Raw genomic sequence first — 63,862 nt, 5'->3', positions numbered from 1 at the left:
GCCCCTCCACCTTCTTAACATGGGATTCTAGTGTCAGTAGATGGTATATTTTGAAAGTTAACTGAACATGTATTTTCAATAATACTTACCTTCACTGACACTCTCCTGTTCTACCTTCCACTAAAACCAAATGTATTTCTCAGAAAAAGTGACTGTGTTGTCAGTATGAGATGGTTATATACAGTACCTAGTTAGAAGGCACATTAAAGTTTGTGGAGCAGTTTGCTAGTTAGAACTTGTCTAAGGTATTTAAGTTGGGTATAAAAGACTGAAGTTAGTATTTTCAGTGCTTAGATGGGCAAAATATGGAATCCTTAGAGATCATGAAATAGCTGTAATGTCTGCATAGGTAAGTATTATTGGAAGTGCATTTTTAGTTTAAGAAAGCATTAGTTTCCATTTTTAATACATTACCATCTAAACCCTGAGTTTGACTTATAGTTTAATGAAGAGCAATTGAATTATTTTAAATGGTAGTGTGTACACAAACCTATGTATGTCACTTAGGTCTTTAACATTCAAGAGATGTACAAACAAGTCATCATGTTCTTTCAAGAGCTGTAGTTTGTGACAGGACCTTTTCATCCATGTAGCAAGTGTATAGTTATACTGTGACTTAATCTGGTGCATTATATTCAGTACTGTGTGGTCTAACTTTCATGCAGTATTAAGGACTTAACAATGTTTAATCCTTTTATAATGGGTCATGGATCAAAGGCCATCTTGTTGTGTTTGTTGACTTGCATTCAAGATTGTATTGAACAAATATTTTATGAATTTATGTCAGTAAGTTTGGAATCAAATTGTAGATTATAATTTTACTATTTAATGTTATGTATGAGTTAATTTCTTAGTTTAAAAATAAGTATTAAAAGAACATAAATATTGATTTTAGTGAGTCACATGTTATGTTTAATGCTGCACAGTTTAAAATTAGATGTTTGTGGAAGTCAAAATACTAAGTTCTACAGTTTCATACAAATTAGGAACTCAGATTACTAACTTTAACAAGCTAGAATATAAAATAAAAAGGTATGAGGTCTTTAACACAGTGGGCCCTATTCAACTCTTTCCAATTTTTGAAACAGTCCATCATATACTCTTACTACAGTATATGACATGTGAATAACCAATCAGTAGCTTAAGATGTTCCTAAAGTGGTTTTTAGCTATTTTAATCTTCGAAAAGCTAGTGTTCTTTCAATCTAAGTTTTCAAGGAGTTCGGTTGTGTCTTTAGTCTGCTCATAGTTTCATATATTTTAAAATTGATATAAATCTAGTTACTAAGTGGAATTCTATGGTATCAGTAGTTAGTTACTTATGATTTTTTTGGTTATTCAACTGTATGTATAAAACCTAAAAAAAAAATTCATTGTTTGATATCCTCCACTTGTGAAATTTCAAAAGGCTTAGCAACTTATGTCCAGCAACAACCAAGTACAGAGATCGTGAGAGAAGAGATAATTGTTTGCTTTTTTCCCATTTTTTTTCTGTATTTTAAGAAAAGTTTAATAATTTATTTCTAAATAGTCATAATGTATATACATATATATAATGTATAATAATTTAAATGTGTCTGTATATTACAAAATACTAGTCCACTAAAACACAGCCAAGACAGAAAAAGACTAAAGGTCAGTTTTATGTTACTGGATATGTAATATCAGAGCACCAGATCAATACAAGTTGCACAATGCTAGCTTAGGGCATGACTGGAAGGTCAGTAACATAATAAATATATATGTAACATATAGCAGTATGAGACTTAGTCTACTTAAACTAAACATTTGTATTTTCATGTTACAATATGTCATCATCATAGCACTAAAAAAATAAAATTATTTATTTCCTAATTTTTTAATGATAGTTACAAAGCTAGTTAAGTGACAGACCCACAGCTGGAATGTAGAAAATAACATAATGTATAAAGTTTTGCTGAAATCAAACATCTGAAATATATTTAGGAAGTTTTAGAGATTATGGAAATAATATTTGAGATTTTTGGGATGAAGAACAGTTTTTAACTCATAACATGAAATCACTTTGCACTCATACTAGTAATGAAACAGACTCAATTTTCACAAACAGATCTTTTATAAAAATAGTTCATGAAACATCTGATTTTTGTAAAAAAATACTTGTATCTGTACTAATGTCTACCAGATTTTGTGAAGGTACATGTGCTGTATCAAAAGTTATAGTACAAATACTTAATGTGTGCAAATGTGTAGATGAACTTGTATATTATACTGAGTCTGTAGCAAAGGGCTAAATGACTGCTAGTTATCATAATTTTTTCCTGATCTGTCTCTAGCAAAAGCTATCCTTCATATATAAAATGAAGTAGCATGTATAAACTATCTGTTACACCTTATTCATTGATATTTGTATGTAACTTCTAAAAATATGTAACCTGTAAACTTTAGAACTACATTGATAATGAAGAGAAATTCATCTTTGTATGTGGCTTATGTACTTGTATTGTATATTGTGTCTTCAACTTGGTTCACTGATGAAAACTTTGACTGCATTTAACAGAAACAAGATATGTCAGCAGTCTCATTTGAAAAATCTGATAAGCTGACAATTTTGCAGATTTTGGTTTAAAGTGGAGAAACTATAGAATGATGTGTCGAAGACTTTCATCCTGAAAGGAAGCAAATGTGATGATTGTTATGGTATAAATAAAACCAGAATTTACAAAATATTCGATTTCTCAAAACAAGCAAAGTAAGTTGCAGTTTAATAATAAAATGATCTTGTGGAAACCACCAAAATGTGTTGCCAACTTGCCCTTGAAAGTAGAAATTCAGCTAATAAATGATGGCAGAGTTTCAATGTTGAATTTATTTGCAATTTTCAGTTTCTGTGCCACATCTCTTTAGCTCTATATATATATCAACATACTCCATGAAATGCTTCAGTTCATTGTAGAGTCAAATTATTGCAACATCAGTATTTTGGGATTCATCTTTAGTGGTTTTTATTGTTTTTTCTGATAAGCTTCAAAGATCTGAAGTTGTTTACATGTACAATCTGTACTATTATAGTTCATTCAAACTTTGCTGCTTTCAACATCTGTTTTGTAACTGATATCAACTTCTGTTTAGAACTTTATCGTTAAAATAATAGATAAAATTCCAAATTATTGTGCTGTGACCAATTTTCTTTTGACTTGATGGAGGTTGTTAAGATTTTGTTATTGACAAATAAAAACCCATAATTACACATTTTTGCAAGGTGACCTGTTTTCTTGGACCTGACAGAAATTTTTGTGATTCTATTCTTTACATAATAAGACATGGTTTGTAATTATTGACCTAATGGAGGTCCTATGGGTTTGTTCTTGACAGAATAAAACGATTCTTAGTTGTTGAGATGTAATCTGCTACTAGGACCTCAAAATGGCTGTTTTGGTTCTGTTGTTAACAGAATAGAATTATTCTCAGTTATTGAGATGTGACCCATTACTAAGACCTCATGATGATTGTTGTGGTTCTGTATATTCATAAGCTCATGCATAGAATGAATACACCAACTTTCCTTAATCTATAATAAATGTTTTACATGTAAAGACAATGTATTTTTTTCGTTTTTTGTGATTTGCTTTTGCTAATGCATGAATTGACAAAGTTGTTATTTCTCTAGTGGACCCACATAATGATCCCAACTATAAGTCTGTTTATGACTTCTGAAGAGTGTTCCAGAAGACCTTTTAGATCGTGCCTCCTTTGTTTGTCAAGCTTATGTTGGGCTTTAATGTATTTAGAATTATCAATCAAGAATAACCCAGAATCTTCATGGCTACAGTTGGCTTTCTTGCAGGTAAATAATTTTGAAATGATATCTCTTGTAATTTTGTATAATGAAATATTAATACTACTAAGATTACATCACATGCCAGAATATTGTTTGATTTCAAATGACAAAATAATAGTTTAAGGAAAAACAATAGATATTGGTAATTTTGCATTGAAACAGATTTTAAGTGTGAATCTGCAGTGTGTGTTATGTGAAGTTGCAATATTCATTAGATGAATAGAAACCAAACTGTGTAAAGTTTAATACTTACAATCTTTCAATGAGCTAATTGTATAATAAAATTCTGGGCTTGTACCTCAAACTCAGATTTGTGCTATAACTTTGCTACTGTCAGACTTACATCTTCTGTAGTACAACTTTACATGCACATATACATAAAATTATAGCTCTCAAAGAATATATTCAGAGTACTCGTGTTAAAATGTTTTTTATTTTTTATTGTCTACACCTTTTCTCCTGATAATTTGGTTATTTGGTTCATATCAACAAAATTTCCCATTATTTCAATGGTACTGTCAGGGGCAGACTCAGTGTACCTTATTTCTGATCCTGTGCCTCTCCTTACCTGTTAATGAACTTCAGAATCACTCTTTATAAGAATAAGGAATCTAAGAATATTCAGTATTCAAATGCAAAAATGTTTTTATATATATATAGGATGAATGCATTGTTTTTTATTACTACTTTTTCAGTTGTGATCAGTATGCATCTATTTTTTGTCTTAGAAACTGTACATCCTCCTTGATGAACCAGATGGAGTGGCAGGAGTAGCAGCATCTCATCAAGAAGACCCCACACTCTCATGATTTGATTCTAGGTCATGAAGCAACTGGTATGTAAAAGTAAATATTTCTTTATGTATGTAACTGTTGTTTCCACACTTGAAGCCCATTGGTGCAACTGTGAAACGTGGTCTTGGTGGTGGAACTACTGGCTGTTCTTTGCTGGTCTGTGATGCTTTGTTTCTTCTCGAGATTTTGGTTTGAGTTTTCTGCGTGGAGGTAGATTGTTTTTCAGTTTGTGCTGTCGCGCTCGATGGTTATCTTCGTAATGGTTTGAGTCTGGCTGGTTGTTGAATTCTGTGGAACTAGAATTGAAGTCTGGCAGGAACTGTCCTTTTTCTTTCTTGAACTACTGGAACTTGGCGTGTTGCTAACAATGGGTGTTGTCGTCTTCTGAGTCGGGTTGTCTGAATCCTTTTTCATGTTTCTTCTAATACTGTCTGGACTGGCGGTATTTTGGTATTTTCCTGTTGGAAGATTTTCGTTGGTTGTTTGCGATATTTGGGTGCTTGGTTTGAACCATTCTTGAGTGGTCGCTGATGTGGGTGTTCGGCTCTAAAATGAAATATATGATAATAACAGCCATCTCGTAAAATACAGTCGGCACTGTACTTCGATGTTGTCACTATCTTCATGAAGTGTGTGGGATGATTACTGTTCTTAGAATAAATTCGATGAACTGCGTATACCTTGGCTTGTATTTGGGGTTCTATGGTTTGTCTAATTTCTTCTGGTTGAATTGATGGGTCGATGCCCCTGAGGAATACAGAATAAAGATTGACTGGACTTTTATTTGGGGAACAACTTACTTTAAATTCAGTGTTCCATGGCTGGCACAGATAGGTTTGGTCTGCAGTAGTGGCTGGTTGGATGAGAATTCCTCTCCAGCGTAAAATACGGGTCCTGGACGGTTCGATGGTTGCCCCAGGCTTGGCTCGGGCGATCAATGTGGCGTCTTGGTTCGTCGGTAAGCCGTCGACGATTACAGGCGGCACTAACAGCCTGACTGGTGAGGATGAACATTTAGTTCTGAATAGCATATTGGCACGTCTGACTTGCTCGGTGACTAGCTCAGGTCTCTCTCTCCCCTGTTGTGGAGGCATGTTGAAAAATGTAAAGTTAACAATGGAAAGAAAAAACTCTCCTCTTCAATGGCACCATTTTTGATATGCCTTAAGTATGGGTTTACCCTTGACATTGGAAATGGTAACACTGTCCGACTTCCTCATGTCTTTAACTTTTTATGGGCCATTTGCCTTTTTAATTCTATTTAGATCTTTTATCCAAATTTTGGACATTGTTTTGTTTTAATTTAATTTATTTTTTTTGCCTTTTATAAGACTTTCCTTTTCCTATTTTACTGCTTGTTTGGTGTAGATAGTCTAGTTGGTTTGTGCCAATAAACACCAACCAACTGAACACAATGTAGAAATATCAAAGTTGTTTTGATTAACAAAGTTTCCATTTCTTTGTTAGGTGGAATTGCCATAATAAAATGAGAAAGTGCTTAACAGTCATGAAATACAATTATATAGAAACATCACAAAGTCTAAAATAGTGGTTATGTACATAATAATGTGAAGGAAGTTTTTCATGACAATATGACTGAATCTACTTTACTGAATTATTTTGCATGGTGATGTATTTTATGTTTAAGCAGTTAGTCAGGTTTAAAAGCAATCCTTTTGGCAAGTTGAAGTAATGTGTTCAATAAATACAAGTTGATTTTTGTTGCAAACTGCAGGTAAAGAACAGTATTTAGGGAAAAAGATGCAAGGCTCATATCACTTGTTATTGCACTGAAATTGAAAAAGTATAATTAAGGGAACATGAAGACTGAAGAATTCAGTAGTACTTATTCAGTAACCTGTTTCTATTGTTTTTTTAGCTGTATTGGACTCACTGCAGTTTATTTATTGTATTCAGTGCAATTATTTTGTTACAAAATATAATAAACTTAGTTTATTGGAGTTAGTGTATCTGTTAAAATCAGTAAAATAAATCCTAGTAAATGACAAGTTTTAGAAAAGATGTAGGAAAGCCCTTCATTTTTTTATTTTTTTTTACATTAACTTGCATGAATAATTTATGTGCATCTCTAAACAACAGTTCATAAGTTATTTGTAATATATAGGAATACATTCGTGAAGATGAGAAACACACTTCAAGTAAAAAATGTATTCTGAAGACAGATGGTATGGATATTAGAACTTTAATTAACATAAAGCAGAGTCAGTTGCAAACTCTCTCTTGTTAACCTGAAGATTAATGAGAAGATCAAAATATTCTTCTGTGCTTTATGTTAATTAAAGTTCTAATATCCATATTAGCTGTCTCAAGAATACATATAGGAATACAGATTATTTTGAAGTAGAGAAGTTTGAGTTGAAACTTAAATAAATGTTTATCTTCTTTTGTTTTGTTTTAGATTAGAAATGAGGAGATTGAGTGAGAACCAAAAGTCTTCATTTTTTTATTTAAGTGTAGAAGATGAAAACTTTGCTTATGATTTGGTTCAAGAGCTAGTTAGGTCTTTCCTAGCAGCTGAAGACACCAGAATACAAGTGAGTGGTTATTTTATACTGAAGTGTGTCTTTTGACTCTGTGTTATTGGTTTTATTTCACATTGACATACTTATGAGAAATGGTTAGAATAATTAGACTACCTATACAAAAGTTGCACAGATTTGAAAAATACTTTATTTTCACTTTACTTAAATTTAAGTTTTCATTTGTTAAAACTTAATCATTTATTTTAAAAAAATTAGTTTAAAATATAATCTTAATTATCTATGAACCTTGCCATTTATTTCTTTCACTATACATGAGATATTAAATTTTTTCAGAAATCTCAAAACAAATTGTTGATCACAGTAATCACTAGATATTCAGTGAGATATGACATTTAGTTTACATTACCCAGTTGCTTTCTTACCCAACAAATGGTTTGTAACATGATGTTCTGAAATATGGACAAACATGTTTTGAATCTCCTGTGGTCTTCAAAATATGGATACAAATGGGTGAAGAAGTTCAGTGCAACAAAACAAAAGCCACATTTTAAGGTGTGTTACCAAATCCTGGACTTACGAATGACAGCAGAATGTGCTTTTATATATTTCAAATACTGCATACCATTTTGGATTGTATATATGCTTTGAACAAAATACAGATTGTGACAATCATAACTCGCCACTGAAACACACTGTAAATGGAGAAAGTTTTAAATCGTCATCAGGTAAATAGAATAAATAAACTATCAAAAGATCACTTGTACAGGGTGTTCAGAAAGTCACTGTGCACTTGTATATTTATTAACAGACATGTTTCAATATAGAATACAGGAGGTAAATATGAATAACAATTATAAACAATATTAAAAGTGACCCTGTTGGCTTGGATCCTTCTTATTTTGTTTCTAAACACTGCTGTCAGTTGCTGGCTTGAAATAGACTGAATAGACATATAATTACAAAACTGCACAGTGACTTTCTGAACACCCTGTATAACATTTTGTAACTCCGTTAACAGCATTACTACAGTTGATAAACTTCTGCCAACCTGCATGGAGCCTAAGACAAGACCTTCCAGCTATATGAAGTAGTAAAGGTGTGCCAGGCACCAGCAGAAATGTTTTTTTTGTTAAAAAAGAGCATGAAGTGAAAACATAAACTAACCATCTTTAGTGGCATAAAATTGAGTGAAACCAGGGAGAAGAGACCTCAGTGTTGTCTTTACAAAACCACTACTATCACTAGTCAGTAGGAACATTAAGATTGTTCAGGACATAGAATTTTGTGTGGAATCAGCAGATCAGTTTTCTGGGAGGGCAAAAATATAGAAATGTCACTTTTGTTTCTAAGTGAAATGTATTTAGAGAAGAGAAAATACTTCTAAAAGTGAAGGAATTTCTTCACTGAAACAGTGTTAAGCTACATCTGCATAATTTTAGGACTAACAGGTTTCACTTTTATAAGCTCATTCATTACTTACAAATAGACTTAATGTGTTGAAATAAAATTCTTTGTAGACTGAGAATGTTTGTATCCTGTGTTCTGAAGCACCCATTGATAAAGTTGCAATATTGCTTTGGACTTTTCATTATTGTGAGTGAAAGACCTGTTGAGCTTCATGTATTTGTAGATAGTGAAAAATATTAGACACACTCGAGATTATAGGGTTGTCAATAAAGTGCCAATATCTAAAGTTTGTAACAAGAAGTAATTATTCTTGAGGAGACCTTTTGGTGTACACAGAATTCAAGAACTGTACCGTATAACGAATCTATGTTGATTGTATATGTGACTTTTTTTTTAACACAGGCTTAGTCTCTGGGACTGGCTTTATAATCATTTTGTGTTTGATACAATTTTCAAGCTATTACTTTTAAATTAATAAATATATCTTGATGGAACTTGGTATATTATCAATAAATATTACAAGATTTGTTATGCAAAATATTGTGTGTTTTTTTATGAAGTCGTAAGCTTTTCTTTTGCCTTTTTTTCTTTTTTGCATGTTTCTTATCCAACATTTTGAGATGAAAAATACTTTCATGCATCAGAAAATTTTCAAATTTCACATACAAAATATAACATTCAAAAACTTATCAAATGTTTATTAAGGAAAAACATTATGTTTTGCCCTTTATTTTTACTAATGAATCTCTGTGTCGGTTTGGTTGATTTTACTTATTTCGTAACCAAAAAACAAAATGTGTGTGTGTGTGTGTGTGTGTGTGTATATATAAATTTTGCCCTTTTCATTCTGGGATGACAACAGAGTATAACATGAAAACACAAATGTTTAGACTAAATAGCTTAAATCTTATAACATTATACATTCATATATATTTATTATTTTTATTATAACAACCTTTCATCCATGCATGCCTAACAATACAGAAGCTACAGTGAAGCAGTGCACATGTGTCATATTACTGTATTAAGTTATATGGAACTAATTTTTACTATCCACAGAGTGACCTGTTTTGACTGTGTTGGAGTGGAAAAGGATTGTGCAAAATGCTGTCACATTTCAATTATTATACATTATATAATGTATTTACAATACTGTTATTTACAGGTAACAAGTATACAGTTTAAATAAACAAAATAGTCATAAGTTACAATATCAGTACTGTAGAATTCCACTATAATTTATCAAGCTTAGTAAGTAAGCTGTATTTAGGTCTAAAAAAATATGAAATTCCAACATAATGATTATCTTTTCTCACATATGTGAACTTTACACATGCTACAAACCTTCTGCTCCCCACTTTTTGGAATTGTAAGATTTCAATGAGTTTCTCATCCGAATCGTCGTGTGACATACTCATTTGACATATGTGGTTCCTTCTACACTCCTCTACTGAACTATCACTTCTCATTTGACAGTGCTTAGGTTTGGAAGAGTTTTTTTCTTTTTTAAGGTTGTATTTACTGCTCACAAGGTTCTATCACTTTTAGGGATATGGCATTATTGTTAGCAGCTTGAGATGGTGATTCCTCCTTTTCTTCCATTTTCCATCTTTCCCCTTGACTTTATCCGTGTAGGCTTCTGTGCTCAGTGAGAGCTCTTTGTTGACATACTGCTTCCTACCAGGATACGTTTTCTTTATCCTCTGGCAATCCTCCTCTGTTCATGATCTTTTACCTACTTTTTTTGCCAGTTAGGTCCATCTTTTGTTTCAGTTGGTCTATTTCTCCTGGAATTTATTCTAGGTATACTCCTATCAGATCTGACAATTTCACTTTTCCCTTGCTTGCCTTTGTCATCCATTCTAAGTCTTCCATTATATTGCAGTTTCCTCTTTGTTTGGGGTTTTATCTTCCACCTGTAGCCATTCTTCATAATTCTGTGTGACTGACTGTTAAGTTTCTATTTATACTTTCTTTTTTCTTTTCACAGGTCTTCTTTTCATTCATCATTATTTTGATCCTGTTCTGTGGTCAGACACCAGGATTTTTTTAAACTTTAAATCCACACTGTACTTCCATGATGTGTTCAATTTATCTTCCATGGCTTCACACATTCACCATTGAGATGGGGTGTTCCACAAAATCACATATAGGTTCATGATTTTCATGATATTTTGTGTTTCATAACCAAGCCCATCCCAGACTGTATCACCCTTGGACTGAATGGGAAAACAGAAGGGGTTTGTTGTCCATCCCAATCATTCCTAGAATTAATAACTCAGTATGGTCTGATTTTTCAAAATAAGATTTTGTGGTTATGTGGTGATACTGCTTTGGATTTCACCACCACATTGTCACCTTCCTTGCTTCAAGTGGAGTATGGGCATCCTTACAACTCCAGTTCCAAATTGCTGAGGTGGTTGACCCTGAAGGCACCCAGCTGAATGAGTTACTCACAATAACCAATCAATTACAGAATAGGGTGGTGGTATTTTATGGGTGTAGATGATGTGATATTCTTCTCTTTATGATAACCATTGACAACAGAATGAGACATCAAGATGTAATTCATCCCTTTTATTGGAAACTGTCATCCTACTCTCAACTAAATGTTGTTACACTATAAGAAGGTTTTGAATTTAGAGTGAACTCATTTACTTAAGTTCTCACACATATTTCAAGTTAACTATCTTCCTAACTCAATTTCCTCCATCTTGGCTGTGGGTCACAGCAATGATTTGTGAAATTGTTCTGGTTCTGTCATTGGCTATCTCTTGTTTCTTGTTTTCTCATCTTAATATTAGGGGTATGATATTGTCTATGGATGGTCCTGGCCCATTTCACAGTTATGGGAGTTGATTACATGCAACAGACATTCTGTTGATACCAATTCAATAGCTCAGATCTAATCCTAGTGTCATACCCAGGAATTAGAGTGGGTTTCAATTCCCCATTTCATGGGATTGAGGTAAAGAGGGTATGCTCTTAATTCTACACTCACATGGATGTTGGTATCCCATGGGCATGTTTTGAAAGTAGTTGATTTACTATGTGTAGTCCATTGCATCCAAGCTGCTGTACACCTAGGGGTGTATCTTTGTTTACCTGCCTTTCCTATTTTGAGATTGAGTTACAGTATTGGTTATGACCACTTTCTTGCCACATTCTCTCTCACTCTGATGTACTCCTCTCATTTTTTTCCCTTATATTTCACACGTTCCATAATCGGATGAAGAGTATCCCTGGCTCAGAAATGGTACACTTCCCCTTTCTATGATCTTCAAATCTGATTCTTTCATTTCCAAGATATCATTCAGATAATTTTAAAATATTCTTTTGTCATATCCTCACACTGGTCCCTCATTGTTATCAGTGTAAGATTCTAGCTAATATTGTGAGAGTAGATAATTACCATATCAGAAGTCTTAATTTTCCCTATACTGAAAATGTATTTTCAATGTACTTGCCATCTCTCACAAGATTAACTGTTCTTATTTAGTGTTGCCCTTTGTATGTGAACTTTTTTCTTTATGCATACTACAAGTCTTCCACTCCCCTTGAATTAGGATTTGTTTATCAAGGAAATCATCATCCATTATTCTCTCATATTCCTGTTAATACTTTGGGTCTTTTACAGTAAACACAGTCACATGATACCTTATATCTTTCACATTAAACACAGTCACACATAATACCTTATATCTTTCACAGTAAACACAGTCACACACGATACCTTATATCTTTCACAGTAAGCACGGTCACACGTGATACCTTATATCTTTCACATTAAACACAGTCACACGTGATACCTTATATCTTTCACATTAAACACAGTCACACATAATACCTTATATCTTTCACAGTAAAGACAGTTGCACATGATACCTTATATCTTTCACAGTGAACACAGTCACAATGTGATACTTTATATCTTTCTTCTATATCTTTCACACTAAACACAGTCTTGCATAATACCTTATATCTTTCACACTAAACACAGTCACTGCGTGATACCTTATATCTTTCACATTAAACACAGTCACACATAATACCTTATATCTTTCACAGTAAACACAGTCACTGCGCAGCGATACCTTATATCTTTCACAGTAAGTACAGTCACACGTGATACCTTATATCTTTCACATTAAACAGTCACACATAATACCTTATATCTTTCACAGTAAACACAGTTGCACATAATACCTTATATCTTTCACAGTGAACACAGTCTGGCGTGATACTTTATATCTTTCTTCTATATCTTTCACACTAAACACAGTCTTGCATAATCGTTATATCTTTCACATTAAACACAGTCACACATAATACCTTGTATCTTTCACAGTAAACACAGTTGCACATGATACCTTATATCTTTCACAGTAAACACAGTCACACGTTATACCTTATATCTTTCACAGTAAACATAGTCACGTATGATGCTGTAGGCCTTTCACAGTAAACATATGGTATTGTGTGTATTTATTGTTATTTTATTTCTCCACTTCCTAACGTTTTCTTTCTTTCTGGAACTGAAGTTTTTCATGCTGTGTTTATGACTGTTTTCTTATGTAAAGTACACATTTTTTTTTTTGTAGGACTGTGCATCTTATGTACTGCAGGAAACCTTACAGATATATACTTGTCAAAGTGGAGAGTTGTCACAAATTGTGAGACCAAGTGGTAGTGTCTGGAAAAGGTTTTCAGAAGAGGTTCAAGAAATTTTGGTACCTTTGCAGCACTCTAGGTATGTATTTTATTTTTTATTATAATGAAATTTAGACAGTAATTTTCAGTTATTTTCTTTCTTATCAATCTTTTTCTAACATTGTTCATTGTGTTATGTTTTTCTTTTATCTTTACTGTGTTATAAAACATTACAATTCAACAGTATTTTAGCATAGTTTAAACATTAAAACTCAATTTTGTTTTAATATTTCACATAAACTGAAAAGTTATTTGAATATTGAAGTTGTTCTGCTTTTTTAATAAAAGTTAAAAAAAAGTTCATCAGGTTTTCTGTTATTATTTGATAGGTACATTATGTCTAGTATCAAGAGGACTTCCTTTCTATGCCCAATATATGGGAGCAAACTAGGAAGCACTTTTAAAGATTGGGCCTGTAATTGGGCATCTTGTCTTCTCAGAAGGTAAGAAGCACTTTTCTGTGATAAAAGAAATGAGATAATTAGGTTGCTAATCAATATTATTGTTATAGGTGATTATTATATTAATTAAAACCATGACAAAATTTGAACTAGAGATCAGACTGTGTAGATAAAAGTATTACTGAAACAGAGGCACCTCACAGTTCAGCTAAACATATCTGTTCACACAGTTCTTGTAAGTCTGAGTTTCATTTCCTTTCTAAATTAGGAGAATGTTAATTTCAACTATTAAGTAACGTGCACACAGTTCTGTAACATTTGTCACAGTTTTAGCCCATTAGGAGCACATTATTGAAACTTACTCTTCAAATATGTTTAGAACATAAAGGTGGTATACACTTTTAGAATTTCTTTTGGGGGGGTGGACTACTGTAGTATTAAAGACAAGTACTAGATTATAATCACCACATTACACTTAAAATTCTCTCATTTTGTCTTTGTATATGTTAATTTTCTGTTTCTAATGGAAAGAAAAGAAATAATGCAGAATAGTTTTTTATAAAACTGCTTTTTGAGAACAGATTATGCCACAGAGAAAAACAACCAAAATCATTTCAATTTAAAACTAACTTTTCCATGCTCATTAGCATGTTTTTAAATGCCCTTAGTTTTATAAAATTTATATGGTTTTGTGTATTTAATTTCTCAGATAAAGCGAGAGAATACAGCTAGAGTTTTCAGTCATGCTTCATGATTGTCAAAACGATGTGAAGACAACAGTTTTCTTCTTCCTCACATCATGGTTAATGTTTTACAAGATGCAAGCAATGAAGAAAAGGAAGATGTTTGTTTTAAGAAAGAATATAAAGTATGGAAGTAAATGTACGTAATTCTTTATATGACATTTTCTTTTTTCAGAAGTAAAGAATGTAATACAACTGATAGGCTGTGAGATTTTAAAGACAGAGCTTAGCATTGATAGCCATTTGACAGACTTCTGCATCTTCTCTTATCAGATTGGCCAATAATTAATTTTGTTTAGATCTGGTAATAAAATGTTTTAAGGGGTAAGAAAGCAGGGAACAGAAAGAAAATACCAGTACCAGTACATCTGCTTTGATGTTTACAGTAAATAGAAAAGATTCTGAATTGGTTAATTATCCATCAGTCAGCCAAAGGTATTCTGACTTTTGGAACATTTTACTTAACTTTAGTCTTTCAGTCGTTTTCAGGATGTGAATTCTATTGTGAGAAACTATTTTCAAAATAATATTAAAAGTACTTCCTTTTATCAAAAATTTTCTTTCTTTCTTATTGTTGATTACAAATCCTAGTTCCATCTTACATATCTAGTCAATTTCAACTTGATTGAAAGTAACATTATTTCTTTTGACAGTTTATTTTGCCAGTTACAACTGTCACTGCCAGAAACAAAGATAAAACTGTCAAAAATGTATGAGTGACCTATGGTCAGATCTTTGAAATTGAGATCAACGTTACTTTTGTCAGTCTAATTAACAATATTTTTTGCTAAGAGTATTCTTAGACAGCATGAATTTATATCTAATAATGGTTTTTTTAATAGATATTAAATTATTTATGTGTATCTTATGAGTGCTATAAACTTAACAGTAACATTTAAGAAGAAATAGTTTGAATTATTAGAATAATTTGTTTTTTATTTACCGTTACATGTTTACTTAGCTTATGTGCACTGAAGTCTTGTCATAGCTTTCAACAAATATAATGTAATATGAAAAACATGAATGTTAAAATAAACTATAATCCACTTATATAATGTTATAGCATTAAAAATACCAGTTGAACAGTGATTTTGATTTATATAATTATATAAGACAACATTGTTTGTTTTTTTGAATGCTGTGCAGTGTAAGACTACAGTGTTACTGCAATAGTAAATGATGCACAGGCAGATAGGTTTAAAAAAACTGCATCTAGGTTGAGTCAGGTGTCTAAAGCTCTGTTTGGTTGGTTAAACTTGCTCTTAGACTGTGTCAAATGTCTGTAGTTTTTACTTTGGCACTGTAAGTATACAGACTGCTAAAATAGAGACTATATGAGGATAGCTTGTATTTCACACACCTACTAAGGTGCATTATGCTCACATATAGCAGGAAATGACTTGCTTCTTATTGTGCCAAGAACATACCAAGTGGACCAACAATATAAGAATAGTAATTTTACAAGTGAGCTATGTCTCACCCTGCTACCACATAACAGCTATGTGCTTATTTGATGAGTATCTGAGAGTCAGGTTAAATACCATATTCATACGGAGACGTTGTACATATGATGGTGATTCAAGTTGGTGTTGACAGTAATGAACATTGGTAGACTTTGTTTTACGATCTTCTGATTGGACTACTAATGCCTTAAATTCTATTATCCTGTGTTCTGTCACATAATGAATTATGATTTTCATTCTGTGTAGAAGTAATCAGTACATCGTCTTCAAAAGAGGGGATTGAGTGAAGTGTGTCACCAGTCTTCATATCCATTGTTCATGCATGAGATACTCTTGTGAGCTTCATCACGTCCTATGAAATAATTCAGAATACTGAAAATGCCCTGAAGGTATTTGTTTATAATGGAGTGATTACTGATGCCTTAGAACTTAATGAACATTCTGATTTCGAGTATACACCATCAGTGCTGTACTGCCTTTGTTGTTCATGGTGGTTGTCCTACATATTAAGATGAAATCCCCAGAATTGTGGAGGTGTAAAGATGACTGATTTATACCAAAATGAACTGAAAATGTGAGCTGAATAATGTGTTCACAGCAGTTTTTGCGTTATCATAGATATTTATATACACACACAAAACATTGTGGTCCAATAACCCTAACCACTAACATGAGATACAGGTTTCATGACTGCCTAAATCCAACCTTGGCTACCTGGTTGAGGCTAACCTATACTGAATGATTACTCATATTCTGTTCCACCTTGGATATAAAAATTAAGTTTCAGGTGAAGAGCATATCTGTTCTGGAGGTAGTTCAGTTCTCCCACTCTTGTACTATTCTTTTTCTTGGTATACTCCTGTTCTATGAAGACACTTTCTGTATGGATCATGCCTGCACCAGCCCCTCCACCTTCTTAACATGGGATTCTAGTGTCAGTAGATGGTATATTTTGAAAGTTAACTGAACATGTATTTTCAATAATACTTACCTTCACTGACACTCTCCTGTTCTACCTTCCCACTAAAACCAAATGTATTTCTCAGAAAAAGTGACTGTGTTGTCAGTATGAGATGGTTATATACAGTACCTAGTTAGAAGGCACATTAAAGTTTGTGGAGCAGTTTGCTAGTTAGAACTTGTCTAAGGTATTTAAGTTGGGTATAAAAGACTGAAGTTAGTATTTTCAGTGCTTAGATGGGCAAAATATGGAATCCTTAGAGATCATGAAATAGCTGTAATGTCTGCATAGGTAAGTATTATTGGAAGTGCATTTTTAGTTTAAGAAAGCATTAGTTTCCATTTTTAATACATTACCATCTAAACCCTGAGTTTGACTTATAGTTTAATGAAGAGCAATTGAATATTTTAAATGGTAGTGTGTACACAAACCTATGTATGTCACTTAGGTCTTTAACATTCAAGAGATGTACAAACAAGTCATCATGTTCTTTCAAGAGCTGTAGTTTGTGACAGGACCTTTTCATCCATGTAGCAAGTGTATAGTTATACTGTGACTTAATCTGGTGCATTATATTCAGTACTGTGTGGTCTAACTTTCATGCAGTATTAAGGACTTAACAATGTTTAATCCTTTTATAATGGGTCATGGATCAAAGGCCATCTTGTTGTGTTTGTTGACTTGCATTCAAGATTGTATTGAACAAATATTTTATGAATTTATGTCAGTAAGTTTGGAATCAAATTGTAGATTATAATTTTACTATTTAATGTTATGTATGAGTTAATTTCTTAGTTTAAAAATAAGTATTAAAAGAACATAAATATTGATTTTAGTGAGTCACATGTTATGTTTAATGCTGCACAGTTTAAAATTAGATGTTTGTGGTGTCAAAATACTAAGTTCACAGTTTCATACAAATTAGGAACTCAGATTACTAACTTTAACAAGCTAGAATATAAAATAAAAAGGTATGAGGTCTTTAACACAGTGGGCCCTATTCAACTCTTTCCAATTTTTGAAACAGTCCATCATATACTCTTACTACAGTATATGACATGTGAATAACCAATCAGTAGCTTAAGATGTTCCTAAAGTGGTTTTTTAGCTATTTTAATCTTCGAAAAAGCTAGTGTTCTTTCAATCTAAGTTTTCAAGGAGTTCGGTTGTGTCTTTAGTCTGCTCATAGTTTCATATATTTTAAAATTGATATAAATCTAGTTACTAAGTGGAATTCTATGGTATCAGTGTAGTTACTTATGATTTTTGGTTATTCAACTGTATGTATAAAACCTAAAAAAAAATTGTTTGATATCCTCCACTTGTGAAATTTCAAAAGGCTTAGCAACTTATGTCCAGCAACAACCAAGTACAGAGATCGTAGAGAGAAGAGATAATTGTTTGCTTTTCCCATTTTTTTTCTGTATTTTAAGAAAAGTTTAATAATTTATTTCTAAATAGTCATAATGTATATACATATATATAATGTATAATAATTTAAATGTGTCTGTATATTACAAAATACTAGTCCACTAAAACACAGCCAAGACAGAAAAGACTAAAGGTCAGTTTTATGTTACTGGATATGTAATATCAGAGCACCAGATCAATGCAAGTTGCACAATGCTAGCTAGGCATGACTGGAAGGTCAGTAACATAATAAATATATATGTAACATATAGCAGTATGAGACTTAGTCTACTTAAACTAAACATTTGTATTTTCATGTTACAATATGTCATCATCATAGCACTAAAAAAATAAAATTATTTATTTCCTAATTTTTTAATGATAGTTACAAAGCTAGTTAAGTGACAGACCCCACAGCTGGAATGTAGAAAATAACATAATGTATAAAGTTTTGCTGAAATCAAACATCTGAAATATATTTAGGAAGTTTTAGAGATTATGGAAATAATATTTGAGATTTTTTGGGATGAAGAACAGTTTTTAACTCATAACATGAAATCACTTTGCACTCATACTAGTAATGAAACAGACTCAATTTTCACAAACAGATCTTTTATAAAAATAGTTCATGAAACATCTGATTTTGTAAAAAAATACTTGTATCTGTACTAATGTCTACCAGATTTTGTGAAGGTACATGTGCTGTATCAAAAGTTATAGTACAAATACTTAATGTGTGCAAATGTGTAGATGAACTTGTATATTATACTGAGTCTGTAGCAAAAGGGCTAAATGACTGCTAGTTATCATAATTTTTTCCTGATCTGTCTCTAGCAAAAGCTATCCTTCATATATAAAATGAAGTAGCATGTATAAACTATCTGTTACACCTTATTCATTGATATTTGTATGTAACTTCTAAAATATGTAACCTGTAAACTTTAGAACTACATTGATAATGAAGAGAAATTCATCTTTGTATGTGGCTTATGTACTTGTATTGTATATTGTGTCTTCAACTTGGTTCACTGATGAAAACTTTGACTGCATTTAACAGAAACAAGATATGTCAGCAGTCTCATTTGAAAAATCTGATAAGCTGACAATTTTGCAGATTTTGGTTTAAAGTGGAGAAACTATAGAATGATGTGTCGGAGCTTTCATCCTGAAAGGAAGCAAATGTGATGATTGTTATGGTATAAATAAAACCAGAATTTACAAAATATTCGATTTCTCAAAACAAGCAAAGTAAGTTGCAGTTTAATAATAAAATGATCTTGTGGAAACCACCAAAATGTGTTGCCAACTTGCCCTTGAAAGTAGAAATTCAGCTAATAAATGATGGCAGAGTTTCAATGTTGAATTTATTTGCAATTTTCAGTTTCTGTGCCACATCTCCTTTAGCTCTATATATATATCAACATACTCCATGAAATGCTTCAGTTCATTGTAGAGTCAAATTATTGCAACATCAGTATTTTGGGATTCATCTTTAGTGGTTTTTATTGTTTTTCTGATAAGCTTCAAAGATCTGAAGTTGTTTACATGTACAATCTGTACTATTATAGTTCATTCAAACTTTGCTGCTTTCAACATCTGTTTTGTAACTGATATCAACTTCTGTTTAGAACTTTATCGTTAAAATAATAGATAAAATTCCAAATTATTGTGCTGTGACCAATTTTCTTTTGACTTGATGGAGGTTGTTAAGATTTTGTTATTGACAAATAAAAACCCATAATTACACATTTTTGCAAGGTGACCTGTTTTTCTTGGACCTGACAGAAATTTTTGTGATTCTATTCTTTACATAATAAGACATGGTTTGTAATTATTGGTGACCTAATGGAGGTCCTATGGGTTTTGTTCTTGACAGAATAAAACGATTCTTAGTTGTTGAGATGTAATCTGCTACTAGGACCTCAAAATGGCTGTTTTGGTTCTGTTGTTAACAGAATAGAATTATTCTCAGTTATTGAGATGTGACCCATTACTAAGACCTCATGATGATTGTTGTGGTTCTGTATATTCATAAGCTCATGCATAGAATGAATACACCAACTTTCCTTAATCTATAATAAATGTTTTACATGTAAAGACAATGTATTTTTCGTTTTTTGTGATTTGCTTTTGCTAATGCATGAATTGACAAAGTTGTTATTTCTCTAGTGGACCCACATAATGATCCCAACTATAAGTCTGTTTATGACTTCCTGAAGAGTGTTCCAGAAGACCTTTTAGATCGTGCCTCCTTTGTTTGTCAAGCTTATGTTCGGGCTTTAATGTATTTAGAATTATCAATCAAGAATAACCCAGAATCTTCACGGCTACAGTTGGCTTTCTTGCAGGTAAATAATTTTGAAATGATATCTCTTGTAATTTTGTATAATGAAATATTAATACTACTAAGATTACATCACATGCCAGAATATTGTTTGATTTCAAATGACAAAATAATAGTTTAAGGAAAACAATAGATATTGGTAATTTTGCATTGAAACAGATTTTAAGTGTGAATCTGCAGTGTGTGTTATGTGAAGTTGCAATATTCATTAGATGAATAGAAACCAAACTGTGTAAAGTTTAATACTTACAATCTTTCAATGAGCTAATTGTATAATAAAATTCTGGGCTTGTACCTCAAACTCAGATTTGTGCTATAACTTTTGCTACTGTCAGACTTACATCTTCTGTAGTACAACTTTACATGCACATATACATAAAATTATAGCTCTCAAAGAATATATTCAGAGTACTCGTGTTAAAATGTTTTTATTTTTTTATTGTCTACACCTTTTCTCCTGATAATTTGGTTATTTGGTTCATATCAACAAAATTTCCCATTATTTCAATGGTACTGTCACGGGGCAGACTCAGTGTACCTTATTTCTGATCCTGTGCCTCTCCTTACCTGTTAATGAACTTCAGAATCACTCTTTATAAGAATAAGGAATCTAAGAATATTCAGTATTCAAATGCAAAAAATGTTTTTATATATATATAGGATGAATGCATTGTTTTTTATTACTACTTTTTTCAGTTGTGATCAGTATGCATCTATTTTTTTGTCTTAGAAACTGTACATCCTCCTTGATGAACCAGATGGAGTGGCAGGAGTAGCAGCATCTCATCAAGAAGACCCCACACTTCATGATTTGATTCTAGGTCATGAAGCAACTGGTATGTAAAAGTAAATATTTCTTTATGTATGTAACTGTTGTTTCCACACTTGAAGCCCATTGGTGCAACTGTGAAACGTGGTCTTGGTGGTGGAACTACTGGCTGTTCTTTGCTGGTCTGTGATGCTTTGTTTCTTCTCGAGATTTTGGTTTGAGTTTTCTGCGTGGAGGTAGATTGTTTTTCAGTTTGTGCTGTCGCATCGATGGTTATCTTCGTAATGGTTTGAGTCTGGCTGGTTGTTGAATTCTGTGGAACTAGAATTGAAGTCTGGCAGGAACTGTCCTTTTTCTTTCTTGAACTACTGGAACTTGGCGTGTTGCTAACAATGGGTGTTGTCGTCTTCTGAGTCGGGTTGTCTGAATCCTTTTTCATGTTTCTTCTAATACTGTCTGGACTCGGCGGTATTTTGGTATTTTCCTGTTGGAAGATTTTCGTTGGTTGTTTGCGATATTTGGGTGCTTGGTTTGAACCATTCTTGAGTGGTCGTCGATGTGGGTGTTCGGCTCTAAAATGAAATATATGATAATAACAGCCATCTCGTAAAATACAGTCGGCACTGTACTTCGATGTTGTCACTATCTTCATGAAGTGTGTGGGATGATTACTGTTCTTAGAATAAATTCGATGAACTGCGTATACCTTGGCTTGTATTTGGGGTTCTATGGTTTGTCTAATTTCTTCTGGTTGAATTGATGGGTCGATGCCCCCTGAGGAATACAGAATAAAGATTGACTGGACTTTTATTTGGGGAACAACTTACTTTAAATTCAGTGTTCCATGGCTGGCACAGATAGGTTTGGTCTGCAGTAGTGGCTGGTTGGATGAGAATTCCTCTCCAGCGTAAAATACGGGTCCTGGACGGTTCGATGGTTGCCCCAGGCTTGGCTCGGGCGATCAATGTGGCGTCTTGGTTCGGCGGTAAGCCGTCGACGATTACAGGCGGCACTAACAGCCTGACTGGTGAGGATGAACGTTTCGTTCTGAATAGCATATTGGCACGTCTGACTTGCTCGGTGACTAGCTCAGGTCTCTCTCTCCCCTGTTGTGGAGGCATGTTGAAAAATGTAAAGTTAACAATGGAAAGAAAAAACTCTCCTCTTCAATGGCACCATTTTTGATATGCCTTAAGTATGGGTTTACCCTTGACATTGGAAATGGTAACACTGTCCGACTTCCTCATGTCTTTAACTTTTTATGGGCCATTTGCCTTTTTAATTCTATTTAGATCTTTTATCCAAATTTTGGACATTGTTTTGTTTTAATTTAATTTATTTTTTGCCTTTTATAAGACTTTCCTTTTTCCTATTTTACTGCTTGTTTGGTGTAGATAGTCTAGTTGGTTTGTGCCAATAAACACCAACCAACTGAACACAATGTAGAAATATCAAAGTTGTTTTGATTAACAAAGTTTCCATTTCTTTGTTAGGTGGAATTGCCATAATAAAATGAGAAAGTGCTTAACAGTCATGAAATACAATTATATAGAAACATCACAAAGTCTAAAATAGTGGTTATGTACATAATAATGTGAAGGAAGTTTTTCATGACAATATGACTGAATCTACTTTACTGAATTATTTTGCATGGTGATGTATTTTATGTTTAAGCAGTTAGTCAGGTTTAAAAGCAATCCTTTTGGCAAGTTGAAGTAATGTGTTCAATAAATACAAGTTGATTTTTGTTGCAAACTGCAGGTAAAGAACAGTATTTAGGGAAAAAGATGCAAGGCTCATATCACTTGTTATTGCACTGAAATTGAAAAAGTATAATTAAGGGAACATGAAGACTGAAGAATTCAGTAGTACTTATTCAGTAACCTGTTTCTATTGTTTTTTAGCTGTATTGGACTCACTGCAGTTTATTTATTGTATTCAGTGCAATTATTTTGTTACAAAATATAATAAACTTAGTTTATTGGAGTTCGTGTATCTGTTAAAATCAGTAAAATAAATCCTAGTAAATGACAAGTTTTAGAAAAGATGTAGGAAAGCCCTTCATTTTTTTATTTTTTTTTACATTAACTTGCATGAATAATTTATGTGCATCTCTAAACAACAGTTCATAAGTTATTTGTAATATATAGGAATACATTCGTGAAGATGAGAAACACACTTCAAGTAAAAATGTATTCTGAAGACAGATGGTATGGATATTAGAACTTTAATTAACATAAAGCAGAGTCAGTTGCAAACTCTCTCTTTGTTAACCTGAAGATTAATGAGAAGATCAAAATATTCTTCTGTGCTTTATGTTAATTAAAGTTCTAATATCCATATTAGCTGTCTCAAGAATACATATAGGAATACAGATTATTTTGAAGTAGAGAAGTTTGAGTTGAAACTTAAATAAATGTTTATCTTCTTTTGTTTTGTTTTTAGATTAGAAATGAGGAGATTGAGTGAGAACCAAAGTCTTCATTTTTTTATTTAAGTGTAGAAGATGAAAACTTTGCTTATGATTTGGTTCAAGAGCTAGTTAGGTCTTTCCTAGCAGCTGAAGACACCAGAATACAAGTGAGTGGTTATTTTATACTGAAGTGTGTCTTTTGACTCTGTGTTATTGGTTTTATTTCACATTGACATACTTATGAGAAATGGTTAGAATAATTAGACTACCTATACAAAAGTTGCACAGATTTGAAAAATACTTTATTTTCACTTTACTTAAATTTAAGTTTTCATTTGTTAAAACTTAATCATTTATTTTAAAAAAATTAGTTTAAAATATAATCTTAATTATCTATGAACCTTGCCATTTATTTCTTTCACTATACATGAGATATTAAATTTTTTCAGAAATCTCAAAACAAATTGTTGATCACAGTAATCACTAGATATTCAGTGAGATATGACATTTAGTTTACATTACCCAGTTGCTTTCTTACCCAACAAATGGTTTGTAACATGATGTTCTGAAATATGGACAAACATGTTTTGAATCTCCTGTGGTCTTCAAAATATGGATACAAATGGGTGAAGAAGTTCAGTGCAACAAAACAAAAGCCACATTTTAAGGTGTGTTACCAAATCCTGGACTTACGAATGACAGCAGAATGTGCTTTTATATATTTCAAATACTGCATACCATTTTGGATTGTATATATGCTTTGAACAAAATACAGATTGTGACAATCATAACTCGCCACTGAAACACACTGTAAATGGAGAAAGTTTTAAATCGTCATCAGGTAAATAGAATAAATAAACTATCAAAAGATCACTTGTACAGGGTGTTCAGAAAGTCACTGTGCACTTGTATATTTATTAACAGACATGTTTCAATATAGAATACAGGAGGTAAATATGAATAACAATTATAAACAATATTAAAAGTGACCCCTGTTGGCTTGGATCCTTCTTATTTTGTTTCTAAACACTGCTGTCAGTTGCTGGCTTGAAATAGACTGAATAGACATATAATTACAAAACTGCACAGTGACTTTCTGAACACCCTGTATAACATTTTGTAACTCCGTTAACAGCATTACTACAGTTGATAAACTTCTGCCAACCTGCATGGAGCCTAAGACAAGACCTTCCAGCTATATGAAGTAGTAAAGGTGTGCCAGGCACCAGCAGAAATGTTTTTTTGTTAAAAAAGAGCATGAAGTGAAAACATAAACTAACCATCTTTAGTGGCATAAAATTGAGTGAAACCAGGGAGAAGAGACCTCAGTGTTGTCTTTACAAAACCACTACTATCACTAGTCAGTAGGAACATTAAGATTGTTCAGGACATAGAATTTTGTGTGGAATCAGCAGATCAGTTTTCTGGGAGGGCAAAAAATATAGAAATGTCACTTTTGTTTCTAAGTGAAATGTATTTAGAGAAGAGAAAATACTTCTAAAAGTGAAGGAATTTCTTCACTGAAACAGTGTTAAGCTACATCTGCATAATTTTAGGACTAACAGGTTTCACTTTTATAAGCTCATTCATTACTTACAAATAGACTTAATGTGTTGAAATAAAATTCTTTGTAGACTGAGAATGTTTGTATCCTGTGTTCTGAAGCACCCATTGATAAAGTTGCAATATTGCTTTGGACTTTTCATTATTGTGAGTGAAAGACCTGTTGAGCTTCATGTATTTGTAGATAGTGAAAAATATTAGACACACTCGAGATTATAGGGTTGTCAATAAAGTGCCAATATCTAAAGTTTGTAACAAGAAGTAATTATTCTTGAGGAGACCTTTTGGTGTACACAGAATTCAAGAACTGTACCGTTATAACGAATCTATGTTGATTGTATATGTGACTTTTTTTTTAACACAGGCTTAGTCTCTGGGACTGGCTTTATAATCATTTTGTGTTTGATACAATTTTCAAGCTATTACTTTTAAATTAATAAATATATCTTGATGGAACTTGGTATATTATCAATAAATATTACAAGATTTGTTATGCAAAATATTGTGTGTTTTTTTATGAAGTCGTAAGCTTTTCTTTTGCCTTTTTTTCTTTTTTGCATGTTTCTTATCCAACATTTTGAGATGAAAAATACTTTCATGCATCAGAAAATTTTCAAATTTCACATACAAAATATAACATTCAAAACTTATCAAATGTTTATTAAGGAAAAACATTATGTTTTGCCCTTTATTTTTACTAATGAATCTCTGTGTCGGTTTGGTTGATTTTACTTATTTCGTAACCAAAAAACAAAATGTGTGTGTGTGTGTGTGTGTGTGTATATATATAAATTTTGCCCTTTTCAATCTGGGATGACAACAGAGTATAACATGAAAACACAAATGTTTAGACTAAATAGCTTAAATCTTATAACATTATACATTCATATATATTTATTATTTTTATTATAACAACCTTTCATCCATGCATGCCTAACAATACAGAAGCTACAGTGAAGCAGTGCACATGTGTCATATTACTGTATTAAGTTATATGGAACTAATTTTTACTATCCACAGAGTGACCTGTTTTGACTGTGTTGGAGTGGAAAAGGATTGTGCAAAATGCTGTCACATTTCAATTATTATACATTATATACGTATTTACAATACTGTTATTTACAGGTAACAAGTATACAGTTTAAATAAACAAAATAGTCATAAGTTACAATATCAGTACTGTAGAATTCCACTATAATTTATCAAGCTTAGTAAGTAAGCTGTATTTAGGTCTAAAAAAATATGAAATTCCAACATAATGATTATCTTTTCTCACATATGTGAACTTTACACATGCTACAAACCTTCTGCTCCCCACTTTTGGAATTGTAAGATTTCAATGAGTTTCTCATCCAATCGTCGTGTGACATACTCATTTGACATATGTGGTTCCTTCTACACTCCTCTACTGAACTATCACTTCTCATTTGACAGTGCTTAGGTTTGGAAGAGTTTTTTTCTTTTTTAAGGTTGTATTTACTGCTCACAAGGTTCTATCACTTTTAGGGATATGGCATTATTGTTAGCAGCTTGAGATGGTGATTCCTCCTTTTCTTCCATTTTCCATCTTTCCCCTTGACTTTATCCGTGTAGGCTTCTGTGCTCAGTGAGAGCTCTTTGTTGACATACTGCTTCCTACCAGGATACGTTTTCTTTATCCTCTGGCAATCCTCCTCTGTTCATGATCTTTTACCTACTTTTTTTGCCAGTTAGGTCCATCTTTTGTTTCAGTTGGTCTATTTCTCCTGGAATTTATTCTAGGTATACTCCTATCAGATCTGACAATTTCACTTTTCCCTTGCTTGCCTTTGTCATCCATTCTAAGTCTTCCATTATATTGCAGTTTCCTCTTTGTTTGGGGTTTTATCTTCCACCTGTAGCCATTCTTCATAATTCTGTGTGACTGACTGTTAAGTTTCTATTTATACTTTCTTTTTTCTTTTCACAGGTCTTCTTTTCATTCATCATTATTTTGATCCTGTTCTGTGGTCAGACACCAGGATTTTTTTAAACTTTAAATCCACACTGTACTTCCATGATGTGTTCAATTTATCTTCCATGGCTTCACACATTCACCATTGAGATGGGGTGTTCCACAAAATCACATATAGGTTCATGATTTTCATGATATTTTGTGTTTCATAACCAAGCCCATCCCAGACTGTATCACCCTTGGACTGAATGGGAAAACAGAAGGGGTTTGTTGTCCATCCCAATCATTCCTAGAATTAATAACTCAGTATGGTCTGATTTTTCAAAATAAGATTTTGTGGTTATGTGGTGATACTGCTTTGGATTTCACCACCACATTGTCACCTTCCTTGCTTCAAGTGGAGTATGGGCATCCTTACAACTCCAGTTCCAAATTGCTGAGGTGGTTGACCCTGAAGGCACCCAGCTGAATGAGTTACTCACAATAACCAATCAATTACAGAATAGGGTGGTGGTATTTTATGGGTGTAGATGATGTGATATTCTTCTCTTTATGATAACCATTGACAACAGAATGAGACATCAAGATGTAATTCATCCCTTTTATTGGAAACTGTCATCCTACTCTCAACTAAATGTTGTTACACTATAAGAAGGTTTTGAATTTAGAGTGAACTCATTTACTTAAGTTCTCACACATATTTCAAGTTAACTATCTTCCTAACTCAATTTCCTCCATCTTGGCTGTGGGTCACAGCAATGATTTGTGAAATTGTTCTGGTTCTGTCATTGGCTATCTCTTGTTTCTTGTTTTCTCATCTTAATATTAGGGGTATGATATTGTCTATGGATGGTCCTGGCCCATTTCACAGTTATGGGAGTTGATTACATGCAACAGACATTCTGTTGATACCAATTCAATAGCTCAGATCTAATCCTAGTGTCATACCCAGGAATTAGAGTGGGTTTCAATTCCCCATTTCATGGGATTGAGGTAAAGAGGGTATGCTCTTAATTCTACACTCACATGGATGTTGGTATCCCATGGGCATGTTTTGAAAGTAGTTGATTTACTATGTGTAGTCCATTGCATCCAAGCTGCTGTACACCTAGGGGTGTATCTTTTGTTTACCTGCCTTTCCTATTTTGAGATTGAGTTACAGTATTGGTTATGACCACTTTCTTGCCACATTCTCTCTCACTCTGATGTACTCCTCTCATTTTTTCCCTTATATTTCACACGTTCCATAATCGGATGAAGAGTATCCCTGGCTCAGAAATGGTACACTTCCCTTTCTATGATCTTCAAATCTGATTCTTTCATTTCCAAGATATCATTCAGATAATTTTAAAATATTCTTTTGTCATATCCTCACACTGGTCCCTCATTGTTATCAGTGTAAGATTCTAGCTAATATTGTGAGAGTAGATAATTACCATATCAGAAGTCTTAATTTTCCCTATACTGAAAATGTATTTTCAATGTACTTGCCATCTCTCACAAGATTAACTGTTCTTATTTAGTGTTGCCCTTTGTATGTGAACTTTTCTTTATGCATACTACAAGTCTTCCACTCCCCTTGAATTGGGATTTGTTTATCAAGGAAATCATCATCCATTATTCTCTCATATTCCTGTTAATACTTTAGGTCTTTTACAGTAAACACAGTCACATGATACCTTATATCTTTCACATTAAACACAGTCACACATAATACCTTATATCTTTCACAGTAAACACAGTCACACACGATACCTTATATCTTTCACAGTAAGCACGGTCACACGTGATACCTTATATCTTTCACATTAAACACAGTCACACGTGATACCTTATATCTTTCACATTAAACACAGTCACACATAATACCTTATATCTTTCACAGTAAAGACAGTTGCACATGATACCTTATATCTTTCACAGTGAACACAGTCACAATGTGATACTTTATATCTTTCTTCTATATCTTTCACACTAAACACAGTCTTGCATAATACCTTATATCTTTCACACTAAACACAGTCACACGCGTGATACCTTATATCTTTCACATTAAACACAGTCACACATAATACCTTATATCTTTCACAGTAAACACAGTCACACGCGCGATACCTTATATCTTTCACAGTAAGTACAGTCACACGTGATACCTTATATCTTTCACATTAAACAGTCACACATAATACCTTATATCTTTCACAGTAAACACAGTTGCACATAATACCTTATATCTTTCACAGTGAACACAGTCACAACGTGATACTTTATATCTTTCTTCTATATCTTTCACACTAAACACAGTCTTGCATAATCGTTATATCTTTCACATTAAACACAGTCACACATAATACCTTGTATCTTTCACAGTAAACACAGTTGCACATGATACCTTATATCTTTCACAGTAAACACAGTCACACGTTATACCTTATATCTTTCACAGTAAACATAGTCACGTATGATACTGTAGGCCTTTCACAGTAAACATATGGTATTGTGTGTATTTATTGTTATTTTATTTCTCCACTTCCTAACGTTTTTCTTTCTTTCTGGAACTGAAGTTTTTCATGCTGTGTTTATGACTGTTTTCTTATGTAAAGTACACATTTTTCTTTTTTGTAGGACTGTGCATCTTATGTACTGCAGGAAACCTTACAGATATATACTTGTCAAAGTGGAGAGTTGTCACAAATTGTGAGACCAAGTGGTAGTGTCTGGAAAAGGTTTTCAGAAGAGGTTCAAGAAATTTTGGTACCTTTGCAGCACTCTAGGTATGTATTTTATTTTTTATTATAATGAAATTTAGACAGTAATTTTCAGTTATTTTCTTTCTTATCAATCTTTTTTCTAACATTGTTCATTGTGTTATGTTTTTCTTTTATCTTTACTGTGTTATAAAACATTACAATTCAACAGTATTTTAGCATAGTTTAAACATTAAAAACTCAATTTTGTTTTAATATTTCACATAAACTGAAAAGTTATTTGAATATTGAAGTTGTTCTGCTTTTTAATAAAAGTTAAAAAAAAGTTCATCAGGTTTTCTGTTATTATTTGATAGGTACATTATGTCTAGTATCAAGAGGACTTCCTTTCTATGCCCAATATATGGGAGCAAACTAGGAAGCACTTTTAAAGATTGGGCCTGTAATTGGGCATCTTGTCTTCTCCAGAAGGTAAGAAGCACTTTTCTGTGATAAAAAGAAATGAGATAATTAGGTTGCTAATCAATATTATTGTTATAGGTGATTATTATATTAATTAAAACCATGACAAAATTTGAACTAGAGATCAGACTGTGTAGATAAAAGTATTACTGAAACAGAGGCACCTCACAGTTCAGCTAAACATATCTGTTCACACAGTTCTTGTAAGTCTGAGTTTCATTTCCTTTCTAAATTAGGAGAATGTTAATTTCAACTATTAAGTAACGTGCACACAGTTCTGTAACATTTGTCACAGTTTTAGCCCATTAGGAGCACATTATTGAAACTTACTCTTCAAATATGTTTAGAACATAAAGGTGGTATACACTTTTAGAATTTCTTTTGGGGGGGTGGACTACTGTAGTATTAAAGACAAGTACTAGATTATAATCACCACATTACACTTAAAATTCTCTCATTTTGTCTTTGTATATGTTAATTTTCTGTTTCTAATGGAAAGAAAAGAAATAATGCAGAATAGTTTTTTATAAAACTGCTTTTTGAGAACAGATTATGCCACAGAGAAAACAACCAAAATCATTTCAATTTAAAACTAACTTTTCCATGCTCATTAGCATGTTTTAAATGCCCTTAGTTTTATAAAATTTATATGGTTTTGTGTATTTAATTTCTCAGATAAAGCGAGAGAATACAGCTAGAGTTTTTCAGTCATGCTTCATGATTGTCAAAACGATGTGAAGACAGCAGTTTTTCTTCTTCCTCACATCATGGTTAATGTTTTACAAGATGCAAGCAATGAAGAAAAGGAAGATGTTTGTTTTAAGAAAGAATATAAAGTATGGAAGTAAATGTACGTAATTCTTTATATGACATTTTCTTTTCAGAAGTAAAGAATGTAATACAACTGATAGGCTGTGAGATTTTAAAGACAGAGCTTAGCATTGATAGCCATTTGACAGACTTCTGCATCTTCTCTTATCAGATTGGCCAATAATTAATTTTGTTTAGATCTGGTAATAAAATGTTTTAAGGGGTAAGAAAGCAGGGAACAGAAAGAAAATACCAGTACCAGTACATCTGCTTTGATGTTTACAGTAAATAGAAAAGATTCTGAATTGGTTAATTATCCATCAGTCAGCCAAAGGTATTCTGACTTTTGGAACATTTTACTTAACTTTAGTCTTTCAGTCGTTTTTCAGGATGTGAATTCTATTGTGAGAAACTATTTTCAAAATAATATTAAAAGTACTTCCTTTTATCAAAAAATTTTCTTTCTTTCTTATTGTTGATTACAAATCCTAGTTCCATCTTACATATCTAGTCAATTTCAACTTGATTGAAAGTAACATTATTTCTTTTGACAGTTTATTTTGCCAGTTACAACTGTCACTGCCAGAAACAAAGATAAAACTGTCAAAAATGTATGAGTGACCTATGGTCAGATCTTTGAAATTGAGATCAACGTTACTTTTGTCAGTCTAATTAACAATATTTTTGCTAAGAGTATTCTTAGACAGCATGAATTTATATCTAATAATGGTTTTTTTAATAGATATTAAATTATTTATGTGTATCTTATGAGTGCTATAAACTTAACAGTAACATTCAAGAAGAAATAGTTTGAATTATTAGAATAATTTGTTTTATTTACCGTACATGTTTACTTAGCTTATGTGCACTGAAGTCTTGTCATAGCTTTCAACAAATATAATGTAATATGAAAAACATGAATGTTAAAATAAACTATAATCCACTTATATAATGTTATAGCATTAAAAATACCAGTTGAACAGTGATTTTGATTTATATAATTATATAAGACAACATTGTTTGTTTTTTGAATGCTGTGCAGTGTAAGACTACAGTGTTACTGCAATAGTAAATGATGCACAGGCAGATAGGTTTAAAAAAACTGCATCTAGGTTGAGTCAGGTGTCTAAAGCTCTGTTTGGTTGGTTAAACTTGCTCTTAGACTGTGTCAAATGTCTGTAGTTTTTACTTTGGCACTGTAAGTATACAGACTGCTAAAATAGAGACTATATGAGGATAGCTTGTATTTCACACACCTACTAAGGTGCATTATGCTCACATATAGCAGGAAATGACTTGCTTCTTATTGTGCCAAGAACATACCAAGTGGACCAACAATATAAGAATAGTAATTTTACAAGTGAGCTATGTCTCACCCTGCTACCACATAACAGCTATGTGCTTATTTGATGAGTATCTGAGAGTCAGGTTAAATACCATATTCATACGGAGACGTTGTACATATGATGGTGATTCAAGTTGGTGTTGACAGTAATGAACATTGGTAGACTTTGTTTTACGATCTTCTGATTGGACTACTAATGCCTTAAATTCTATTATCCTGTGTTCTGTCACATAATGAATTATGATTTTCATTCTGTGTAGAAGTAATCAGTACATCGTCTTCAAAAAAGAGGGGATTGAGTGAAGTGTGTCACCAGTCTTCATATCCATTGTTCATGCATGAGATACTCTTGTGAGCTTCATCACGTCCTATGAAATAATTCAGAATACTGAAAATGCCCTGAAGGTATTTGTTTATAATGGAGTGATTACTGATGCCTTAGAACTTAATGAACATTCTGATTTCGAGTATACACCATCAGTGCTGTACTGCCTTTGTTGTTCATGGTGGTTGTCCTACATATTAAGATGAAATCCCCAGAATTGTGGAGGTGTAAAGATGACTGATTTATACCAAAATGAACTGAAAATGTGAGCTGAATAATGTGTTCACAGCAGTTTTTGCGTTATCATAGATATTTATATACACACACAAAACATTGTGGTCCAATAACCCTAACCACTAACATGAGATACAGGTTTCATGACTGCCTAAATCCAACCTTGGCTACCTGGTTGAGGCTAACCTATACGAATGATTACTCATATTCTGTTCCACCTTGGATATAAAAATTAAGTTTCAGGTGAAGAGCATATCTGTTCTGGAGGTAGTTCAGTTCTCCCACTCTTGTACTATTCTTTTTCTTGGTATACTCCTGTTCTATGAAGACACTTTCTGTATGGATCATGCCTGCACCAGCCCCTCCACCTTCTTAACATGGGATTCTAGTGTCAGTAGATGGTATATTTTGAAAGTTAACTGAACATGTATTTTCAATAATACTTACCTTCACTGACACTCTCCTGTTCTACCTTCCCACTAAAACCAAATGTATTTCTCAGAAAAAAGTGACTGTGTTGTCAGTATGAGATGGTTATATACAGTACCTAGTTAGAAGGCACATTAAAGTTTGTGGAGCAGTTTGCTAGTTAGAACTTGTCTAAGGTATTTAAGTTGGGTATAAAAGACTGAAGTTAGTATTTTCAGTGCTTAGATGGGCAAAATATGGAATCCTTAGAGATCATGAAATAGCTGTAATGTCTGCATAGGTAAGTATTATTGGAAGTGCATTTTTAGTTTAAGAAAGCATTAGTTTCCATTTTTAATACATTACCATCTAAACCCTGAGTTTGACTTATAGTTTAATGAAGAGCAATTGAATATTTTAAATGGTAGTGTGTACACAAACCTATGTATGTCACTTAGGTCTTTAACATTCAAGAGATGTACAAACAAGTCATCATGTTCTTTCAAGAGCTGTAGTTTGTGACAGGACCTTTTCATCCATGTAGCAAGTGTATAGTTATACTGTGACTTAATCTGGTGCATTATATTCAGTACTGTGTGGTCTAACTTTCATGCAGTATTAAGGACTTAACAATGTTTAATCCTTTTATAATGGGTCATGGATCAAAGGCCATCTTGTTGTGTTTGTTGACTTGCATTCAAGATTGTATTGAACAAATATTTTATGAATTTATGTCAGTAAGTTTGGAATCAAATTGTAGATTATAATTTTACTATTTAATGTTATGTATGAGTTAATTTCTTAGTTTAAAAATAAGTATTAAAAGAACATAAATATTGATTTTAGTGAGTCACATGTTATGTTTAATGCTGCACAGTTTAAAATTAGATGTTTGTGGTGTCAAAATACTAAGTTCACAGTTTCATACAAATTAGAACTCAGATTACTAACTTTAACAAGCTAGAATATAAAATAAAAGGTATGAGGTCTTTAACACAGTGGGCCCTATTCAACTCTTTCCAATTTTGAAACAGTCCATCATATACTCTTACTACAGTATATGACATGTGAATAACCAATCAGTAGCTTAAGATGTTCCTAAAGTGGTTTTAGCTATTTTAATCTTGAAAAAGCTAGTGTTCTTTCAATCTAAGTTTTCAAGGAGTTGGTTGTGTCTTTAGTCTGCTCATAGTTTCATATATTTTAAAATTGATATAAATCTAGTTACTAAGTGGAATTCTATGGTATCAGTGTAGTTACTTATGATTTTTTGGTTATTCAACTGTATGTATAAAACCTAAAAAAAATTGTTTGATATCCTCCACTTGTGAAATTTCAAAAGGCTTAGCAACTTATGTCCAGCAACAACCAAGTACAGAGATCGTTAGAGAGAAGAGATAATTGTTTGCTTTTCCCATTTTTTTTCTGTATTTTAAGAAAAGTTTAATAATTTATTTCTAAATAGTCATAATGTATATACATATATATAATGTATAATAATTTAAATGTGTCTGTATATTACAAAATACTAGTCCACTAAAACACAGCCAAGACAGAAAAGACTAAAGGTCAGTTTTATGTTACTGGATATGTAATATGCGAGCACCAGATCAATGCAAGTTGCACAATGCTAGCTAGGCATGACTGGAAGGTCAGTAACATAATAAATATATATGTAACATATAGCAGTATGAGACTTAGTCTACTTAAACTAAACATTTGTATTTTCATGTTACAATATGTCATCATCATAGCACTAAAAAAATAAAATTATTTATTTCCTAATTTTTTAATGATAGTTACAAAGCTAGTTAAGTGACAGACCCCACAGCTGGAATGTAGAAAATAACATAATGTATAAAGTTTTGCTGAAATCAAACATCTGAAATATATTTAGGAAGTTTTAGAGATTATGGAAATAATATTTGAGATTTTTGGGATGAAGAACAGTTTTTTAACTCATAACATGAAATCACTTTGCACTCATACTAGTAATGAAACAGACTCAATTTTCACAAACAGATCTTTTATAAAAATAGTTCATGAAACATCTGATTTTTGTAAAAAAAATACTTGTATCTGTACTAATGTCTACCAGATTTTGTGAAGGTACATGTGCTGTATCAAAAGTTATAGTACAAATACTTAATGTGTGCAAATGTGTAGATGAACTTGTATATTATACTGAGTCTGTAGCAAAAGGGCTAAATGACTGCTAGTTATCATAATTTTTTCCTGATCTGTCTCTAGCAAAAGCTATCCTTCATATATAAAATGAAGTAGCATGTATAAACTATCTGTTACACCTTATTCATTGATATTTGTATGTAACTTCTAAAAATATGTAACCTGTAAACTTTAGAACTACATTGATAATGAAGAGAAATTCATCTTTGTATGTGGCTTATGTACTTGTATTGTATATTGTGTCTTCAACTTGGTTCACTGATGAAAACTTTGACTGCATTTAACAGAAACAAGATATGTCAGCAGTCTCATTTGAAAAATCTGATAAGCTGACAATTTTGCAGATTTTGGTTTAAAGTGGAGAAACTATAGAATGATGTGTCGGAGCTTTCATCCTGAAAGGAAGCAAATGTGATGATTGTTATGGTATAAATAAAACCAGAATTTACAAAATATTCGATTTCTCAAAACAAGCAAAGTAAGTTGCAGTTTAATAATAAAATGATCTTGTGGAAACCACCAAAATGTGTTGCCAACTTGCCCTTGAAAGTAGAAATTCAGCTAATAAATGATGGCAGAGTTTCAATGTTGAATTTATTTGCAATTTTCAGTTTCTGTGCCACATCTCCTTTAGCTCTATATATATATCAACATACTCCATGAAATGCTTCAGTTCATTGTAGAGTCAAATTATTGCAACATCAGTATTTTGGGATTCATCTTTAGTGGTTTTATTGTTTTCTGATAAGCTTCAAAGATCTGAAGTTGTTTACATGTACAATCTGTACTATTATAGTTCATTCAAACTTTGCTGCTTTCAACATCTGTTTTGTAACTGATATCAACTTCTGTTTAGAACTTTATCGTTAAAATAATAGATAAAATTCCAAATTATTGTGCTGTGACCAATTTTCTTTTGACTTGATGGAGGTTGTTAAGATTTTGTTATTGACAAATAAAAACCCATAATTACACATTTTTGCAAGGTGACCTGTTTTTCTTGGACCTGACAGAAATTTTTGTGATTCTATTCTTTACATAATAAGACATGGTTTGTAATTATTGGTGACCTAATGGAGGTCCTATGGGTTTTGTTCTTGACAGAATAAAACGATTCTTAGTTGTTGAGATGTAATCTGCTACTAGGACCTCAAAATGGCTGTTTTGGTTCTGTTGTTAACAGAATAGAATTATTCTCAGTTATTGAGATGTGACCCATTACTAAGACCTCATGATGATTGTTGTGGTTCTGTATATTCATAAGCTCATGCATAGAATGAATACACCAACTTTCCTTAATCTATAATAAATGTTTTACATGTAAAGACAATGTATTTTTCGTTTTTGTGATTTGCTTTTGCTAATGCATGAATTGACAAAGTTGTTATTTCTCTAGTGGACCCACATAATGATCCCAACTATAAGTCTGTTTATGACTTCCTGAAGAGTGTTCCAGAAGACCTTTTAGATCGTGCCTCCTTTGTTTGTCAAGCTTATGTTCGGGCTTTAATGTATTTAGAATTATCAATCAAGAATAACCCAGAATCTTCACGGCTACAGTTGGCTTTCTTGCAGGTAAATAATTTTGAAATGATATCTCTTGTAATTTTGTATAATGAAATATTAATACTACTAAGATTACATCACATGCCAGAATATTGTTTGATTTCAAATGACAAAATAATAGTTTAAGGAAAACAATAGATATTGGTAATTTTGCATTGAAACAGATTTTAAGTGTGAATCTGCAGTGTGTGTTATGTGAAGTTGCAATATTCATTAGATGAATAGAAACCAAACTGTGTAAAGTTTAATACTTACAATCTTTCAATGAGCTAATTGTATAATAAAATTCTGGGCTTGTACCTCAAACTCAGATTTGTGCTATAACTTTTGCTACTGTCAGACTTACATCTTCTGTAGTACAACTTTACATGCACATATACATAAAATTATAGCTCTCAAAGAATATATTCAGAGTACTCGTGTTAAAATGTTTTTATTTTTTATTGTCTACACCTTTTCTCCTGATAATTTGGTTATTTGGTTCATATCAACAAAATTTCCCATTATTTCAATGGTACTGTCACGGGGCAGACTCAGTGTACCTTATTTCTGATCCTGTGCCTCTCCTTACCTGTTAATGAACTTCAGAATCACTCTTTATAAGAATAAGGAATCTAAGAATATTCAGTATTCAAATGCAAAAATGTTTTTATATATATATAGGATGAATGCATTGTTTTTATTACTACTTTTTCAGTTGTGATCAGTATGCATCTATTTTTTGTCTTAGAAACTGTACATCCTCCTTGATGAACCAGATGGAGTGGCAGGAGTAGCAGCATCTCATCAAGAAGACCCCACACTTCATGATTTGATTCTAGGTCATGAAGCAACTGGTATGTAAAAGTAAATATTTCTTTATGTATGTAACTGTTAACCCTTTCCAGATGGGTCATGGGTCAAAGGCCACATCATTGCACTTGTCAACTTACATTCAAAATTTTATTGAACTACTATTTTATAACTTTATCTTCTTAAGTTTGGTATCAAACTGTATGTTAATATTTAAATTTTCATATTATACGTTATTTAAAAGACACCTAAACATCGATTTTTGTGTGTCATGATGTGTTTAATATATGTGTTTTTATCTGATTTTTGAGTTATCTGTGAACTTTAAAATTTGGTTATTTGTTAGTAATTCAAATTAGCATATACTAAGGTAATTAGAGAACTGATTTTGTGGTCTTTATTTACTGAGTACTAACTTAAACATAATTAAATTTTATCCTGTGTATGGTATTATCTACTAATTGATTTGTTCCCAGTTGGTACAGCAGTAAGTTTATAGATTTACAATGCTAAAATCAGGGGTTCAATTCCCTCGGTAGACTCAGCAGATAGCCAGATGTGGCTTTGCTATAAGAAAACATACACACACACTCACACTAATTGATTTTTGTTGTTTTTTATAAACTGGTAAGTCTATAACCTAGTTTTTTTGGTGAATTTCTGTTTTCTCAATCACTATGATTTTCTTTTACACAGATATACTATCCATTTATTTTATTAATTCAAGCTATGCTATTTTTATTAATCTATTCTATTACATTGTATCCAACATAAAATTTATACAATTATACACTTGTGCTTTTAATGTTTTAAAAAGTTGTCCAAAGATGATGAGAAGTCTTCATGACAACACTGGTATTACTGATGATGATCTTTTTGCTTCCAGCATCTCTCTTCATCCTCAGATAACTTAACTCTGGGTGTACAAGCTAAAGAAGCATATTGAAAACTTCTTAAACAGCTTATCTGTTTGCTGTGGATGGACATACTTTGTCAGCATTCAAAACTCTAGTAAAGTATAAAAGCAAAATGGGGTACAGTTGATTTCAGATCTTGATAATGCCAATAGAAAGAAATAATTAATTAACATTATTGTTGAAGCCATTCAAGTTGCAGTACTTTTATGCAATGCTTAGTTGTGGTAGTTACACATGAAAACTGGCTCTAAAAATAAACAAACTGATTTTTGCTAAAGCAGTGAAGCAATGTTTTACAGTTTATTTCTGTTGTTGCCTTACAGAACATTGGGAGCTTTGGCGATGTAGGTACAAGTAATCTAAAGAGGAGTATTGGTGATGGACTTAAAGATGATGGAAATGTTTTAATTCCATCAAAGAAATATGCTTACATGCTAATTTTAGCTACAGCTTATGAAGTCTCTTTTGACAAATCCTGTTTTTTAAATATTGCCTTTTGAATTAAGAACTTAAAACTTGTATACTGTTATAATATGCATTATTAGCTGAGATGTTTATGCTATTCTAATTGTTATAACAAATTAATTAAATTTTGATTGTGAGACACTAAGATCTTGTGTCATGCCAAGTAAGTAATACTTTTGGTGATCGGTTTATCTTTTTCAGAACAAGCATCATAGTGTGAGAATTGACATTTGCTCAGTAGGTAATACCCTCTTCTCTAACTCATTTTCCATTGCATCAAGAGCTATGAAAGTTAACATAATTTCTTATAATGTTGTAATCACTCACACAAAGCATAACTTTTATAGTCTTGATCTCATTTGGTTACACATCCCAGAAATTGTAAATTTGTAAATCAGACCCAATGTGACATGCCCACATATCACATCCTCTTGTTTCAGAAATTGCCAGTAGTTATCTGTGATGTTTAATACCACATTATGTGTAAATAATAGAAAGCCAACATTCTAAGGCTGGTGTAGAATCTCTAGCATCAGGGAAACATTTGCTAAGGCTTTGTTCTCTTAACATCTTTTATATTTTAGTTTTCTGATTTACTTGCTCCTGATTATGATATAGTGACCTAATTTTAATTCACTAACTTGACAGGTTCTCTTCTGCCAAAGAAAATCCACAGTCAATCTAATGAGACTCCGACAAGGGGATCATTGTGATTATCAAATAGTACTTCTATGCGTGAAATCAGAAAACATCGTGTTTAAGTGTGTATCTTTATTAATAACTGTTTATACATACCCCTGTTATTCCATCCTTCATTGTGTGCACTAAAGAGAGGTTTTTTGTGCACTTTATATTTTTAATGTGTTTAGTTATTCATTATGTAATTGGGCTGTAACAACCAGTTTTTTGTGTCTTAAATATGAAATGTATATTCTTCCTCACATCCAACAAAAGGTCTGGAAAACTGGCATCTTGAATAATTTCAGTGTCTTTGAAATACTTTTCTTGCTGCTGTTTATGAGCTAAGTTCTCATCAACAAAGTTTTGCAGGCACATGAATTCATATTTTCTTTAAGATAACAGATTTTTAAGATAACAGTTTTTCTGCTTGATAACAGATTATAATCATCAATAGTACACATTCTTATCAAAACATAAGTTTTATGGTGAGATAAAAACAACTAAGAACAACAATATATAATATACATGAACTGCTACATACTTGCTAAGAAACAATTTTAAAATATTTTTATAATTTTAATTTTTTTCGTCACTTATTCTATTTGATTTGGTTTCTTTTAAATTTTGCCCGAAACAACACGTAGGTTGTATACACCAACCATATTTTCAGCAAATGTAGTCTAAAGGAAAGACACCAAGTCAACACCTTACACTGTCAACTATTGGGTTACTCTTAGATCAACGAATAATGAAATTGACCGTCATATTTTAATTTTCCCTTTCGACTAAATAGGTTGAATGTGTTTGGTGTGACAGGAGCTCAAAACAGTTTTCCGGGTATTGTGAGCAGAGCGTCCTGGCAACCACTTAGATAAAAGTCAGGATTTATTTGAGAATACATACCTATTGGGTATGAAAATCCCGTAGGAACTTGAGAATACATACCTATTGGGTATGAAAATCCGTAGGAACTTGAGAATACATACCTTTTGGGTATGAAAATCCCGGAAGGAACTGATTCTTCTTCTTCATTCCAGATTGTATCATTAATTGGCCAAGATTCACCTAAGTCAAGATAAAAAATACTGATTTCTACAAAATTAAATAACATCTAAACTAGTTTTGCTTTGATATCTAGTAAGGAATATGCTAGATTAAATAATTAAATTCAAAACACAATAACAGCAGCTTCTACACGAGGTAAACTATGACTTTAATAACTACATCGTATTGTCCTTTTGTTTTTTACGTTCGTGCAATGATACAGAAGGACTGTCTTTGATAGCCGTCCCTAATTTAGCAGTGTAAGACTAGAGGGAAGGCAGCTAGTCATCACCACCCACCGCCAACTTTTGGGTTACTCTTTTATCAACGAATAAAGGGATTGAACCTCGCATTATATCGTCCCCACAGCTGAAGGGGCAAACATGTTTGTGCGACAGGGATTCGAGCTCGAAACTTTGGGATTACGATTTCAATGTATTAACCACCTGGCCAAGTCGGGCTCAAAACTATTGAAGTGAAATTTTAAACGTTAAGATAAAATTGTTTCAGTTACAATGCAAAACCTGCTTCACTAAATAATTAAATTCAAAATACAATAACAACAACTTCTACACCAGGTAAATCCTGACTTTAATAACTAAATCATATGGACCTTTAATACGACATCATCATCATCAGTTCAAAACTGTTGTCATTGTAATTTTAAATTAACCGTCACGTTATTTTCTGCCGGATTATGCCATGATAATTTTGTTTCCACTATAATTAATTAATTTAGAAATAATAAATTGAACACATAATCCTGTCATCTTTCTTTCTTCTTCTCGGGCCGGCATATTCAAGCGTGTTAAGGCGTGCGACTCGGAATCTGAGGGTCGCAGGTTCGCATCCCCGTCGCGCTAAACGTGCTCGCCCTTTCAGCCGTGGGGCGTTATAATGTGACGGTCAATCCCACTATTCGTTGGTAAAGAGTAGCCCAAGAGTTGGCGGTGGGTGGTGATGACTAGCTGTCCTCCCTCTTGTCTTACACTGCTAAATTAGGGACGGCTAGCACAGATAGCCCTCGTGTAGCTTTTTGCGAAATTCAACAGCAAACAAACAAACTAGATTTGCACTCACGACATATATTAATCATCTTGATGCTTGGTGAAGGGACTTCTGACGTGTTTTGTACCAAGAACAGATAAAATCTAAATGAATCGTCACAAATATTTTAATTTCTTGCTTTTCAAGTTCTTACTTCATGCTGTGTTGTATCTTACAGATTGTATTATCTTTCTCGTAATTCGTGGCATGTGCACGATTCACTAACGTCACGGCAGTAGAAATTGCAATGTTAAGCGTTTCTTAAATGACAACATTTTAGTGTCTAGTATCTAAGTTATAGAGAGACAACACACTACCATAAAGTGGTGTAAATGATTAAAATGGGTGATCTCTCCAGGTCATCTTTTACTGTAATAATAATAATAAAAGAAACGCTATTCTGATACAAACAAGAGACTGCTTACCATTACTGTTCTTTAACTTCTTCTTAGCAATACAAAATCCTTGAGGTTTATTTTTAGACTTTATTTTCTCTATAACACGTTTTTTCATCCTCTTCAAATTTAATGACACTACCAGTCGTGTTATTCCAAACTGGTGAGCTATCCAACTCCATTTCTTCATTATCATTGCTACTAGAGTGTGTTTTGGAGAGAAAAAATGTTGTTAAAGCACAGATTGTTGTTTCCCTTTTATACAAGCATAAATTAAAAAAGGTGAGACATCCAATTACTGTCATGCCACGCGGATGATAGTAAGAAATAAACAAAAAAGAAACTACGACATGGTTGTTCAACGAAGTCCAACGAAGCTGTATGATGTACAAAGTCAATACAAGTTAGTGTTTAATATAAACGTATTTTAAATTAGAAATCGTCGATTACCCTAGGGACATGTTAAAATCTGTTACATTTTTCACATCACTCTTCCTTCAAACAGATCCTTTCAGAGATTAAAAGATAACATAAATTTATACTTATTATATTCTACTTGGACGGGCCAGCAATAACTGATATTCAGTATGCAGTGTTGCGTTTCTCAGTGTTTAATATTCGAGCCACAATGCAGCTGAATACAGCCCGTAAGTTCGGTTGTGCTCGGGTTATAGTAATGGCAGTCATTCCCATTCTTCGGGTCTAACAGACGGCTAAAGTTTCTTATGGTAATGATAAGTTGGTCAGTTGTTTAGAATTAGAAATGTTAAGTGATTCTGACTTGCCATTTAGCCCTTGTGAGCATAAAATACCCATCAATTGAAAATATCGGTATCAGGCTACTGAGAGACTTTCCAGGAGAGTTGAGAAATTAAGAACTCTCAGTTTTCAACCAGAGAATATTCGTGTTGAAATGTACGAGAGTTTCATACAAAACAAAAGAAAACGCCTACTAAATGTCAATTGGATGTTCAAGTTATTCACCCTCTAGATATTTAGTCTCAGGTAAAATAGAGTTAAATAGTCAGTATAGCTTTCACTCGTATGAGTAAAAATAGGCAAAAGGCACACAACGTTGTCCACAAAGCCACTTATCGCAAAAGCTTTAGTGTTTATCCTTCGGCTAAACTGTACACTGTGAAAAACGATTACATGGATATGTGTTGTAAGAAATGTAGGTTTGTGAGAGGGCCGTAAGAAGCGATAAGTTCAGTCAGACTTTTTCGTAAAGCGATACATTACGTTGAGTATATGTAGTATGAAAATACGGTATCCTAGTTAATTCATAAAAACCTAGAACTTACGAGTCGTGACACCAGGACTGGTCGAGAGGATCTGTCATTCTTTTCTGCTTGTTCTGATGTTTGCGACGAAACACACTACTGAGGCTGTTCTGTATCCTCTCCATAAATGATCTTTTCTTCAGGACAAAGTCACTGGAATAGAAGCAATACTTACAAATAATTAATTTGTCATAGTATATTTACACAAAAGTGACTTGTATGAGAAAAGATCAATATTTATTTAAATGAATTGTGTTATATTGATAAATCAGTACCTTAATGTTAATGGTTAACAACTGAGATAAAATTGGTAAATAACACGATCCACACTAAGACAATTATTGTTCAGACAATATAACAGTATGAACAGTATTTCAATAACTCCTAGATCTGTCGTGTATGAGTCAAACTGTGGAGTCCTGGTATTATACAGAGGTCCTCGATAATAGTGGATATTGCAGATGTAATGGAATTAACATATTCTTCTCTACTCTCATTCACAAGTTACTATAATACCCACAATAAAGTTACTTATAATGAAAAATGGTTGCAATTGTGTATAGAGAAAACAGTAGTTGAGGTTTGTCAAATGATTATTAAACGTACTTGAATATTTATATGGTGGAATAGATAACGAATTGTGGTTATTTCAAAGTCACATAAAACATATGTTACCAAATTTGTCTGCTTGAATCAAAATACAAGAATTAAGGTCCCAAAACAAATTATAAGTGAAAACGACTCTACAAGATGTTGAAGGCAAAGATGTTATGACAGGTAGCGTTTAACTAGTTGTAGCCAAGCAGCAAAGGTGCAATGTATTGAAGAAATACATAGGTTATATAAGTAACTATGAAACCTAATTATATCATTGGATTACATACTTTTCACTGAATTTTTAAGTTAACAGTTATTCTGCTTGATAACAGATTATAATCATCAATAGTACACATTCTTATCAAAACATAAGTTTTATGGTGAGATAAAAACAACTAAGAACAATAATATATAATATACATGAACTGTTACATATTTACTGAGAAACTATTTTAAAATATTTTTATAATTTTAATTTTTTTTCGATACTTAGTCTATTTGATTTGGCTTCTTTTAAATTTTGCGCGAAACAACACGTAGGCTGTATACATCAACCATATTTTCAGCAATTGTAGTCTAAAGGAAAGACACCAAGTCAACACCTTACACTGTCAACTATTGGGTTACTCTTAGATCAACGAATAATGAAATTGACCGTCATATTTTAATTTTCCCTTTCGACTAAATAGGTTGAATATGTTTGGTGTGACAGGAGCTCAAAACAGTTTTCCGGGTATTGTGAGCAGAGCGTCCTGGCAACCACTTAGATAAAAGTCAGGATTTATTTGAGAATACATACCTATTGGGTATGAAAATCCCGGTAGGAACTTGAGAATACATACCTTTGGGTATGAAAATCCCGGAAGGAACTGATTCTTCTTCTTCATTCCAGATTGTATGATTAATTGGCCAAGATTCACCTAAGTCAAGATAAAAAATACTGATTTCTACAAAATTAAATAACATCTAAACTAGTTTTGCTTTGATATCTAGTAAGGAATCTGCTATATTAAATAATTAAATTCAAAACACAATAACAGCAGCTTTTACACGAGGTAAACTATGACTTTAATAACTACATCGTATTGTCCTTTTGTTTTTTTACATTCGTGCAATGATACACAAGGACTGTCTTTGATAGCCGTCCCTAATTTAGCAGTGTAAGACTAGAGGGAAGGCAGCTAGTCATCACCACCCACCGCCAACTTTGGGCTACTCTTTTATCAACGAATAAAGGGATTGAACCTCACATTATAGCGTCCCCACAGCTGAAAGGGCAAACATGTTTGGCACGACAGGGATTCGAACTCGAAACTTTGAAATTACGATTTCAATGTATTAACCATCTGGCCAAGTCGGGCTCAAAACTATTGAAGTGAAATTTTAAACGTTAAGATAAAATTGTTTCAGTTACAATGCAAAACCTGCTTCACTAAATAATTAAATTCAAAATACAATAACAACAACTTCTACACCATGTAAATCCTGACTTTAATAACTAAATCATATGGACCTTTAATACGACATCATCATCATCAGTTCAAAACTGTTTTTATCATAATTTTAAATTAACCGTCACGTTATTTTCTGCCGGATTATGCCATGATAATGTTGTTTCCCCTATAATTAATTAATTTAAAAATAAAAGATTGAACTCTAATCCTATCATCTTTCTTTAGATTTGCACTCGGCCCGCATGACCAAGCGTGTTAAGGCGTGCGACTCGGAATCTGAGGGTCGCGGGTTCGCATTCCCGTCGCGCTAAACGTGCTCGCCCTTTCAGCCGTGGGGGGCGTTATAATGTGACGGTCAATCCCACTAATCGTTTGTAAAAGAGTAGCCCAAGAGTTGGCGGTGGGTGGTGATGACTAGCTGTTTTCCCTCTCGTCTTACACTGCTAAATTAGGGACGGGTAGCACAGATAGCCCTCGAGTAGCTTTTCGCGAAATTCAGCAGCAAACAAACAAACTAGATTTGCACTCACGACATATATTAATCATCTTGATGCTTGGTGAAGGGACTTCTGACGTGTTTTGTACCAAGAACAGATAAAATCTAAATGAATCGTCACAAATATTTTAATTTCTTGCTTTTCAAGTTCTTACTTCATGCTGTGTTGTATCCTACAGATTGTATTATTATTCTCGTAATTCGTGGCATGTGCACGATTCACTAACGTCACGGCAGAACAAATTGCAATGTTAAGCGTTTCTTAAGTGACAACATTTTAGTGTCTAGTAACTACGTTATTGACAGACAACACACTACCATAAAGTGGTGTAAGTGATTAAAATGGGTGATCTCTCCAGGTCATCTTTTACTGTAATAATAATAATAAAAGAAACGCTATTCTGATACAAACAAGAGACTGCTAACCATTACTGTTCTTTAACATCTTCTTACCAATACAAAATCCGTGAGGTTTGTTCTTAGACTTTAATATCTCATCAACACGTTTTTCATCCTTTTTTTAAATTCAACAACACGACCAATCGTATAATTCCAAACGGATGAGCTATCCCAATCAATCTCTTCATTGCTACTAGAGTGTGTTTTGGAGAGAAAAAATGTTGTTAAAACACAGATTGTTGTTTCCCTTTTATACAAGCATAAATTAAAAAGGTGAGACATCCAATTACTGTCATGCCACGCGGATGATAGTAAGAAATAAATAAAAAAGAAACTACGACATGGTTGTTCAAAGAAGTTCAACGAAGCTGTATGATATACAAAGTCAATACAAGTTAAAGTTTAATGTAAACGTATTTTAAATTAGAAATCGTCGATTACCCTAAGGACATGTTAAAATCTGTTACATTTTTCACATCACTCTTCCTAGCTACTGAGTCCAAGCTACTGAGAGATTTTAGAGGAGAGTTGGAAAATTAAGAATTCTCAGTTTTTAACCAGAGAATATTCGTGTTCAAATGTACGAGAGTTTCATACAAAAACAAAAAGAAAACGCCTACTAAATGTCAATTGGATGTTCAAGTTATTCACCCTCTAGATATTTAGTCTCAGGTAAAATAGAGTTAAATAGTCAGTATAGCTTTCACTCGTATGAGTAAAAATAGGCAAAAGGCACACAACGTTGTCCACAAAGCCACTTATCGCAAAAGCTTTAGTGTTTATGCTTCGGCTAAACTGTACACTGTGAAAAACGATTACATGGATATGTGTAGTTAGAAATGTATGTTTCTAAAAGGGCCGTAAGAAGCGATAAGTTCAGTCAGACTTTTTTCGTAAAGCTATACATTACGTTGAGTATATGTAGTATGAAAATACGGTATCCTAGTTAATTCATAAAAACCTAGAACTTACGAGTCGTGACACCAGACTCTTATTCTTTTCTGCTTGTTCTGATGTTTGCGACGAAACACACTACTGAGGCTGTTCTGTATCCTCTCCTTCAATGATTTCTTCTTCAGGACAAAGTCACTGGAATAGAAGCAATACTTACAAATAATTAATTTGTCATAGTATATTTACACAAAAGTGACTTGTATGAGAAAAGATCAATATTTATTTAAATGAATTGTGTTATATTGATAAATCGGTACCTTAATGTTAATGGTTAACAACTGAGATAAAATTGGTAAATATCACGATCCACACTAAGACAATTATTGTTCAGACAATATAACAGTATGAACAGTATTTCAATAACTACTAGATCTGTCGTGTATGAGTCAAACTGTGGAGTCCTGGTATTATACAGAGGTCCTCGATAATAGTGGATATTGCAGATGTAATGGAATTAACATATTCTTCTCTACTCTCATTCACAAGTTGCTATAATACCCACGTTAAAGTTACTTATAATGAAAAATGGTTGCAATTGTGTATAGAGAAAAAACAGTAGTTGAGGTTTGTCAGATGATTATTAAACGTACTTGAATATTTATATGGTGGAATAGATAACGAATTGTGGTTATTTCAAAGACACATAAAACATATGTTACCAAATTTGTCTGCTTGAATCAAAATACAAGAATTAAGGTCCCAAAACAAATTATAAGTGAAAACGACTCTACAAGATGTTGACGGCAAAGATGTTATGACAGGTAGCGTTTAACTAGATGTAGCCAAGCAGCAAAGGTGCAATGTATTGAAGAAATACATAGGTTATATAAGTAACTATGAAACCTAATTATATCATTGGATTACATACTTTTCATTGAATTTTTAAGATAACAGTTTTTCTGCTTGATAACAGATTATAATCATCAATAGTACGCATTCTTATCAAAACACAAGTTTTATGGTGAGATAAAAACAACTAAGAACAACAATATATAATATACATGAACTGCTACATACTTGCTAAGAAACTATTTTAAAATATTTTTATAATTTTAATTTTTTTTCGTCACTTATTCTGATTTGATTTCTTTTTTTAAATTTTGCGCGAAACAACACGTAGGTTGTATACACCAACCATATTTTCAGCAAATGTAGTCTAAAGGAAAGACACCAAGTCAACACCTTACACTGTCAACTATTGGGTTACTCTTAGATCAACGAATAATGAAATTGACCGTCATATTTTAATTTTCCCTTTCGACTAAATAGGTTGAATGTGTTTGGTGTGACAGGAGCTCAAAACAGTTTTCCGGGTATTGTGAGCAGAGCGTCCTGGCAACCACTTAGATAAAAGTCAGGATTTATTTGAGAATACATACCTATTGGGTATGAAAATCCCGGTAGGAACTTGAGAATACATACCTTTTGGGTATGAAAATCCCGGTAGGAACTTGAGAATACATACCTTTTGGGTATGAAAATCCCGGAAGGAACTGATTCTTCTTCTTCATTCCAGATTGTATCATCAATTGGCCAAGATTCACCTAAGTCAAGATAAAAAATACTGATTTCTACAAAATTAAATAACATCTAAACTAGTTTTGCTTTGATATCTAGTAAGGAATATGCTAGATTAAATAATTAAATTCAAAACACAATAACAGCAGCTTTTACACGAGGTAAACCATGACTTTAATAACTACATCGTATTGTCCTTTTGTTTTTTTACGTTCGTGCAATGATACAGAAGGACTGTCTTTGATAGCCGTCCCTAATTTAGCAGTGTAAGACTAGAGGGAAGGCAGCTAGTCATCACCACCCACCGCCAACTTTTGGGTTACTCTTTTATCAACGAATAAAGGGATTGAACCTCGCATTATATCGTCCCCACAGCTGAAGGGGCAAACATGTTTGGTGCGACAGGGATTCGAGCTCGAAACTTTGGGATTACGATTTCAATGTATTAACCACCTGGCCAAGTCGGGCTCAAAACTATTGAAGTGAAATTTTAAACGTTAAGATAAAATTGTTTCAGTTACAATGCAAAACCTGCTTCACTAAATAATTAAATTCAAAATACAATAACAACAACTTCTACACCAGGTAAATCCTGACTTTAATAACTAAATCATATGGACCTTTAATACGACATCATCATCATCAGTTCAAAACTGTTGTCATTGTAATTTTAAATTAACCGTCACGTTATTTTCTGCCGGATTATGCCATGATAATTTTGTTTCCACTATAATTAATTAATTTAAAAAATAATAAATTGAACACATAATCCTGTCATCTTTCTTTAGATTTGCACTCGGGCCGGCATATTCAAGCGTGTTAAGGCGTGCGACTCGGAATCTGAGGGTCGCGGGTTCGCATCCCCGTCGCGCTAAACGTGCTCGCCCTTTCAGCCGTGGGGGCGTTATAATGTGACGGTCAATCCCACTATTCGTTGGTAAAAGAGTAGCCCAAGAGTTGGCGGTGGGTGGTGATGACTAGCTGTCTTCCCTCTTGTCTTACACTGCTAAATTAGGGACGGCTAGCACAGATAGCCCTCGTGTAGCTTTTTTGCGAAATTCAACAGCAAACAAACAAACTAGATTTGCACTCACGACATATATTAATCATCTTGATGCTTGGTGAAGGGACTTCTGACGTGTTTTGTACCAAGAACAGATAAAATCTAAATGAATCGTCACAAATATTTTAATTTCTTGCTTTTCAAGTTCTTACTTCATGCTGTGTTGTATCTTACAGATTGTATTATCTTTCTCGTAATTCGTGGCATGTGCACGATTCACTAACGTCACGGCAGTAGAAATTGCAATGTTAAGCGTTTCTTAAATGACAACATTTTAGTGTCTAGTATCTAAGTTATAGAGAGACAACACACTACCATAAAGTGGTGTAAATGATTAAAATGGGTGATCTCTCCAGGTCATCTTTTACTGTAATAATAATAATAAAAGAAACGCTATTCTGATACAAACAAGAGACTGCTTACCATTACTGTTCTTTAACTTCTTCTTAGCAATACAAAATCCTTGAGGTTTATTTTTAGACTTTATTTTCTCTATAACACGTTTTCATCCTCTTCAAATTTAATGACACTACCAGTCGTGTAATTCCAAACTGGTGAGCTATCCAACTCCATTTCTTCATTATCATTGCTACTAGAGTGTGTTTTGGAGAGAAAATGTTGTTAAAGCACAGATTGTTGTTTCCTTTTATACAAGCATAAATTAAAAGGGTGAGACATCCAATTACTGTCATGCCACGCGGATGATAGTAAGAAATAAACAAAAAGAAACTACGACATGGTTTTTCAAAGAAGTCCAACGAAGCGATGATAGTAAGAAATAAACAAAAAAGAAACTACGACATGGTTGTTCAACGAAGTCCAACGAAGCTGTATGATGTACAAAGTCAATACAAGTTAGTGTTTAATATAAACGTATTTTAAATTAGAAATCGTCGATTACCCTAGGGACATGTTAAAATCTGTTACATTTTTCACATCACTCTTCCTTCAAACAGATCCTTTCAGAGATTAAAAGATAACATAAATTTATACTTATTATATTCTACTTGGACGGGCCAGCAATAACTGATATTCAGTATGCAGTGTTGCGTTTCTCAGTGTTTAATATTCGAGCCACAATGCAGCTGAATACAGCCCGTAAGTTCGGTTGTGCTCGGGTTATAGTAATGGCAGTCATTCCCATTCTTCGGGTCTAACAGACGGCTAAAGTTTCTTATGGTAATGATAAGTTGGTCAGTTGTTTAGAATTAGAAATGTTAAGTGATTCTGACTTGCCATTTAGCCCTTGTGAGCATAAAATACCCATCAATTGAAAATATCGGTATCAGGCTACTGAGAGACTTTCCAGGAGAGTTGAGAAATTAAGAACTCTCAGTTTTCAACCAGAGAATATTCGTGTTGAAATGTACGAGAGTTTCATACAAAAAAAAAAAAAAAACGCCTACTAAATGTCAATTGGATGTTCAAGTTATTCACCCTCTAGATATTTAGTCTCAGGTAAAATAGAGTTAAATAGTCAGTATAGCTTTCACTCGTATGAGTAAAAAATAGGCAAAGGCACACAACGTTGTCCACAAAGCCACTTATCGCAAAAGCTTTAGTGTTTATCCTTCGGCTAAACTGTACACTGTGAAAAACGATTACATGGATATGTGTTGTAAGAAATGTAGGTTTGTGAGAGGGCCGTAAGAAGCGATAAGTTCAGTCAGACTTTTTTCGTAAAGCGATACATTACGTTGAGTATATGTAGTATGAAAATACGGTATCCTAGTTAATTCATAAAAACCTAGAACTTACGAGTCGTGACACCAGGACTGGTCGAGAGGATCTGTCATTCTTTTCTGCTTGTTCTGATGTTTGCGACGAAACACACTACTGAGGCTGTTCTGTATCCTCTCCATAAATGATCTTTTCTTCAGGACAAAGTCACTGGAATAGAAGCAATACTTACAAATAATTAATTTGTCATAGTATATTTACACAAAATTGAATTGTATGAGAGAAGATCAATATTTATTTAAATGATTTGTGTTATATTGATAAATCAGTTCCTTATTGTTAATGGTTAACAACTGAGATAAAATTGGTAAATATCACGATCCACACTAAAACAATTATTGTTCAGACAGTATAACAGTATGAACAGTATTTCAATAACTACTAGATCTGTCGTGTATCAGTGAAACTGTGGAGTCCTGCTATTATACAGAGGTGCTCGATAATAGTGGATATTGCAGATGTAATGGAATTAACATGTTCTTCTCTACTCTCATTCACAAGTTACTATAATACCTACAATAAAATTACTTATAATGAAAAATGGTTGCAATTGTGTATAGAGAAAAACAGTAGTTGAGGTTTGTCAGATGATTATTAAACGTACTTAAATATTTATATGGTGGAATAGATAACGAATTATGGTTATTTCAGGGTCACATAAAACATATGTTACCAAATTTGTCTGCTTGAATCAAAAATAGAAGAATTAAGGTCCCAAAACAAATTATAAGTGAAAACGACTCTACAAGATGTTGAAGGCAAAGATGTTATGACAGGTAGCGTTTAACTAGTTGTAGCCAAGCAGCAAAGGTGCAATGTATTGAAGAAATACATAGGTTATATAAGTAACTATGAAACCTAATTATATCATTGGATTACATACTTTTCACTGAATTTTTAAGTTAACAGTTATTCTGCTTGATAACAGATTATAATCATCAATAGTACACATTCTTATCAAAACATAAGTTTTATGGTGAGATAAAAACAACTAAGAACAATAATATATAATATACATGAACTGTTACATATTTACTGAGAAACTATTTTAAAATATTTTTATAATTTTAATTTTTTTTCGATACTTAGTCTATTTGATTTGGCTTCTTTTAAATTTTGCGCGAAACAACACGTAGGCTGTATACATCAACCATATTTTCAGCAATTGTAGTCTAAAGGAAAGACACCAAGTCAACACCTTACACTGTCAACTATTGGGTTACTCTTAGATCAACGAATAATGAAATTGACCGTCATATTTTAATTTTCCCTTTCGACTAAATAGGTTGAATATGTTTGGTGTGACAGGAGCTCAAAACAGTTTTCCGGGTATTGTGAGCAGAGCGTCCTGGCAACCACTTAGATAAAAGTCAGGATTTATTTGAGAATACATACCTATTGGGTATGAAAATCCCGGTAGGAACTTGAGAATACATACCTTTTGGGTATGAAAATCCCGGAAGGAACTGATTCTTCTTCTTCATTCCAGATTGTATGATTAATTGGCCAAGATTCACCTAAGTCAAGATAAAAAAATACTGATTTCTACAAAATTAAATAACATCTAAACTAGTTTTGCTTTGATATCTAGTAAGGAATCTGCTATATTAAATAATTAAATTCAAAACACAATAACAGCAGCTTTTTACACGAGGTAAACTATGACTTTAATAACTACATCGTATTGTCCTTTTGTTTTTTTACATTCGTGCAATGATACACAAGGACTGTCTTTGATAGCCGTCCCTAATTTAGCAGTGTAAGACTAGAGGGAAGGCAGCTAGTCATCACCACCCACCGCCAACTTTTGGGCTACTCTTTTATCAACGAATAAAGGGATTGAACCTCACATTATAGCGTCCCCACAGCTGAAAGGGCAAACATGTTTGGCACGACAGGGATTCGAACTCGAAACTTTGAAATTACGATTTCAATGTATTAACCATCTGGCCAAGTCGGGCTCAAAACTATTGAAGTGAAATTTTAAACGTTAAGATAAAATTGTTTCAGTTACAATGCAAAACCTGCTTCACTAAATAATTAAATTCAAAATACAATAACAACAACTTCTACACCAGGTAAATCCTGACTTTAATAACTAAATCATATGGACCTTTAATACGACATCATCATCATCAGTTCAGAACTGTTGTCATTGTAATTTTAAATTAACCGTCACGTTATTTTCTGCCGGATTATGCCATGATAATTTTGTTTCCTATAATTAATTAATTTAAAATAAAAAATTGAACACATAATCCTGTCATCTTTCTTTAGATTTGCACTCGGCCCGGCATATTCAAGCGTGTTAAGGCGTGCGACTCGGAATCTGAGGGTCGCGGGTTCGCATCCCCGTCGCGCTAAACGTGCTCGCCCTTTCAGCCGTGGGGCGTTATAATGTGACGGTCAATCCCACTATTCGTTGGTAAAAGAGTAGCCCAAGAGTTGGCGGTGGGTGGTGATGACTAGCTGTCTCCCTCTTGTCTTACACTGCTAAATTAGGGACGGCTAGCACAGATAGCCCTCGTGTAGCTTTTGCGAAATTCAGCAGCAAACAAACAAACTAGATTTGCACTCACGACATATATTAATCATCTTGATGCTTGGTGAAGGGACTTCTGACGTGTTTTGTACCAAGAACAGATAAAATCTAAATGAATCGTCACAAATATTTTAATTTCTTGCTTTTCAAGTTCTTACTTCATGCTGTGTTGTATCCTACAGATTGTATTATTTTCTCGTAATTCGTGGCATGTGCACGATTCACTAACGTCACGGCAGAACAAATTGCAATGTTAAGCGTTTCTTAAATGACAACATTTTAGTGTCTAGTATCTAAGTTATAGAGAGACAACACACTACCATAAAGTGGTGTAAATGATTAAAATGGGTGATCTCTCCAGGTCATCTTTTACTGTAATAATAATAATAAAAGAAACGCTATTCTGATACAAACAAGAGACTGCTAACCATTACTGTTCTTTAACATCTTCTTAGCAATACAAAATCCTTGAGGTTTATTCTTAGACTTTATTATCTCATAACACGTTTTTCATCCTTTTTTAAATTCAACAACACTACCAATCGTGTAATTCCAAACTGGTGAGCTATCCAATCCATCTCTTCATTGCTACTAGAGTGTGTTTTGGAGAGAAAAAATGTTGTTAAAACACAGATTGTTGTTTCCCATTTATACAAGCATAAATTAAAAAGGTGAGACATCCAATTACTGTCATGCCACGCGGATGATAGTAAGAAATAAATAAAAAAGAAACTACGACATGGTTGTTCAAAGAAGTTCAACGAAGCTGTATGATATACAAAGTCAATACAAGTTAAAGTTTAATATAAACGTATTTTAAATTAGAAATCGTCGATTACCCTAAGAACATGTTAAAATCTGTTACATTTTTCATTGATCACTTCCCTTCCTAGCTACTGAGTCCAAGCTACTGAGAGATTTAGAGGAGGTTGGAAAATTAAAATTCTCAGTTTTTAACCAGAGAATATTCGTGTTCAAATGTACGAGAGTTTCATACAAAAACAAAAAGAAAACGCCTACTAAATGTCAATTGGATGTTCAAGTTATTCACCCTCTAGATATTTAGTCTCAGGTAAAATAGAGTTAAATAGTCAGTATAGCTTTCACTCGTATGAGTAAAAATAGGCAAAAGGCACACAACGTTGTCCACAAAGCCACTTATCGCAAAAGCTTTAGTGTTTATGCTTCGGCTAAACTGTACACTGTGAAAAACGATTACATGGATATGTGTAGTTAGAAATGTATGTTTCTAAAAGGGCCGTAAGAAGCGATAAGTTCAGTCAGACTTTTTTCGTAAAGCTATACATTACGTTGAGTATATGTAGTATGAAAATACGGTATCCTAGTTAATTCATAAAAACCTAGAACTTACGAGTCGTGACACCAGACTCTTATTCTTTTCTGCTTGTTCTGATGTTTGCGACGAAACACACTACTGAGGCTGTTCTGTATCCTCTCCTTCAATGATTTCTTCTTCAGGACAAAGTCACTGGAATAGAAGCAATACTTACAAATAATTAATTTGTCATAGTATATTTACACAAAAGTGACTTGTATGAGAAAAGATCAATATTTATTTAAATGAATTGTGTTATATTGATAAATCAGTACCTTAATGTTAATGGTTAACAACTGAGATAAAATTGGTAAATATCACGATCCACACTAAAACAATTATTGTTCAGACAATATAACAGTATGAACAGTATTTCAATAACTACTAGATCTGTCGTGTATCAGTCAAACTGTGGAGTCCTGGTATTATACAGAGGTCCTCGATAATAGTGGATATTGCAGATGTAATGGAATTAACATATTCTTCTCTACTCTCATTCACAAGTTACTATAATACCCACGTTAAAGTTACTTATAATGAAAAATGGTTGCAATTGTGTATAGAGAAAACAGTAGTTGAGGTTTGTCAGATGATTATTAAACGTACTTGAATATTTATATGGTGGAATAGATAACGAATTGTGGTTATTTCAAAGTCACATAAAACATATGTTACCAAATTTGTCTGCTTGAATCAAAATACAAGAATTAAGGTCCCAAAACAAATTATAAGTGAAAACGACTCTACAAGATGTTGACGGCAAAGATGTTATGACAGGTAGCGTTTAACTAGATGTAGCCAAGCAGCAAAGGTGCAATGTATTGAAGAAATACATAGGTTATATAAGTAACTATGAAACCTAATTATATCATTGGATTACATACTTTTCATTGAATTTTAAGATAACAGTTTTCTGCTTGATAACAGATTATAATCATCAATAGTACGCATTCTTATCAAAACACAAGTTTTATGGTGAGATAAAACAACTAAGAACAACAATATATAATATACATGAACTGTTACATATTTACTAGAAACTATTTTAAAATATTTTTATAATTTTAATTTTTTTTCGTCACTTATTCTATTTGATTTGGTTTCTTTTAAATTTTGCGCGAAACAACACGTAGGTTGTATACACCAACCATATTTTCAGCAAATGTAGTCTAAAGGAAAGACACCAAGTCAACACCTTACACTGTCAACTATTGGGTTACTCTTAGATCAACGAATAATGAAATTGACCGTCATATTTTAATTTTCCTTTCGACTAAATAGGTTGAATGTGTTTGGTGTGACAGGAGCTCAAAACAGTTTTCCGGGTATTGTGAGCAGAGCGTCCTGGCAACCACTTAGATAAAAGTCAGGATTTATTTGAGAATACATACCTATTGGGTATGAAAATCCCGGTAGGAACTTGAGAATACATACCTTTGGGGTATGAAAATCCCGGAAGGAACTGATTCTTCTTCTTCATTCCAGATTGTATCATTAATTGGCCAAGATTCACCTAAGTCAAGATAAAAAATACTGATTTCTACAAAATTAAATAACATCTAAACTAGTTTTGCTTTGATATCTAGTAAGGAATATGCTAGATTAAATAATTAAATTCAAAACACAATAACAGCAGCTTTTACACGAGGTAAACTATGACTTTAATAACTACATCGTATTGTCCTTTTGTTTTTTTACGTTCGTGCAATGATACACAAGGACTGTCTTTGATAGCCGTCCCTAATTTAGCAGTGTAAGACTAGAGGGAAGGCAGCTAGTCATCACCACCCACCGCCAACTTTTGGGTTACTCTTTTATCAACGAATAAAGGGATTGAACCTCGCATTATAGCGTCCCCACAGCTGGAAGGGCAAACATGTTTGGCGCGACAGGGATTCGAACTCGAAACTTTGGGATTACGATTTCAATGTATTAACCACCTGGCCAAGTCGGGCTCAAAACTATTGAAGTGAAATTTTAAACGTTAAGATAAAATTGTTTCAGTTACAATGCAAAACCTGCTTCACTAAATAATTAAATTCAAAATACAATAACAACAACTTCTACACCAGGTAAATCCTGACTTTAATAACTAAATCATATGGACCTTTAATACGACATCATCATCATCAGTTCAAAACTGTTGTCATTGTAATTTTAAATTAACCGTCACGTTATTTTCTGCCGGATTATGCCATGATAATTTTGTTTCCACTATAATTAATTAATTTAAAATAATAAATTGAACACATAATCCTGTCATCTTTCTTTAGATTTGCACTCGGCCCGGCATATTCAAGCGTGTTAAGGCGTGCGACTCGGAATCTGAGGGTCGCGGGTTCGCATCCCGTCGCGCTAAACGTGCTCGCCCTTTCAGCCGTGGGGGCGTTATAATGTGACGGTCAATCCCACTATTCGTTGGTAAAGAGTAGCCCAAGAGTTGGCGGTGGGTGGTGATGACTAGCTGTCTTCCCTCTTGTCTTACACTGCTAAATTAGGGACGGCTAGCACAGATAGCCCTCGTGTAGCTTTTTGCGAAATTCAACAGCAAACAAACAAACTAGATTTGCACTCACGACATATATTAATCATCTTGATGCTTGGTGAAGGGACTTCTGACGTGTTTTGTACCAAGAACAGATAAAATCTAAATGAATCGTCACAAATATTTTAATTTCTTGCTTTTCAAGTTCTTACTTCATGCTGTGTTGTATCTTACAGATTGTATTATCTTTCTCGTAATTCGTGGCATGTGCACGATTCACTAACGTCACGGCAGTAGAAATTGCAATGTTAAGCGTTTCTTAAATGACAACATTTTAGTGTCTAGTATCTAAGTTATAGAGACAACACACTACCATAAAGTGGTGTAAATGATTAAAATGGGTGATCTCTCAGGTCATCTTTACTGTAATAATAATAATAAAAGAAACGCTATTCTGATACAAACAAGAGACTGCTTACCATTACTGTTCTTTAACTTCTTCTTAGCAATACAAAATCCTTGAGGTTTATTTTAGACTTTATTCTCTATAACACGTTTTTCATCCTCTTCAAATTTAATGACACTACCAGTCGTAATTCCAAACTGGTGAGCTATCCAACTCCATTTCTTCATTATCATTGCTACTAGAGTGTGTTTTGGAGAGAAAAAATGTTGTTAAAGCACAGATTGTTGTTTCCCTTTTATACAAGCATAAATTAAAAAGGTGAGACATCCAATTACTGTCATGCCACGCGGATGATAGTAAGAAATAAACAAAAAAAAACTACGACATGGTTTTCAAAGAAGTCCAACGAAGCGATGATAGTAAGAAATAAATAAAAAAAGAAACTACGACATGGTTGTTCAACGAAGTCCAACGAAGCTGTATGATGTACAAAGTCAATACAAGTTAGTGTTTAATATAAACGTATTTTAAATTAGAAATCGTCGATTACCCTAGGGACATGTTAAAATCTGTTACATTTTCACATCACTCTTCCTTCAAACAGATCCTTTCAGAGATTAAAAGATAACATAAATTTATACTTATTATATTCTACTTGGACGGGCCAGCAATAACTGATATTCAGTATGCAGTGTTGCGTTTCTCAGTGTTTAATATTCGAGCCACAATGCAGCTGAATACAGCCCGTAAGTTCGGTTGCTCGGGTTATAGTAATGGCAGTCATTCCCATTCTTCGGGTCTAACAGACGGCTAAAGTTTCTTATGGTAATGATAAGTTGGTCAGTTGTTTAGAATTAGAAATGTTAAGTGATTCTGACTTGCCATTTAGCCCTTGTGAGCATAAAATACCCATCAATTGAAAATATCGGTATCAGGCTACTGAGAGACTTTCCAGGAGAGTTGAGAAATTAAGAACTCTCAGTTTTCAACCAGAGAATATTCGTGTTGAAATGTACGAGAGTTTCATACAAAACAAAAAAAAACGCCTACTAAATGTCAATTGGATGTTCAAGTTATTCACCCTCTAGATATTTAGTCTCAGGTAAAATAGAGTTAAATAGTCAGTATAGCTTTCACTCGTATGAGTAAAAATAGGCAAAAGGCACACAACGTTGTCCACAAAGCCACTTATCGCAAAAGCTTTAGTGTTTATCCTTCGGCTAAACTGTACACTGTGAAAAACGATTACATGGATATGTGTTGTAAGAAATGTAGGTTTGTGAGAGGCCGTAAGAAGCGATAAGTTCAGTCAGACTTTTTTCGTAAAGCGATACATTACGTTGAGTATATGTAGTATGAAAATACGGTATCCTAGTTAATTCATAAAAACCTAGAACTTACGAGTCGTGACACCAGGACTGGTCGAGAGGATCTGTCATTCTTTTCTGCTTGTTCTGATGTTTGCGACGAAACACACTACTGAGGCTGTTCTGTATCCTCTCCATAAATGATCTTTTCTTCAGGACAAAGTCACTGGAATAGAAGCAATACTTACAAATAATTAATTTGTCATAGTATATTTACACAAAAGTGACTTGTATGAGAAAAGATCAATATTTATTTAAATGAATTGTGTTATATTGATAAATCAGTACCTTAATGTTAATGGTTAACAACTGAGATAAAATTGGTAAATATCACGATCCACACTAAGACAATTATTGTTCAGACAATATAACAGTATGAACAGTATTTCAATAACTACTAGATCTGTCGTGTATGAGTCAAACTGTGGAGTCCTGGTATTATACAGAGGTCCTCGATAATAGTGGATATTGCAGATGTAATGGAATTAACATATTCTTCTCTACTCTCATTCACAAGTTGCTATAATACCCACGTTAAAGTTACTTATAATGAAAAATGGTTGCAATTGTGTATAGAGAAAAACAGTAGTTGAGGTTTGTCAAATGATTATTAAACGTACTTGAATATTTATATGGTGGAATAGATAACGAATTGTGGTTATTTCAAAGTCACATAAAACATATGTTACCAAATTTGTCTGCTTGAATCAAAATACAAGAATTAAGGTCCCAAAACAAATTATAAGTGAAAACGACTCTACAAGATGTTGACGGCAAAGATGTTATGACAGGTAGCGTTTAACTAGATGTAGCCAAGCAGCAAAGGTGCAATGTATTGAAGAAATACATAGGTTATATAAGTAACTATGAAACCTAATTATATCATTGGATTACATACTTTTCATTGAATTTTTAAGATAACAGTTTTTCTGCTTGATAACAGATTATAATCATCAATAGTACGCATTCTTATCAAAACACAAGTTTTATGGTGAGATAAAAACAACTAAGAACAACAATATATAATATACATGAACTGCTACATACTTGCTAAGAAACTATTTTAAAATATTTTTATAATTTTAATTTTTTTTCGTCACTTATTCTATTTGATTTGGTTTCTTTTAAATTTTGCGCGAAACAACACGTAGGCTGTATACACCAACCATATTTTCAGCAAATGTAGTCTAAAGGAAAGACACCAAGTCAACACCTTACACTGTCAACTATTGGGTTACTCTTAGATCAACGAATAATGAAATTGACCGTCATATTTTAATTTTCCTTTCGACTAAATAGGTTGAATGTGTTTGGTGTGACAGGAGCTCAAAACAGTTTTCCGGGTATTGTGAGCAGAGCGTCCTGGCAACCACTTAGATAAAAGTCAGGATTTATTTGAGAATACATACCTATTGGGTATGAAAATCCCGGTAGGAACTTGAGAATACATACCTGGGGTATGAAAATCGGTAGGAACTTGAGAATACATACCTTTTGGGTATGAAAATCCCGGAAGGAACTGATTCTTCTTCTTCATTCCAGATTGTATCATTAATTGGCCAAGATTCACCTAAGTCAAGATAAAAAATACTGATTTCTACAAAATTAAATAACATCTAAACTAGTTTTGCTTTGATATCTAGTAGGAATATGCTAGATTAAATAATTAAATTCAAAACACAATAACAGCAGCTTTTACGAGGTAAACTATGACTTTAATAACTACATCGTATTGTCCTTTTGTTTTTTTAGGTTCGTGCAATGATACACAAGGACTGTCTTTGATAGCCGTCCCTAATTTAGCAGTGTAAGACTAGAGGAAGGCAGCTAGTCATCACCACCCACCGCCAACTTTTGGGCTTACTCTTTTATCAACGAATAAAGGGATTGAACCTCGCATTATAGCGTCCCCACAGCTGAAAGGGCAAACATGTTTGGTGCGACAGGGATTCGAGTTTGAAACTTTGGGATTACGATTTCAATGTATTAACCACCTGGCCATGGCGAACCTCGTTCTTCGATGTGTCATCTTTATCAGTTCAAACTGTTTGTTATTGTAATTTTAATTTAACGGTTACATTATTTTCTGAAGAATCATCTCGTTATATTTGTCTCCATAATTTTGTTTTCCCTTTAATGAATGAAACTGAAATTAATCAACTGAACATATCATTCCTTCATATTTAGTTAGATTTGCACTCACGAAATATATTAGTAAATTAGACGTTTGGTGAAGAGTCTTCTAACGTGTTTTGTTTCAAGAGCATATAAGAATAAAATGAAGGTAAAATGTTTTATTTCTTGTTTTCAAGTTTGTATTTCATTCTGTTTTGTATCCTGCAGATTGTATATAATTATTCTCGTGATTCATGGCATGTACACGTTTTACTATTATCACTGCATTACAAAATGCAGTGTTAAGCGTCCCTTTTGTCACAATCTCTGGAGGAACTGATTTTCTTGGAGCTCACAGAGGGGTGTCACTGATTGCCTCTAGGAAAAAATGTGGTATCCTGACAAAGGCAATTTTTTTTCAGTAACATTGTGATTGGTTTGTCTGATTTTTAAACCTGAAGAGAAAATAATATAAAAGCTGTTTCATTAACAATTTGACTTCTAAGAAATTTTAACTAGTTATCTTTGCAATTAATTCCATGTTATACACACACTGATATTTAAATACATGTATGTAAGTTATGAATAGAACGATTATTTTTTTAGTTTTAGGAAGAGAATCCTACAATCACTGAACTCACAAAGAAGATTTAGAACTGAATTGCACTACTTAGAAAATGTTGTACTACCTAAAGGTTTAGGCCAAAGTTATATAATAGGGCTTGTATTAACGTTCAAAACCACACAATATATTATAACAACCAAATCCATTCTACCGGCATACCATTTCATGCTCTCTTCTAGTCTTACACTACTAAATTAGGGATGGCAGCGCAGATAGCTCCTGTGTAGTTTTGCGCGAAATTAAAAAAAACAGAAACAAACAAACCATTTCATACCAGAAATTTCTTATGAAATTACCAGCCTCTTTAATAAATGGAAAATGATATTAAAACTTGAAATAATATAAACGTCTTATTCTTTAACCCTAAATAACTACTAATGAAGGAACAAAATATATCATGTACGTAGAATCCCATAGGAATGTATTGTGAAATATAATAGACAAATATCACATTTCTTGTAACTAAATCATAAAAAAGAATATAAAGGTCATATGAGTAAGGATGAATTCAAATATCGTTTTTTAACATGCCAGCCATTTGAGCCTTGTCACAAAATACCTTGTAACTGTACACTTTACTCGTACGCTATCCTGCAACTGAAAACGAAAATATACTCTTTAGAAACTACAGAGATCAACAAACCAAACGGCATTTCTCTCAACCGTGATAATGTCTCTAGCAATATCAACCATATTTCGCTTCGTTCATTCACCAAGCATAGACTTTACCAACCTTGACATTTATATATAATCTTTTCATATGATGGAAACACTTCTTTTACTCTAAATTATTGTACCTCTTGTATATATACCATGTACTGCTTTGCTAAATACCATATCTGAAGAAGACAGACCAACACTC

General features: G+C 33.0%; 3 protein-coding genes across 3 annotated transcripts; all 3 read left to right on the top strand.

Moving 5' to 3' along the window:
• The first annotated feature begins 3,706 nt into the window (after positions 1-3,706).
• Positions 3,707-14,348, top strand: LOC143242012 (serine/threonine-protein kinase atr-like). The gene is made up of 6 exons (XM_076485355.1): positions 3,707-3,825; positions 4,548-4,654; positions 7,033-7,168; positions 13,126-13,274; positions 13,564-13,677; positions 14,345-14,348. Exons 3-6 carry the CDS (start codon positions 7,040-7,042, stop codon positions 14,346-14,348), a joined length of 396 nt encoding a protein of 131 aa, XP_076341470.1. The 5' UTR covers positions 3,707-3,825; positions 4,548-4,654; positions 7,033-7,039.
• Positions 14,349-14,418: 70 nt separating this feature from the next.
• On the top strand, positions 14,419-23,901 carry LOC143241872 (serine/threonine-protein kinase ATR-like). The gene is made up of 4 exons (XM_076485155.1): positions 14,419-14,517; positions 20,382-20,560; positions 21,287-21,392; positions 23,771-23,901. The coding sequence occupies exons 1-4, from the start codon at positions 14,442-14,444 to the stop codon at positions 23,773-23,775; spliced, it is 366 nt and encodes a 121-aa protein (XP_076341270.1). The 5' UTR covers positions 14,419-14,441; the 3' UTR covers positions 23,776-23,901.
• Positions 23,902-24,310: 409 nt separating this feature from the next.
• LOC143242011 (serine/threonine-protein kinase ATR-like) lies at positions 24,311-38,123 on the top strand. Its single transcript, XM_076485354.1, has 6 exons — positions 24,311-24,406; positions 29,860-30,008; positions 30,299-30,413; positions 30,526-30,607; positions 37,110-37,288; positions 38,010-38,123. The coding sequence occupies exons 1-6, from the start codon at positions 24,311-24,313 to the stop codon at positions 38,121-38,123; spliced, it is 735 nt and encodes a 244-aa protein (XP_076341469.1).
• Positions 38,124-63,862: the final 25,739 nt, after the last annotated feature.

This window comes from Tachypleus tridentatus, unplaced genomic scaffold (assembly GCF_004210375.1).
Source record: "Tachypleus tridentatus isolate NWPU-2018 unplaced genomic scaffold, ASM421037v1 Hic_cluster_1, whole genome shotgun sequence".
Lineage (NCBI taxonomy): Eukaryota > Metazoa > Arthropoda > Merostomata > Xiphosura > Limulidae > Tachypleus > Tachypleus tridentatus.
Note: the sequence above shows the minus strand (reverse complement) of the source record. Positions and strands in the feature narration are given on the sequence as shown.

Coding starts and splice junctions, on each gene's coding strand:
- LOC143241872 (XM_076485155.1), top strand. CDS start 14,442: ATGTTTTACAAGATGCAAGCAATGAAGAAAAGGAAGATGTTTGTTTTA. Junction 14,518..20,381: donor TATAAAGTATGGAAGTAAAT/GTACGTAATTCT, acceptor TTATTTCTCTAG/TGGACCCACATAATGATCCC. Junction 20,561..21,286: donor TACAGTTGGCTTTCTTGCAG/GTAAATAATTTT, acceptor TTTTTGTCTTAG/AAACTGTACATCCTCCTTGA.
- LOC143242011 (XM_076485354.1), top strand. CDS start 24,311: ATGGACAAACATGTTTTGAATCTCCTGTGGTCTTCAAAATATGGATAC. Junction 30,009..30,298: donor GTACCTTTGCAGCACTCTAG/GTATGTATTTTA, acceptor ATTATTTGATAG/GTACATTATGTCTAGTATCA. Junction 37,289..38,009: donor TACAGTTGGCTTTCTTGCAG/GTAAATAATTTT, acceptor TTTTTGTCTTAG/AAACTGTACATCCTCCTTGA.
- LOC143242012 (XM_076485355.1), top strand. CDS start 7,040: ATGAGGAGATTGAGTGAGAACCAAAAGTCTTCATTTTTTTATTTAAGT. Junction 7,169..13,125: donor CTGAAGACACCAGAATACAA/GTGAGTGGTTAT, acceptor TTTTTTTTGTAG/GACTGTGCATCTTATGTACT. Junction 13,275..13,563: donor GTACCTTTGCAGCACTCTAG/GTATGTATTTTA, acceptor ATTATTTGATAG/GTACATTATGTCTAGTATCA.